The sequence below is a fragment of the Cololabis saira genome, chromosome 4, assembly GCF_033807715.1.
Source record: "Cololabis saira isolate AMF1-May2022 chromosome 4, fColSai1.1, whole genome shotgun sequence".
Classification (NCBI taxonomy): Eukaryota; Metazoa; Chordata; class Actinopteri; order Beloniformes; family Belonidae; genus Cololabis; species Cololabis saira.
This window is the reverse complement of record NC_084590.1, coordinates 33,735,870-33,805,916: the sequence shown is the minus strand read 5'-3', so window position 1 is coordinate 33,805,916 and position 70,047 is coordinate 33,735,870. Positions and strand designations below refer to the sequence as shown.

General features: G+C 40.2%; 4 protein-coding genes across 10 annotated transcripts; 2 read left to right on the top strand and 2 right to left on the bottom strand.

Annotated features, from left to right (window-relative positions):
- Positions 1-5,466: 5,466 nt before the first annotated feature.
- lim2.3 (lens intrinsic membrane protein 2.3) lies at positions 5,467-8,143 on the top strand. The gene is made up of 5 exons (XM_061720384.1): positions 5,467-5,624; positions 6,227-6,419; positions 7,464-7,613; positions 7,702-7,836; positions 7,937-8,143. The coding sequence occupies exons 2-5, from the start codon at positions 6,245-6,247 to the stop codon at positions 7,996-7,998; spliced, it is 522 nt and encodes a 173-aa protein (XP_061576368.1). The 5' UTR covers positions 5,467-5,624; positions 6,227-6,244; the 3' UTR covers positions 7,999-8,143.
- Positions 8,144-8,556: 413 nt separating this feature from the next.
- hspa8b (heat shock protein family A (Hsp70) member 8b) lies at positions 8,557-16,859 on the bottom strand. The gene is made up of 9 exons (XM_061719543.1): positions 16,784-16,859; positions 13,723-13,932; positions 13,433-13,638; positions 12,987-13,139; positions 12,073-12,628; positions 11,171-11,373; positions 10,872-11,070; positions 9,121-9,353; positions 8,557-9,036 (listed from the first exon to the last, which is right to left on the bottom strand). Exons 2-9 carry the CDS (start codon positions 13,925-13,927, stop codon positions 8,851-8,853), a joined length of 1,941 nt encoding a protein of 646 aa, XP_061575527.1. The 5' UTR covers positions 13,928-13,932; positions 16,784-16,859; the 3' UTR covers positions 8,557-8,850.
- A 17,162-nt stretch (positions 16,860-34,021) lies between these two features.
- On the top strand, positions 34,022-39,211 carry si:dkey-4p15.5 (zona pellucida-like domain-containing protein 1). Its single transcript, XM_061719542.1, has 10 exons — positions 34,022-34,136; positions 34,226-34,452; positions 34,654-34,838; positions 34,937-35,009; positions 35,102-35,199; positions 35,285-35,365; positions 35,489-35,660; positions 35,747-35,849; positions 38,323-38,352; positions 38,496-39,211. Exons 1-10 carry the CDS (start codon positions 34,028-34,030, stop codon positions 38,630-38,632), a joined length of 1,215 nt encoding a protein of 404 aa, XP_061575526.1. The 5' UTR covers positions 34,022-34,027; the 3' UTR covers positions 38,633-39,211.
- A 1,891-nt stretch (positions 39,212-41,102) lies between these two features.
- On the bottom strand, positions 41,103-66,297 carry sytl2b (synaptotagmin-like 2b). Of its 7 annotated transcripts, none has more exons than XM_061719537.1 (21): positions 66,168-66,297; positions 65,731-65,875; positions 65,012-65,183; positions 61,546-61,709; positions 61,178-61,328; positions 59,609-59,657; positions 59,420-59,522; positions 58,904-59,336; positions 58,617-58,822; positions 55,156-57,759; positions 52,816-52,929; positions 52,668-52,718; positions 52,474-52,568; positions 52,274-52,390; positions 50,845-51,008; positions 49,187-49,289; positions 48,934-49,095; positions 48,690-48,774; positions 45,458-45,560; positions 45,161-45,366; positions 41,103-41,755 (listed from the first exon to the last, which is right to left on the bottom strand). In XM_061719537.1, exons 3-21 carry the CDS (start codon positions 65,110-65,112, stop codon positions 41,607-41,609), a joined length of 5,160 nt encoding a protein of 1,719 aa, XP_061575521.1. In that variant the 5' UTR covers positions 65,113-65,183; positions 65,731-65,875; positions 66,168-66,297; the 3' UTR covers positions 41,103-41,606. The 7 variants fall into 7 exon arrangements, 5 of the variants coding, with proteins under 5 accessions (XP_061575521.1, XP_061575523.1, XP_061575524.1 ...); XM_061719539.1 differs by having other exon boundaries at positions 65,731-65,791; positions 66,168-66,283; XM_061719540.1 differs by lacking the exon at positions 52,274-52,390.
- Between the last annotated feature and the right edge of the window lie 3,750 nt (positions 66,298-70,047).

Below are 70,047 nucleotides of genomic sequence, written 5' to 3'. Positions count from 1 at the left end.
TCCTCAGATTGCAGCATTTTGAGAATGTAAGGTTTTGAATGCAGCATAATGAGAGGGGGGAGCCTTTATCTCATTGTATGACTGCTAAAATGTGACAGTAGTGGGACATGAAAGACTTTACCTCACATCTGCGCCATCGTCCTCTGCATGAGTCTCCAGTGTGCTGATCCTATTCGTCGAAGTTGCACGGTCTTTAGCTGTATGCTACATTTTCATTTGAGCTGGTCTTCACTGTCTTCAGCAAATAACGACTGGGTTCCACCACTGCAAGGATAATTGTGGTCCAGTGCAATTTCATTATGCTATGTAGTTTGGAGAGGGGGAATGGGGTCTACAATTTTATGCTTTTAGGGCTGCAAGATGGATTATGTTATCTGTGGTTCACTCATCCTTCCCACACACTGACAGCCAGCCTTGACCAGCTGCAGTGTGTTACTGAGTCCTCTTCAAACATCTAGGCATGTCCACCACAGGGTCAAGAGTTCCCTTCTGACAAACTGAAACACATTTTATCATCTTTTATTACATAAATCTGTTCTGTTTGGCACTCAAATCTCCTTTCTCTCCCATTCTTGACATGTGTGCACCAGAGGCTTAATATTTCCACATCACACCATGACATGGACTGTATAGGTTGGCTGCAAAGATGTATTAGTCGAATCATACCCCAATACATGTCTTAAAATAAAATTGAGGGTGGTCCACAAAGGAAATACTATTCAGTAAATCAATCTAAAAGTCTGCTTTCTAAGAAAGCCCACACATTTTGGAGTTGAGAAGGGCTTCAAAATCCAAATCATTTGATAAATACATTTTGTTATTCTTTATCTAGCACTGTCTATGATATCAATTAACTCATCAAGGAGGTGTAAATAAGGCATCAAGTGCTTGCATGCACTTCAGAAAAAGACCATCGAGAAGAATCAATAAGCAATATAAAATACACTGTCAAGTGAAAACAAAATGCAATTTAAGCAAACAAGAGAATGAATCATTCTTGATCATTACATTGTGATTGATAAATGGAATTTAATTGTGGAATGAAATTAAAACACAGGCAAACCTACCATCATTTGATTTGGTTAATATAGGCATTCGTTACATCTAAAGCAATATAACTAACAAACCAGGGAGAATATCAGGGAGGTTCAGGGCTCTTTCAAGAATGTATGAAAGGCTCCACCTAGTGGTAACGAACGAGACATGCAGGGACACTGTGATGCCCTGTGTCTGCTTGAACAGACACCTTGTGTGAAACAAGTTTTCTGAAAAACAATAATGTAAAAATATGTACATGTACCGGAAAATTAATTTGTCATTTGGTAAAGTCAGATTTCTCAAGTAAAAGCACACTGGTGTTCAAACATGATTTTCTTTACCATCACCATGGTTACTGAGCCTACCACTGTTGTCACCGGTGTGGATTTGACGAGTGATAAAGTTTATCAATACAGTGGGTGATTCCATGACCACGATGTGATAGTCAATGTGACTTAACCTGGATATGCAAGTCTCCCAAACCCTGTTTTTCCCCTTTCTGATTTTACATTTGATGTATTAGAGTCAACGCAGTGCGTCCTATCTCGTCCCTCAAAACCCCTCAGCTGTGATCTCTGGCCTACTTTGAAACATCATGTGATTTTTCAATAATATGTTCTAAAATAAAAGCAGAAACCATAGGCTAAGGCCTGTGAAAACTCCTGTGGCAATGTGTTTTAATGTAAAAAAAAAAAAAAAAAAGAGAAGTAAATGAAACATTGATTACATATTTGGGCCATACACAGATGACACTCACAAAAGATAAACGTGAGATTTATGGAAAATGTTATGTCAAGCGCTTTCACACAACTGCATTAGATAATTGATAAGATATTTGTTTTACTTAATGAATCAAAAGAAGCCAAGCACTCAAAATAGTATCTTAACATTATCCGTTGATATAACTTTTTAAAGTAATTCTTATTTGTTATTTATTCATTTATTTCACGCAGAGTTGAATGTTAGGATCAGCAAAGACCATGCAAATAAAGTTCAGAATAAAGTTGAAAATCAGATTTTATGTGTTCGTAACTGTGTCATTACTGTCTTTTTAAATAGCAAATCAAACGAATGTGGGCTCATGAATTTATTGGTCCGTGTATCTTTTGGTCATTGGATTTTTCCGTCATGAGTGGGAATCAAAAAACAAAAAACGATTGGTTTATTTAATTTTCCTTTTAAAACAAAAAACAAATATTGAATACACTGCATTTTTTCTTTTTCTGTGTTAATATGATTTAACAAAGATTCAAAATACGCTTTTATTTTCGTTTTCTATTTCATATAAGAAAAATGAAATCCCTAGTCAACAGGAAGGAAAAAACGAACCAAAAACAACCGTTTATTCATATTCGTGCACCGGAAGCTGGCATTTACAACCGAATGAACTTAGTTCTGGATATTTAACAGGCATTCCTGTGACAATTCTCTCCAGGGGAAGTTTGATTTTAATATTTTATTGGTCGGGTTTACGTGACTCGGAAATGGCTCCGTATGCTGCAGTTCGGGTAACCATGGCAACCATAGCGGCGCTGAAACAACAGATTAAGGATTATTTTTTAAAGATTGATTAAGGATTTGTTCCACAGCGGTTTGACGCACAATGACATTTCCTGCACGTTGCAGCAGATGTGTCTCCTGCAATGCTCAGAAATGAGCGTCAGAAGATTCTGTGCTCGGCATCATCTGAGGAGAAAAAGGCTACGCAGAGCTGGAGAGCGCTTTGATTCATCATGGCCGAATGACCGGCTATCTGTCTTCACTGGGGGTGCATGCTGGAGAAGGTCGGGTTGGAAGAATTAATTTAGTCCCACGCGTGAGGAATCCACGTGATTATCATTATATGTATAAATTGCACTGCAGCACAAACTTTACCTGACGCCTGAATTCATGGCTGATGGAGCTCTCTCAGGTTCTTCCAACCCGACCTTCTCCAGCAAGCACCCCCATGTGAAGACAGATAGCCGGTATTGCAGCTTTCCTGTACTTTTAAGAGCCGCTTGAGAGTTTATTGTTAGGTCCTGTATATTTGCATGACGCGCTGCTGACAGAGAAGGCTACGCTGAGTCCGACAGAAGTTTTATGGCGTTTAATGACAAAACTCTGCCACAAACGGCCTTCCGACATGCTTAATGGGTTTTAAACGTGTACACTGCAAACGTGATCGGGGTGATCAGTGTTCAGTACAAAGCTGTCAACAAAAATTAGGCTACGGCTCCCAACTGTCCTAACTGCATGCGAGCGTCCGACTGTCGCGCCGCAATGCGTGGCATCGGACCCGCTCTGAACGCGTTATCGGCCCCACGTTCTACCACGTTCTTTTGATTGACAGCTGAGACTCGCCTTTTAGAAGGCTGATTTATGGTTCCGCGTTACACCAACGCAGACCTTACAGCGTAGGGTACGCGGCGCGGTCACCGAACGGTGCGCGTCGCCGCGTACCCTACGCTGTAGGCTACGCCGTCGATTTTACGCGGAACCATAAATCAGCCTTTATTCACCCGCCCGTGCGCTCCTGAAAGAAACTCCTAACATTAGCAGACTCCTAAAAGAGTAAAGGGACAAGTAAAAGATGGGTGATTACTTGTAATCCGTTTGTACTTTCTAAACAGAAAACAAGCTTATTATTCGGTGGAATAAGTGGGGAAAAAACCGAACAATTAATAACGGCGTGTGATTACGCAATCAAACAGCGAACAGCTGGAGTGACCGGCGTGCGGTGCAAACATGTCAGCATGTCAGATCATTACTGGGATGTGGGGAAAAAGCAGAGGACACGATCAATCCGGCAGGATCCGGGACAAATTAAGCCCTAATAAGATTAAGATAAGATTCTTATTATATCTTATTATCTTATCAGAACCTTCCAGCCTGGCGATCTCCCTCCAGCAGCTGCCACTTTATTGAAGTTCTTGTATTGAAATGACTGTTTCCTACAGCGCTTTACACTTTTTTTTCAACTTTCAACCGGCTTTCAACGCGAGCGACGGGAAGAAAATAGAAGCAGGGCGTGCGACAAAAGTCCAGCTCAAAACGACGCCGCGTCGCTCGCAACCAGTATAGACAGTGCAATAAAAAATAAAGCAATGGAACTGTTTTTGACGCTGACTCTCGCTCGCGTCGCATGCAGTGTGTATATTTGCAATATACTGTGGACATCTGAATAAAAACCTCATAAATAGATTGAATCAAAGCGCTCTCCAGCTCTGCGTAGCCTTTTTCTCCTCAGATGATGCCGAGCACAGAATCTTCTGACGCTCATTTCTGAGCATTGCAGGAGACACATCTGCTGCAACGTGCAGGAAATGTGTTTGTGCGTCAAACCGCTGTGGAACAAGTCCTTAATCAATCTTTAAAAAATAATCCTTAATCTGTTGTTTCAGCGCCGCTATGGTTGCCATGGTTACCCGAACTGCAGCATACAGAGCCATTTCCGAGTCACGTAAACCCGACCAATACAATATTAAAATCAAACTTCCCCTGGAGAGAATTGTCACAGGAATGCCTGTTAAATATCCAGAACTAAGTTCACTCGGTTGTAAATGCCAGCTTCCGGTGCACGAATATGAATAAACGGTTGTTTTTGGTTCGTTTTTTCCTTCCTGTTGACTAGGGATTTCATTTTTCTTATATGAAATAGAAAACGAAAATAAAAGCGTATTTTGAATCTTTGTTAAATCATATTAACACAGAAAAAGAAAAAATGCAGTGTAATTCAATATTTGTTTTTTGTTTTAAAAGGAAAATCAAATAAACCAATCGTTTTTTGTTTTTTGATTCCCACTCATGACGGAAAAATCCAATGACCAAAAGATACACGGACCTTTATTCTGCTTTGTTACTTTTGATTTCATAATTATATATATATTTCCTTGTAGAAATGTCAAAGAAATTTTCCATGAGTTATTTTTAATGAATTCTTCTGTGATGACTAAAAGACTTGACTTGAAAATGTGAAACCAAATGCATAATGAATTCAGGAACCCACAATTTGTCTTTCATTTTAAAAGGACACTGCAGTGAATTTAATTTCTGTAACACCTTCATTATTTACACCACATGCCTGAAAGAAGACATGTTTGATTGATTTTATGTAAATGTATTGATTTCAGTAATAGTCAGCTCGGTACTCTCTGGTGCAGAAAAATTGTATTTAAGGCAGAAATAACCCTGATGCTTAATGGAAATAACATTACTCTTTTCTTCAGCAACACTTTAACATCAAGTGAAATATAATTTAACATGACTGACCCCTTCTTTCTACAGCAAACCCAGGCCATGAGTTTACTGTGTGAGGTTGTGGAGCATTTTGAATGAAAAGCCCCGTGTCATCAGTATTACGGAGATGTGCGCACCGCTATAACAGTTTTGTATTTTCAGCAAATTCCCTAAAACACAAAACTCATCCTCTGTGATTGGTTGTGGCCTAGCACGCTCCATTGTTCCATCAGCCCGTTTGTTCGCTTGGTTTCCTAAGCACAAACAAAATTTTCCTGCCATCCTGGGCAATATTGGCCTCCTCTGTGCTTTGACAACCCGAAAAATTGGATTCTCTGACTTTTTCTAAGGGAAATAATAAGATAAAGGTATGTAAATCATTATGAAAGGTTAATGTGTAGTGTTATGTTAATGTCTGTGTAATATTCAGCATTTAATGAAGATAGAAATTGATTCTCTAATTGATTTGGTAGTTAGCCTTTTGAATTTCTTATTTTATTCCTAAAACAAAGGTCCACTTTGCATAAAATATTCCAACCAAATGTCATATTTTATGGATACCCAACTAAATTTAGCTTGAGGAATATTCTAAAGCTCATTTTACACTGTTTAGCATGTTGTGTTTGGTATTCCTCAAAAGTCATCAGACTCTGTCAAAATTTCACACACTTATGAGTGGAGTTTAAAAATATTTATCAGCACCAAAGGTGTCTGCAGAGACGGCGAGCCTCCAGTCTGACACTCGTAAATGTTAACAACTTATCTGACTGAACTGTCTTGCCGTACCATGCCATATTTGCCATTTCCTGAATACATCTACACAATGTTTTATTTATATCCAGCGCTGCCACTCGCTCTGCAACAGAAAGTTTTCACTGTAATTGGGAAGGCAGCGGCAGCCAGATGTGCCGAGGCCCTGACCCGCTCTGTTTTCTCTCTATTGCCCTATATGTGTGTGTGTACGTGTCAGTCAGTGTATTTTAGCAGGATGTACAGCTTCATGGGAGGTGGGTTGTTCTGTGCCGGAGTTGGGAACATACTCCTCATTGTCTCCACGGCAACAGACTATTGGATGCAGTATCGTCACTCCAGCAATTACATGCACCAGGGTCTGTGGCGCTACTGTGTGCCTGGGAAATGCATGACACACACAGACAGCATCGGTAAGACCGTGTAGCTACTCGTCTTCTACTGACATGTGTTCAGACCATCCACATGAGTACTTTCCTGGCAGCGTCTCTGTGACCCTGATCAACACTTCCCTCACTGTTTTTTTGTCCTTAATAAATATTAATATTATTAATAAAATACAGCTGAATGTAGTTGATATTTAGTTTAGTTTTAGTTTATAGTTTATTGTTTTGCACAGTTTTTAAAAAATATACAGGAACTATCAATGATAAACACTATAGGTGCAGGAAGAGGCCAAAAACCCAATGGGCTTATTTGAAGCCTCCACCGAAGATATTAAAATTTCATGTCAAGATTAACATACAAAAAACAGAAAGTAAAACTACACAAAAGTGATGGCAAACTAATAATGCAATAAATAATAAAGAATAAAGACAAAAAATAAGTGTGTGTGAGTGTGCATGGGATATTGTTTTTACAACTTATATTATATTGACTCCTGAGCAAATAAGACTGTCCATGTCACTATGAGTGAAACACAAAAAAACAAAAAGAACATAGATACATAAACAACAATACATTGGGAAAACAGTTACAAAACAGCAGTCAAGTGGTCCTTCAAACGTCTTTTGTAATATTTCAGAGAGGACGAGCTCTTTGCCAAGTGGGAAAAATCATTCCACAATTTAGTGCCCCTAAATCTCACCGAAAATTGACCTCTGCAAGTGAGAAATTTAGGAGGATGACGATCTGAGGATTGTCGAGTTGAATAAGAATGAATCTCTGAATTTAATTTAAAGTAAGTCTTGAATATTGCTAGCATATGAATTATTTCAGGAAAGTGTGTATTCTATTTTATACATCAGAGTAAAGGATTTTCATTTGTACTTATCAGGTCTGAAAGAGACTTTCCCAAGTTATCAAATCCACTAGATGGCAATCTAATGCTGTCTCTCCTGAAGCATGGCAGGCACAAAGGACTGAAAAGGAAACATACTCAGAACTATCAATGACATAAATTGGATGTGTACAAAGACTTGTGAGTGAATATGTCAGGTCTCTCCTTGCTTCCACAGCTTACTGGGATGCCACTCGGGCCTTCATGATACTCTCCCTGCTGGCTTGTTTCATTGGCATCGTGATTGGCATCATGGCTTTCATCCACTATTCCTCCTTTGATGGGTTTGACAAGACATTTGCAGCCGGCATCCTCTTCTTCATCTCCTGTAAGCTCATCTCCACTGACAGTAAGGTGGTGTCTCCTTCTATTGTTGTGAAATGAATCTCACCAGTTGTGATTCATCTCTTGTGCAGGCTTCTTTGTGTTGCTGGCGATGGCCGTGTACACCGGGGTGACGGTGAACTACTACGGTAAACGCTACAGCAGCTGGAGATTCTCCTGGTCCTATATAATGGGCTGGGTGGCAGTGGTGCTCACGTTCTTCTCAGGTACGCGTCCTAGAAGACAGACTTTGCAGCTGAAGCCGGCATGTTGCACTTCTCTGGTCAACACTAATATTATTCTCCTCTCTTTTTCTTTTTTCTTAAGGTATCTTCTACATGTGTGCCTACCGGATGCATGAATGCCCAAGAAACTCAAACTCACGCTGACCTGCTAAATACTTCAACCTACATGTACCAGCACCGGTCCAGAACATATGGCTAATAGGAAGAAACACCAGCGTGAACTTGTCAACCAGTTCTCTTGGATATTCATGAACGAGCAAAACGAGCAAAAATAAATAATAAACACGCATCTGTCTGAATTCTGTTTCCACTGATACAATCACAGTCGGGTATTCGAGCACTGAACATGATGGATCTCAGGAACCACGGCTAGATGCAGGATGAACATTTTCTATGTGAGGAAAAGATATGTGAGAAATCTGTAAGCCACTTGGTCAAATGATAGTATGTGCAATTATCATTGCGAGATCTGAGTTTTACGATACATCAGTGTCAAAACAACCAATCAAGTCTTCAAGATTTTTAAAAAGGGTTTCCTGTGTCCCCTGCTTAGTTAGAGATTTAAATGTATATGTCAAAGTCACAATATCAGCCAAACCTTGTAACTTGTTCAGTGGATTCAAATAGTATCACTCCATCATACATTCTACAATAGGAATAAACAAATACAGTAAGTCCAAAGTTATAATATTTTATTGTCTCATCTTGAAAGACTTTGTGCAACAGAAACAGCTTCAGCTTCATTGAATAACCAGAGTAAACACACTTTAATAATAACATTAACTAGCTTAAAGTGTGTGCATGTCATGAAAAGTGCTTAGAAGAAATCACAGTGCAAGTGTTGCCTTGAGTGTCATACGAAAGAAAAAAGGACAAGAAAAGTCTCGCCAAAAAACTGAAGTAAAAGCAGCTCCTCACAAGCTTGGGTAATATTGAAAACATGAAAAATCTCACAAGGCAAAGAGGCATCTTCATGCATGTTCAATCTCCTGTAGTTTAGTCCACTTCCTCGATTGTGGGGCCAGAGGATCCTCCTGCTCCAGGAGCCCCACCCGCTCCAGGGAATCCCCCGGGCGTTCCCCCGGGCATTCCTCCTGCATTTTGGTACAACTTGGTCATGATGGGGTTACACACCTTCTCCAGCTCCTTCTGCTGATGTTCAAACTCATCTTTCTCTGCAGACTAAGAGAAAATAAAATAACAATTTGTTTCCAGTTTTACCATAGTTTTGACATGTTAAGCTGCAGAAACCACACAAGCCCCCACCTGATTCCTATCCAGCCAGCTGATGACCTCGTTACACTTATCCAGAATCGTCTGCTTGTCCTCATTGCTGATCTTGTCCCTCAGCTTTTCATCCTCCACGGTTGACTTCATGTTGAAGGCGTAAGACTCCAGGCCGTTCTTGGCTGACACTTTCTCTCTCTGGACATCATCCTCAGTCCTGTACTTCTCTGCCTCCTGGACCATGCGCTCGATGTCCTCCTTGCTCAGGCGACCTGGGTAACAAAAAAAAAATATATATTTTTTTAATGATGGGTTTAATTTTAAAGAAAAGCAGGGTTAGCTACTGTTAATGGCCGGGTTTCCCAGATCCAACCTCTCTTAAGGATTTAAGAGAGGTTCAAAGAAGGTTTGAACTAATAGAGAACCCTAAGATACGGGTGTTTCCCAGATGACTTCTTAACACCGTTCTTTAGTTTCGCTCTTTCAGAAGCTCTTTGGAGCAGCTGTCCGGTTCTGAAACCAAATCAATCGATGCCAGGCAAATCGATCACCGATCACTATCAGCGCATTTTCACACGCAGCACTGCTACCTAACGCACTAATTCCCTGCTGCCTGTGCGTTATAATGAAAAATTAAGATGATAAATATAATTCAATGACCCTTTTTCATCCAAACGGTGCGTTACTCCGTTATTTCTGGCTACAGTGAGGCTTTTTTTCCCCACACGCAGAAACCGGGATGAAACGTGGTGGGCGTGTGTGTGCGTTCAAAAACATGAGCCAAGAGAAGGCGAGTTTCGCAAATCGCAACGTGGAATTACAGCAATCCCTGGTTTTTCGCAGGGGTTATGTTCCAAAAAGAACCCGTGATAAGTGAAATTCTTTTTACAATTATAGAGGGCTTCAGATTGCAGAGATCATCCCCGCCACGCACGTATTCCTGCTCTTCTGATGCTGCTGCATCCCGCAGGTGGGTTTTTTCAAGAGAAGAAAATAGTTATGGGTCGTTGTCTTCGCTCTTTTTTCTTCTGGGCAAAAAGATTCTTTAATATAAACCGACACCATTGATTATATTTGAGACTGTAATGAACGATTCATCAAAGGATCCCGTTGATCAGCTGCTGCTTCCCTGTCATCACATAGGGGCTCGGGCTCGGGCACGGCGCAGGTGTCCCGGCTGCCTGACAGCCCGGTCCGACACACGTCCAGGGGACTGAAGTGCTGACGCACGAATGCGTTCATAAAAACAGTTCTGCTTCGCGCACGGTGACGCGGTTGATTTGCAGCGAGAACACGCTGTATAGCAGCCAAATCATCAAATAAATGATATTCATGATGATCGTTTTATTTGTGCGTAATGCATAAAGCATATACAGGAACACACTTGTTATTCCTTATTTTTCTTTTTTTTTCCCCCTTTGCTGTCACCAATAAATGCTAAACAATATAAATCTAAAGTATAAAATAGATCAAAACTTGTGCGGGGTGCATTGTTTTAATATCTCATTGCTTGGTGTAATATTGTTTTGCCTGACGCGGCTGGATCTGTGAGTCTTTGTTCACTAAGATGGTTGTAAAGACTGGGTCAGCAGCATCTTTCATTTCCTTCTTAATGAAAGAGATACTTAAGCTAAGAGCGACTCTGGGAAACGCGATTTTCTTTCACAGGCTCCTTAAGAAGGTTTGAAAGAAGTCTTTCGCTGTTAAGAACTACTTAACTGATCTGGGAAACCCGGCCAATATGATTTCAACCTCAAATTAGAGTCCACAAGGTTTTTGTTCCAGGTTACCTTTGTCATTCGTGATTGTGATCTTGTTCTCTTTCCCAGTGCTCTTATCAACTGCAGACACATTCATGATGCCGTTAGCATCAATGTCAAAAGTCACCTCAATCTGGGGAACCCCTCGAGGAGCCGGAGGAATTCCAGTCAGATCAAATTTTCCCAACAAGTTGTTGTCTTTGGTCATGGCCCTTTCACCCTCATACACCTGCAAACGCACAGGTCAAAGGATACAAAAAGGAAGGTTAACTCATCAAATTTTTTCCGTATTTGTGTTTGAAGTAACTGAAGGAAAACAGCGGTCTTACCTGAATGAGCACACCGGGCTGGTTGTCTGCGTAGGTGGTAAAGGTCTGGGTCTGCTTCGTGGGGATGGTAGTGTTTCTTTTGATGAGCACAGTCATGACTCCACCGGCTGTTTCGATGCCCAGGGACAAGGGGGTTACATCCAACAGCAGCAGGTCTTGCACATTCTCAGACTTGTCACCACACAGGATGGCTGCCTGCACAGCTGCAGAGCAAACAGGTGGAAATGAGCTACAGACGTCTAGAAGAGTGTGTGCAGAGGTGTCAAAAGTATTCACATTCATTACTCAGGTAGAAGTATTGATACTAGAGTTTAAAAATACTCCTGTAGAAGTTTAAGTATCAACTCAAGTTTTTTATGTATAAGTATAAAAGTACTGGTTTCAAAACTACTTAAAGTATAAAAGTAAAAGTAATGTAAGGGGGAAAAAAGCCATTAAGGACAAAAGAAAATGAATGCATCTTAGTATAATGCAAATATATTAAATAACCATATATGTGTACTATTGAGCATTAACATGTGTTTCAGAGAGCAGAAGATATGATGACTAGTTGCCTATAAGTATTGTAATGGTGCAAAAAGTCAAACTTCAGAGGCATGTTATCATTTATCCTAACCTTTATTGGAATGTACATCCAAGTTTAGTTGCAGGAATCTGAGGGAACGGATGTAAGAACAAAACTGGACAAGAACATCTGAAACAACCACAACCAAATTCACTCTATCCGGATGGAGCAATTTAACTCGATAGTTTTTTTTTAAGGCCGAAATGAAATAGAGTAACGAGGCTTTTTTTTTAAATGTAAGGAGTAAAAAGTACAGATAATTGCGTGAAAATGTAAGGAGTAAAAGTAAAAAGTTGTCTGTCTAACTGTTATATTTACAGGCACATGTGGCTCATACCTGCCCCATAGGCAACTGCCTCATCAGGGTTAATGCTCTTATTGAGATCCTTCCCGTTGAAGAAGTCCTGCAGCAGCTTCTGGATCTTTGGAATGCGAGTGGAGCCTCCCACCAAGACTATGTCGTGAATCTGAGCTTTGTCCATCTTTGCGTCGCGGAGAGCCTTCTCCACAGGCTCGAGTGTCCCTCGGAACAGGTCTGCATTCAGCTCCTCAAAACGAGCCCTGGTGATCGAAGTGTAGAAATCGATGCCGTCGTAGAGGGAATCAATTTCGATGCTGGCCTGAGTGCTGGAGGACAGCGTGCGCTTGGCTCTCTCGCCCGCCGTGTGCAGACGACGAACCGCCCGCTTGTTGTCGCTGATGTCTTTCTTGTACTTGCGTTTGAACTCAGAGATGAAGTGATTGACCATGCGGTTGTCAAAGTCTTCACCGCCTAAGTGCGTGTCCCCTGCTGTGGACTTCACCTCAAAGATGCCATCCTCGATTGTCAAGATGGAGACGTCAAATGTGCCGCCGCCCAGGTCAAAGATGAGGACATTTCTCTCAGATCCAACCTAGAATTTAAAGATGTTTGACTGAGATTTGACCTTTTATTTTACAAAACAACTAAACACTGCTACAAATGGTCTTTTTAGGATATTTTTACAACCTCCAAAATAGCCTACTATTTTGCAAATGTGACATTTTAAATTATACACAGAAGTACAGGTGCCTTCACAAATAAAAACTGAACCTTAAATAAATGGCGGTCCTGAAAACCCCAGTCAGTTAATCTACAACTTTAATAATTCTATGAATTTCTGGCCTTTTACTGAACAACAGGGCGCATAATGAGCAAAAAAAGTAATTCAAGGAGAAAATGTACTTGGCAAACGATACATTGCAGAAAGCTATGGCTATGGATTAATGTACCTTTTTGTCCAGGCCATAAGCAATAGCCGCAGCAGTCGGCTCGTTGATGATACGAAGGACATTAAGGCCAGAAATGGTTCCTGCATCTTTGGTAGCCTGGCGCTGAGAGTCATTAAAGTAAGCAGGCACAGTGACCACAGCATTTGTAACAGTCTGCAAGAAATGGAGTTACAACAACATGTTACAATAATTCAATTAGATACTGATTTTTAACTGTGATTGTGAAGTTTTTCTTCACAAATTAAAAATAGATGTCTAGTCTATTGACGTTACAGGGCTTTCGGAAACACAACACAAGTTATACATTCTGTTTTTATTCTTATTTACATGACTCTATATAGTGACAGCACTGGGTCTGTATTACTGCCAATGCAGCAGGAAGGATTAAAAATTAAAAAATTAAAATTTTAATTGTACACAGTAAAAAAGCAAGTACGCTTGGGTACCTTGCCAAGGTATGCCTCTGCAATCTCCTTCATTTTAAGCAACACCATGGAGGAGATCTCTTCTGGGTAGAAGGTCTTGGTCTCACCGTTGTACTCCACCTTTACTTTTGGGCGTGAATTGTCATTAATAACTGTAAAGGGCCAGTGCTTCATGTCTGACTGGACAACACTGTCATCAAATCGACGTCCTATAAGACGCTTCGCATCTGAGAGGAAATAAAAGATGCAATGAATAAGCAGAAACTAAAGTCACTAATCATACTCCACTTAAAAAGGAAAAGACATCGTACCAAATACTGTGTTATTGGGGTTCAGAGCCACTTGATTCTTGGCTGCATCTCCAATCAGCCTCTCGGTATCAGTAAAAGCGACATAACTGGGTGTGGTCCTGTTTCCTTGGTCATTGGCAATGATCTCAACTTTGCCATGCTGAAAAACTCCAACGCAGGAGTAGGTGGTGCCCAGGTCGATGCCAACTGCTGGTCCTTTAGACATGGTTTCTGAAAAGAAAATAGATGAGTCATGAACCATGCGGTGGCACTCACCCTGCCCATGTGATGACAGATGACTGTGGGCAGCTGCCGTCATCTACATCATTACTATGGCGTAACAATTCTATAATCAGAGTATGACCTGCTAAAAAAGAAGCTTAAATAAAAGAGTGAAGGAAAGGACTACAGCACTTGCTCTTACGCCTCCTAACGTCTGACAACAACGGCCTTTATTATGGCAACAAACAGGGTGGGAGGCATCGACCTATCCCAGCAACAAAGCCTCCTGTAGCATAACAACAACCCTTTTATTTGATAATTAACTGTTCTGCAGACTTACTTCCTGCCTTTGGTTTACAGTATGAGAGAGTACAGTATATAACAAGAATTAGTGTAGCTACTTGTATCTTTACTAATTTGCTGTTTTCATTTGAGAAAATAAAACTAAAATGTAAAAACGACATGTTTAGACACTATCATCCTTGAAACAATCTGAAAAATAAAAATGTTATGGGAAAAGGAATCAGACACAGTTGTCCAGATAAAGATAGGTGTAACTTCTTAGAATAGCCCCAATGTTAACTGTTACTACAGCAGCAGATCATAATACACAGTAATGTTAGCCGAATGTTAGGCCACAGGGGGCATCATCAGTGATATTTATAATGGGAGCTGGTGGGGCTGTAGGCTAAAGATGAATCAACTCACTCACTTGTAAACTACTGTTTTAAAGCAGCATTGACTGTCACAATCTTGATTATTTTGTAATTAGCCATTACAGGAGATTAGTAGCTGTAGCACCATTTGGTGCCCCCCATGAATCCACTTAGGAAACTGCTGTTAAATATTTTAAATTCAGTGTGAAGAAAATCTTTACTCAGTGATGCAAGGAGCAGGGTCTTTTCACAGACTAGTGTAAAATCTCCTGGAGAGAGAACTGGACACCACCTGCTGGCCATGAAGAAGAATGTAGGCTCAAGGTATATCTGGCATCAGTTTCTACCTCAAATGCCAGGAAGCTCTGTTTATATACAACTTTATGGTGGAACACAGGCAAGGCCACTGCAGTAAAGATGAGCAAGTACTCCTATACAACACATGATCACAATAATCCATGAATATTCTGCCAAACATCTCTCTTTAACATGAATTTAAACAATGGTAAAATGCATCTCTCAAATTAATATATTGGTCAAAGTTTCTTAAAACAGTGCTTAAGATCTATCTCAAACTTATTTGGTGTATACTGACCATTTACTGCCTGTAACAGATTTAACCAATTATGACTAAATTTGATCTCAAATGTTGTGTCCCCTGCAGCTTTTATGTTTGGCATGAAATGTTATTTGGAAATAAAACATGAAACAAGCGTGCATGCTCTTGATTGTGTTATCTCGTGCTGTTAACTGAGGTTATGTCATGCCATGAGTTCTCTGCTGTTATTAGTCGTTGTAAGTCTCCTTCGGGGGGAAGGGGTGTGGCAGACGCTTCACACACACTTGGAGTACTGGAGGAGACTGCATCTCACATTTTAGCAAGACAGAGAACTTTCTGGCCTTTTTTTTTCCTGCAGACAGGTCCAGAAAAGCGGATGTTTTGAACTAGTTATTTAGTTCTAGTACAAAGTTATTTCTAGGGTCTACGTAGTTTAAATGCAATTCATCAATCTGTTGCTCACTGATTTTCATAAAGAAACAGCCGGTTAAGCTAACTATAACTTAAATTGCCCTACATTGTATATATATATATATATATATATATATATATATATATATATATATATATATATATACATATACATATACATACCGGTATATATACAGTATATACATATATATGTATACATATACATATACAACTCGAGTACTGTATATATATATATATGTATATATATATATATATGTATATATATATATATATATATATATATATATATATATATATATATATATATATATATATATATATATATACCTAAATGGTAAGCAGGACTTTATTCCAGACAACGGAATCACAACTGACAACAGAAACTGACAGCTGACAACTGCCACAAAACTTGCGTTGCTAAGCAACCATAAAACGCCCCGTGACCACCATATGTATATACATATACGTATATACGTATATATATACGTATATATATATATATATACGTATATATACATATACATATGTATATACATACATATACATCCCTTATGTCATTTGTCATTTCATCAATGAATGTTGTTGCTATCTCAACATTTAGAGTCATCACCAGAAAAATAACACCAGAAAAATTACTTATTTGACAATTTTCACCTGTTTCAAGTAAATTTTCACTTGAAATAAGTAGAAAAATCTGCCAGTTGGACAAGATTTATCTTCTCATTACAAGCAAAAAAATCTTGTCCCACATGCAGATTTTTCTACTTATTTTAAGTGAAAATCTACTTGAAACAGGTGTAAATTGTTGTTTTTTCCAGTGATGAGTCTTGTTTTAAGTGTAATGAGATTTTTTTGCTAAAATGAGACATTTTAACTAGAAATAAGACAAATATTCTTGTTAAGATTTTGAGTGTTTGCAGTGATCCATTTTACTTATCCTGTGAAGGACAGAGTCATATTGATAAGTTCAGAAAACTGTTTTTTATTTTTGTGTTTTGATGTATTTGATGTAAGCCCAGTGGATATCTATAGCTTACAGAAGGCTGCATTTAACTGCTGCTATGTCATTCCTGCAGTTTTGCTGCAGGTGTTTTGGTCAGTGCTATTATTTGTAATATATTATATTATTTGTAATCAGCACAAATTATCTGTCCCCATATGATTTTTTTTACAACTCGAGTACTGTACATAAACAAAACTTTCACCTACTCACCATTCAGATCTGCCGCGGTGTCTCGTCCCGACGCTCGTAACTGATACTGTTGTCCAGCGCTGCTCAGCCGCTCCGGCCGCGAGTCTCTGCTTCTGTGCTCTGTCCAGCGGCCGCGCCCCCTCAAACAAGCTCCCGCCTAGAACTCTCTGGAACAGGGGAGAATCCTCCGCTTTAAACGGGCCAATAAAGAAATTACCTGCTGCTCTACCTCAACAGTTGCTACCAGGAAAACGCAAAAAAAAAGCTCCTTTAAAAGGGACATTTCCAGCAATTTCTAGCAAACGGGAGAAAAGAAAGATCTAGAAGGATCTAGTACTTCAATGGTATGGAACGCCGTTTTATTAAAAATTAAATAAATACTTAAATTATTAAATATTCATTTAAATAAATAAACAAATAAATATGACAATGACATTTACAAAAAGCATCTTAAATTAATAAATATTAAATGAAATGAATTAATGAAATACATACAAAATGTATTAAAACAATCTTAATTTTTTTAAATCGGAACTGTTTTATTTCAAGACAAATTATTTCATAATAGTATATTTATATATTTCACGACACTTTTATTTCAAAATGGTACATTTATTTATTTCATGGCACTTTTATTTCATAATGGTTTATTTATTTATTTGATCGACCAATCAATCAATCAAACTTTATTTATAAAGCACTTTTCATACATTATATGTAGCACAAAGTCCTTTACATGTTTAAAAATTGTATTTAAAAAGTTAAAACAGGGTCCAAACCCATTAAAGAAACTGACTTCACCACGCCTGCAGCTGATGGGCGTGCTACACATGGACAGAAATCAGCTTCATATTTGAACAGATTTGATGGCAGTCCTGCACTGGGTGTGCAGCACAGCACAAAGGTGGAAGCCATTCTTGGTGAATCGAGTGACCGAAAATACAAATACTCAGCTTTGGTCACACTGCAGTGGGAAATCTAACCCTGCTGATGAAGCCAGAGTGTTGAAAATCTCATCCAGAGCAAGGTTTGGCGGATTGGTCCTGTTCACTGTCACCCACAGAATGTCACAGATGAGGTGAATGCTGAGCTCAGATCCAAGTCTCAGGCTAAATTAGCGCTACACTTACTGCTGAACAAGCTGAGCCTCTGTTGACTTAGACAAATACAGCGGATTAAAAAAAGTATTAAGAGTAACTGCATAGGTGAAAAGATTCATAGCTAACACCCGCTCCAGTCCAAAGACTCAGGGATAGTTAACTGCAGAGGAGCTCACTGCAGCAGAAATGTAGTGGGTGAAGTTGAAATCATGACTAGACACTTTGGGCCTGATTTACTAAAGGTTTGCGTGCGTAAAAAACGTGTGCAAACTTGACATCACCCGCAAACCAATGTGCAAGCTGATTTACTAACAGCGTGCAAAGAGGACTGCGCCTCTCAAATGAGCAAAATAGCACACGCTGTTCATTTAGTACTTTTGCCCTGATGAATAATCAATATGGAGCGTACCCGCCAGAAAGCGCTAAATACTGGGAGGGGAAAATGCAAATAGGTTCATTTACCACACGCAATGAGATTTACCAAGCCTGAAAGTTATTGCGGGGATTGTGATTGCGTCTGTATTTAATACGTTCGAAAGGAAGGTGCTAATGCCCAGCATTACGCACCGATGGCTGCTGTTATTGTGGCAAGGAGGCGACATCGCCAAAATCAAAGAATACGCAGAGAGAGAGTCTTTATTCTGCTGCATGTTATTTTAAAAATGGTTGCACAAGTTTTATTAAAGGCCACTTTTTCTTTAGTTCTTCGCCTTATATCTTGCCACCTTCTTTTAACCTCATCTGCCGTTCTTTTTGTGTTACCAACTGCATTTATTCTATCATAGATTTTCTCCCATATTGCGTTTCTTTTGGTAATGTTTAAATTTCTTTGCTGTAGTTCATGAATGTGTTTATTTGCCTCTTCCACTAATATCTCTAACTCCAACTCGTCAAATTTCATTTTGCGCTTGCGACTATCCTGCTTTCCATCCAGACTCTCCATGGTGCAAACCGTGCAATACCTCATTTAAATACTGCGGTTTGCACCTGTTATCAATTGCGCAAGCAATCTTAGTTGATCACCCGCAAAACACACAACAATAGCACGTGCAAACTTTTTCAGTGCACACGCAATTTAGTACTCTTTATTTAGGATCTTAGTAAATCCCACTGAGTGAAGTAAGTGCAACGTTGCTCTTCTGATATTCTTCTGTAAAATTCAGACCCCGTCCACACGTAGCCGGATATCTGCGGATATCTGCTAAACCGGAGATATTTTCCTACGTTTGGACCTGTCATCCACACGAAAACGCAAATAAACGAAGGTTTAAAAAAACTCCAGGCAAAGTGAAGATTTTTGAAAACTCCGTTTATGTAGATGCGTGTAGACACACACAACCGGAGTTTTGCGTTTTCGAACGTCACATTATGCGCCAAAACAACAACAAATCTGCTCTGACGTGCGACTTTTGTTTACTACAGAACTACAGATGATCCAGCATCTGTTCTCTATTTATTAAATAAATGGTCTCTGCTCTTGACCACCGCTTACTGCGTTACACCGACACAGAGGCTACACCGTAGGGTACGCGGCGACGCGCACCGTAGCCTACGGCGTAGGGACCGCGGAGCCGCGGAGCCCCCGCGGAGGAGCCGCGGAGGTGCAGCTTCCCCGGGAGCCGCAGATGATCTACAGGTTAGAATGCTTATGAATGTGGTCGAAAACGCAGATCTTCGGTTATGTGTGGAAGGGGTTTTTTTTTTAAACGATGTAATGTGGATGCAAATGTTTTTATAAATGGAGGGGGGAAATATTCGTTTTTAAAAATACCCGGCTACGTGTGGACGGGGTCTTAGGCAACAGTAGAACTTAAAGGGGACCTATTATGAAAAACACGTTTTTTCTTGTTTTAACATATATAAAGTTGTCTCCCCTCACCCTGCCAGCAAAGGGACGATGAAATCCAATGAATTTCTGCAAGGTCTGTACCCCCGCCTTGCTGAATCTTCCAGTGGCATGTGGTTTCTACGAGCCGTTTAGATTTGTGCATTTTCTTTACGTCACCAAAATGCAAACCACGCCCATGGTCTCCTCCGCTGCTGAAACGACGCCGACAACCAACTCAGCCGGCTGAAGCTTCAGCCATTGTTCAGCAGCGGTGACTGTTTCCACAGCGAGGGACAGTTAAAATGAGGTTTTGCATCGACACTTACCCTCATAAATGGATCAGTTCCCACAGTAAGGACCTGGCAACTGCACACGAGTCAGCAGTAAGTGACGTTATTTTTTTATGTTATTTATATTTGTCTACAAGTATTTAGCTTAGCTCCGGAGCTCCGGAGGCCACACACCGGACCGGACCGGTGAGGAGCCCCGGGCCCGCGGCTCTATTAGTACCGTAATACATTTTCCTTCTGTTTCTATGATTTCAGATCTTCCAAGCAATGCACCTGAAGCTGTTCAACGACACCTTCAGAAGAAATGCACGGTCCTTCCTTGAGCAAACAATAGTGCATAAATGTTATTTATATACAACTTGTGTTTTTAACAATAAAGATGCCATTTGTGAAAATTCAGTGTTGTGATTTCTTGTAACATATGAAATGATGAGGAATCTGAGTAACTGTGGTGTACCTGTTTAGAATTAAAAATTAAATCTTCCTGTGTGAATTAGTGTGAAGACGAGGTGACCCGTTCCCCCTTCAGGTAACTAAAGGCTGATTTATGGTTCCACGTTACACCAACGCAGAGCCTACGGCGTAGGGTACGCGTCGATTTAACGCAGAACCGTAATTCAGGCTTTAAGATCCGTGTAACTGCATGAGAGCGTCCGACTATCGCGTCGAGCTGCGTGACATCGGACGCTCTCTGTCCACACTGAAACCGTTAAACTCGCGGCCAGTTAGGACAGTCCAATACAAAAAAATAAAGCAATGGAATTTATTTTGTCACAGAAGCTTCTCGCATTGGACACAGTTTGTGTACGACGCAGCCGGCTGCTCTGGCCGGAGTGAGGCTTATTCTCCTCCCCTCCTACACGTCAGCAGGCAAGTGACCGTGGACGGAGTTACACCCGGGGCTTTTCCCGTCTGTGCTATGCCAAACACAGTTAGCTAGCTGGATGTGAAGTTAGTGATGCTCTTTATTGCTTTCCCTGCTTGCTTTTTCAAAGTGTTGGCACTGAACGTCTGTGGACAACAACAGGGGTCAGAGACCTGAAACATCTCTCTGAAAAATGCAAATGGCATGAAAGTAGCCGTAGTCATCTTGACAACAACATGAAGCTACAGTTTTTTGGCCGAATTAGCATTGCTGAACAATTAGATGAGGGCTATAGAGTTTGCATTAGAAGGCACAACGAAGAGGTGACAAAAAATCGCCACATACTGTCCAGGATATTAGACTGTGTGAAATTTTGTGGGGCCTTTGAGTTGGCTTTACGTGGCCATGATGAGAGTGAGAGCTCTGTAAACCCCGGGATATTTCGTGGGTTGGTGAATTTTTGCCTCTCTGGATGGAGCTTTGAAAGAGCACCTTGAAACCGTCACTGTTTTTAAGGGTACTTCAAAAACTGTTCAAAATGAACTCCTGGACTGTATGTTGCCAAGAAGTCCAAAAGAGTGATTTTGTATCTATCCAGGCAGATGAGACAACAGATACCTCAACACAGTCCCAACATGTGCTTGTACTACGTTACATTGATGACAAACACAGCGTGCAGGAAAGATTTTTTGAGTTCATCCCCTTGCAGTCAGCTACATCTGAGTCCATTGCTACGTCATTAAGAGTCTTGCTGCCATCATTCCTGAGGATCAGAAAAGTAAGCTAATCTGCCAGGCGTATGATGGAACCAGTGTGATGAGGGGTGCCACTGCAGGTGTTCAGAGGAAAATCAAAGATGTGTACCCAAATGCCCTCTATATTTACTGCTATGCACATCAACTAAACTTCATCATGCAACAAGCCACCTCACACATTTCCAAGGTGAGAATTTTTTTTTCTGACCTGGGTAGATTTGCCAGCTTTTTTTCCAGATCACCCAAGCGTACAGCTGTTCTTGATAAAATGGTGGCCCATAGACTGCCAACATCCAGCAATGTCAGATGGAACTTTCACAGCCAAGCCATCAATACTGTGTTTGAGCACAGAGAGGATCTCATTCAGTGTTTCGAGAACATACGAGACTCAGGTGACTTTGACCCCAGTACCATCAGAGGGGCAGGAGCTATGGCCATGCTGCTGGAACATCAGGACTTTAAGTTCCTTCTGTGGACCTCCTCTATGCCAAGCTCCAGAAGAAGAACATAGAAGCAGTCCACATCAAAGGGAGCATCCAGCAGTTTGAACAGGACATAAAAAACATCAGGTAATAGCAGGGGCGTCAATTGGGTATGTCAAGGTTTGTTTTTTTAAATACATTTATGGAATTACTCTGTGTCTCTTTGTATTGATTATTCTATTACTTAATACAAATAGAATAACTACAAATGCAAATCAGAACAACATGATCGATTTCACTAGTTATTATACACTGCAAAAACTCAAAATCTTAACAAGAATATTTGTCTTATTTCTAGTTAAAATGTCTAATTTTTAGTAAAAAAAGACTCAAAAACAACCATTTTCACCTGTTTCAAGTAGATTTTCACTTAAAATAAGTAGAAAAATCTGCTCATTTGCTTGTAATGAGAAGATGAATCTTGTCCCACTGGCAGATTTTTCTACTTATTTCAAGTGAAAATTTACTTGAAACAGGTGAAAATGGTCAAATAACAAGTTATTTTTCTGGTAATGACTCTTGTTTTAAGTGTAATGAGATTTTTTGACTAAAAATGAGACATTTTAACTACAAATAAGACAAATATTCCTGGTAAGATTTTGAGTTTTTGCAGTGAGCGAGACTGCATTTGAAAAAGTTCCAATGTTCTTGACCACACAGATAAACTACTGTACATAGCAGACTTCTGTGATGAGTATTTGCTGGACGTGTTGATTGATACTCCAGTTAAGTTCTGTGACTCGTAACCTTGCCATACCTAGCTTCGACTGAATTGACGCCACTGGGTAATAGGTATTCCTGTTAGTAATATTATCATCACTTTTTTCATTATTATCTGTTTTGCCCCTTTTGATTATTATTATTATGACTTATCCTCACAGAAATTCTCTCCATTCCATGGGTGAGCAAAGCAGTGGCTCTGTGCCAGAAAAGAGGCATCGGGTACTCAGTTCAGAGGATCGTCGAAGGGTCACAGAAGAGGGGAGTTTATGTTGTAGAAATCTGTCATGTTTAATTAGAGGTTGTAACGTTTATTTGATGACCAATGTGTTTTGAAATACCATTTTAACAGTTTTGACAGAAAGTATACATAACCCGTTACTTTTTCCAATCTTTGTTGCATCACAGACTCAATTTAAAATAGATAAAATTGATCTTTTCCCTCATCAATATGCACACAATACATCATAATGATGAATCAAAGAACACGTTTTTAGAAATTTTTGCAAATTCATGAAAAATAAAAAACTGAAATATCACATTTGCATAAGTATACATACCCTTTACTCAGTACAGTGTTGAAGCACATTTGGAAGCAATTCCATACTGATCAATTTTATCTATTTTAAATTGAGTCTATTAATAATAATAATAATAATAAATTTTATTTGTATAGCACTTTTCATGTGTAATCTCAAAGTGCATTACATAAACAAGGGAAAGTCAGGGCACATAAAAGACGAGAAGTAAAAAAAGCATAAAAATAGTAAAAAACATCTAAGAAAGATCAGGGAAAGCCTTCCTGAACAGGAAAGTTTTAAGCCCCTTTTTGAAGGTGTCCACAGACTGGGGTTGACGGAGGTGTTCAGGGAGGGAGTTCCAGATGTGGGGGGCAGCGGAGCAGAAAGCTCGGTCTCCCATGGAGCGGAGTCGTGTGCGGGGCTGGTAGAGGAGGTTGGTCTTTTGTGAGCGGAGGTTCCGGGTGGATGAGTGAGGGGTCAGGAGGTCTTTGAGGTATTGAGGGGCAGTGCTGTAGATGCAGAGGTGGGTGATGAGGGCGATCTTGAATTGGATTCTTGCGGTTATGGGAAGCCAGTGGAGTTTCTGGAGAATAGGGGTGATATGGTCGTATTTGCAGGTTCTCATCAGAGTTCGGGCGGCACAGTTCTGAATGAGTTGGAGTTTCCGAAGGTGTTTGTTGGGGATACCGATGAGCAGGCTGTTGCAGTAGTCAAGCCTGGAGGAGATCAGAGCGTGGACGAGTTTTTCTGCATCAGGGAAAGTGAGGAAGGGGCGGAGTTTGGATAGGTTCTTTATGTGGAAGAAGCAGGTTTTGTACAGATGTTTGATGTGGTTTATGAAGGTGAGTTGTGGGTCCAGCTTCACACCGAGGTTGGTAACAGAGGTAGAGAGGGGGATGTCTTGACCGGAGAAGGAGATGGTGGTTATGGGTGATGACTGGACCTGGTGAGGGGTGCCAATTTGTATGGCTTCGGTTTTGGAACTGTTGAGTTGGAGGAAGTTGTGACTCATCCACGCCCTAATCTCCTCCAGGCAGTTAGAGAGGGCTTGAGTAGGTGAAGATGAGGGGACTAGGGTGGAACGAAGGTTGGGGTCAGTCCGGAGGTACAGCTGAGTGTCATCGGCATAGCAGTGAAACGAGACTCCGTGCTGGCTGATGACACGACCCAGGGGCAGCATGTACAAGATAAAAAGGAGAGGTCCTAGGACAGATCCTTGGGGGACACCACACGTAACAGGGGCTGTTTGGGACTTGGAAGATCCCAAGCTGACATACTCTGTCCTGTTACCAAGGTAGGAGGTGAACCAGTCCAGTGTGGAGTGATGGAGACCAACGTCGGTGTGCAGACGGTTTAGGAGGATGTGGTGGTCAACAGTATCGAAGGCTGCTGAAAGGTCGAGGAGGATGAGCAGGGAGGGGGATCCAGAGTCGGCGGAGATGAGAAGGTCATTGGTTACCCTCAATAATGCTGTTTCTGTACTGTGGGCAGTACGGAAACCAGATTGGAAAGTTTCAAATAGTGAATGGTGTTGAAGGTGTTCCTGTAATTGTGTGGCAACAGCTTTTTCAAGAACCTTGGACAGAAATGGAAGATGGGAAATGGGCCGGTAGTTGGAAAGACATTCTGGGTCGAGGGTGGGTTTTTTCAGAAGGGGCTTGATAATGGCAGTCTTGAGTGACGGCGGGACATGACCGGAGTTTAACGAGTGGTTTATTATTTGTGTGATGAGAGGGCTTATAACAGACAGGTTGGATTTGATGAGTGCTGTAGGAATGGGATCCAAAGTGGAAGTGGAGGGTTTCATTGTTTTGATGAGACTCTCAACTTCGGGCTGTGTGACAGGAACAAAGGTGATGAAGGGTGCAGGTAGAGGGCAGGCAGGTGGCAGAAATGGTGCTGAGGAGCCTGCGAGCTGGGACCGGATGGAGTTGATCTTGTCCTTGAAAAATGAAAGAAATCTGTTGCAGTGTTCGGCTGTGGACTCTGTCTGGGTTTGGTTTTTGGAGTTTAGGAGAAGATTTATGGTGGAAAAAAGTTGTTTTGAATTTCCTGGACTGCTGTTGATGATGTTTGAATAATAGGTGGACCGGGCTTCTTTAAGGGCTGCTGCGTAGGCCTTCTGATGGTCTTTGTAGGCCAGCTTGTGTACCACCAGGCCGGATGATTTGACTCGCCTTTCAATGGCCCGGCCAGCAGCTTTCATCCTGCGCAGTTCATTGGTGAACCAGGGGGCAGTGCGGGAGAAAGACACAGTCCTTGTTTTGAGAGGGGCATGTACATCCAGGAGGTTGCGAAGAGAATGGTTGTAGTGTTCAACCGATTCCATAACTGAGGGAAAGTTAAGTGAGGCCAGCATTTGGAGGTCAGAATGCAAAATGGCAGGGTTGATGTTTTTTAAATTGCGAAAATGAATATCGCGTTTAGGCTGAGGGGGGTGGGATGAGCAGGAAATGTCCATTGAAATAATGCTGTGATCCGAGACACCCAGGTCATATACTGCCAGATTATTGATGGAGGGGGAGTCTGAGATGACCAGGTCTAAGGTGCGCCCCCTGGTGTGAGTGGGTGCATCAACATGCTGTGTGAGGTTGAGACAGTCCAACACATGAAGGAAATCAGCTGCCAGGGGGGAGGAGGGGTTATCAACATGAATGTTCATATCACCCAGTATAATGTTATTGGAGGATAGAGAGCAGAAGGAGGTGAGAAGGTCATGAATCTCCGTGATGAAGGATGGGTGTGGTTTGGGCGGCCGGTAAATTAATACAGCATTGATCTTGGATGGAGGTTTTGATTTGAAGGCCAGATATTCAAATGAGGACACTTCAGGTAGAGACAGAGGGGACAGCTTGAGAGTATTGCGGTAGATAACCGCCAGGCCACCACCTCGGCCAGTGCAGCGAGCTCTCTGCAGGTAACTATATCCAGGGGGGCAGGCTTCATTTAATGAGGAAAAGACCTCAGGTTGGTGCCAGGTCTCCGTGAGGCACATCAGGTCAATATCTTTGTCAAGGATGTGATCGTGGACCAGGCTTGATTTATTTGATAGAGACTGGGCATTAAAAAGTTCAGTCTTGATGTGGATTTGACCAGTGGATCTCTGGATGGGACAGAGCAGGCTGGGATCCACACCTCTCCGCCCACCACACACAGTATGGCTCAGTCTCGCGATGTTCCCGGCAATATTCCTTACCGCGGTGTCGGCGCTCTGATGACGTGTCAGTGACGCGACCGGAAGAGCGGAGGACCAGGTGAGCGAGATGGATCCAGCATCGGGAGGCTGGAAGCAGGCATACTTTCTCCGAGATGCTCCTGCCTTAAGCTGCGCCAGGGTAGCAGGTCCATTTACCGGGGTAATCAGCGGCGCTGGCTCCGGAAAGACAGGGCGGATCCAGCGGCTGCAGACGAACCGGGCAGGAGGAGAAGATCCGCAGCGGAAATCAGCCGAGGAGGAGGACGCTCTCAGGTGAGCTTTGAGTCGGACTGTCACACCGGCACGTCTCCCCCGCCTTCTCGAGCGCTTTCTCCGGGGGAGAGGGCATGACAGCCAGCGTCGGTGGTCGGAGCAGGGCCCGCTGGAACGGGGGCCCCGACCGCGATCCCTCCGGGGAGAGACAGCAGGCAGTCGGCGCAGGTGATCGGGGATGTCCGCCAGCAACGGTGTTTGCTGATAGAAGAGTGGATGATCAGGTAACAGCAGGGAATCTGACCAAGCCCTGAGGTCGAGGAGGGTTTGGCGATCATATGCCAGCAGAGCAGAAACAAATCGGAAGGCAAAAAGCAGCAGGAGCAGGAAAAAAGACATGACAGCGCAGGAGCGAGGCGGGCGGCATGCCATCACGGGCGCCACCTCCTTCTATTATGCAACAAAGTTTGGAAAAAGTGAAGGGTATACTTTCTTTCACAACTGTATCATTGTCATGTTGCAGAGATGTCCCAGCCAGCCACATAATCACAATTAATCTAATTGTTTAATGACAATGAAAATTATTCAGAAATATTTAAAATCACATCACAATTGCAGTAGCCAGTAATATCAAGATATTTTTTCCAAAATCATGAAGCTGCAAAGAGTAACAGTGTCAACAAAATTAAATTAATTACATATTTATTTTTTCTATATATATTTTTGTATTCTCTGTAGGTCTGCAACACCATCCTGGGACACACCAAGGAGAGCTTCTCCTTCACGGACCATCTTCTGTGTGCAACTTTTTTGCAGGGGGACAGGTTTGAGGAACACAACGGGTCATTACCGGAAGATGCATTGCAAAGCACCTTGAAGGCCTACCCAATGCTGAGCGGAAGCAAGCTGAAGACAGAGCTTGGTCTAATCTACAGCAAAGAAGAGTTCAGAGGATGTTGTGGTGCTGTGGACCTATTCCAGCTGTTCATGGAGAACAATCTTGCGGAGGTCTTTTCAGAAACTGTCACTCTTTTAAAGATCCTCATCACCACACCCATGACCACAGCTGAAGCTGAGAGGTGCTTCTAACCTTGAAAAGAGTGAAAACCTTTCTCAGAAACACCATGACCCAGGAGAGGCTGAATGCACTGGCCATGCTCTCCATGGAAAAGAGACTTGTTTGTGAAATGACAGATTTCAATCAGAAAGTCATTGAAAAATTTGCTGGCCTGAAGGAGAGGAGAGGAGAGTAGAGCAAAATGTATGTTCAAGTAGAGTTTATAGTTACATTTTGCTGAGGGTATCACTTGTTACTTTATTGTACATACCGTGTTTTATATTGCAGTTCATGCATGTTTTGCCTCCACCTAGTGGTTACCCACAATCTTGTTTTTTGTCTTTGTTTTTTTTTACCTGTCTTTATAACAAACTGAAAATCTTAATAAACATAGTTTAAAAAAAGAAAAAGTAGAGTTTATAGTTGTGTTGTAATCCCCACTCGCCAGTGCACCCCCCCCAAAAATTTTTATCACCAGCCGCCACTGGTTAATTTACTACTTAGATCTCAGTTTTGAATAGAAATGAATGGATGTATACATTTTTATCGTTCAATGAACACCTACCAAGAAATAATAAAAATTTGTATATGAATTAAAGCTGCAAGCAGCGATGAACGGGACCTTGCACGTGAGATTTTCACCAATAAAGGTCAAGGACTCAAAGCTAAGTCAGATGACACCACCCATGACTCATAATGTCAAACCATTCAAAAGGTATAGCAGAAAATAGGAACTATCAAATATGGACCAATCAGAAGAAGGGACGTGGCTAATTTGCACCAATTATGTTCAAGGACTCAAAACCGAGTCCGATGACACCACCCACGACTCTTTATGTCAAACCATTGAAAAGTTAAGGCAGAAAATAGGAACTATCAAATATCGACCAATCAGAAGAAGGGGCGGGGCTAATTCAGGCCAATGAAGGTCAAGTACTCAAAACCGAGTCCAATGACACCACCCACATGTCTTTATCACAACCCGTTCAAAAGTTATGGCAGAAAATAGGGACTATCAAATATCGACCAATCAGAAGAAGGGGCGGGGCTAATTCAGGCCAATGAAGGTCAAGTACTCAAAACCGAGTCCAATGACACCACCCACATGTCTTTATCACAACCCGTTCAAAAGTTATGGCAGAAAATAGGGACTATCAAATATCGACCAATCAGAAGAAGGGGCGGGGCTAATTTGCACCAATTATGGTCAAGGCTTCAAAACCGAGTCCGATGACACCACCCACGACTCTCTATGTCAAACCATTCAAAACTTATGGCAGAAAATAGGATCTATCAAATATCGACCAATCAGCTACTAGTATCACTTCCTGTTTAACGTTGAAGTTTGACGCAGCATCACGGCCACGCCATTTCACGAAAACTCAGGATTTTGATAACTTTTCATCGTTATAGTCTTTTGTGTCTCCTGAGCGAGTTTTATAATGGCAAAAATAAATGGCATAAATTGCGCCAAAATTACAGGATTAATTAAATGGCCGACTTCCTGTTCGGTTTCGGCCATGGCACCAAGAGACTTTTCTTTAAGTTGCGACATGATACGTCAAACCGTATTGTGGGACTTGAGGTACAAAGTTTTCTAGGGGGCGCTGTTGAGCCATTAGGCCACGTCCATTAATGCAAACCATTAAATATCAAATTTTTCGCCAGGCCTGGCTTGCCTGCAAACTTTGGTGACTTTGGGGGCACGTTTAGGGGGGCAAAAAGGCCCTCATTTCGCCGGAAGAAAAACATTCCTACAGATTAGAGCCTTCGTACTGTCAGTGCTCGGGCCCTAATAACGTGAAATACATTGTTGTTTTTATAACTAAATAGTTCTGTTACTTTCTGACTCCATATAAGCCATTACATTTCTTTCTTTTCCGGAAGAAAAAAAAATCCTGAGAACAAATAGATTGTATTGAAAAAGAAAAAAAGAAAGAAAGAAAAAGGAGATGGGTCAAAAAGGAACATATTTTATGACAAATCCTGGGATTTGTTTACCTGTGGGACATGTGTCTTGGTCACCTTTATAAGGATAGTTGTGATACTGGTGGGTGTTCCTCTAATTTGTTTTTCTCAAAGGACAACATGTTCTACTTACTCTTAGTAGTTCTTCGAAGCTCTGTTGTGAGAATAAATAAACAATTGATTTCCTTTCATTTAATTTGACCCTTTAAAAGTGCAGCAGAAATAAAGAAAAGAGAAAAATGTGATATGAGTGTTAGAATCTCATGCATTAATGAAATATATAACTCAGCAAAACATCACTGATGGCAAAAGTAAATCATGTATAAGGAAATATAGGGTATAAAATCCTCACTCTGACCCCCTGAAAATAAAAATAAAAAACAACTGCCACAGCAATGCTAACAATTTCATTATGAAAATAAAAGCATGATGTTATTTCATGAGAAGATGCAGCGATCGCTATTGTTTTGTGTAACATAAATCTGTGTTAAACTGCATTTTCATTGTCATATTCCCGCGGGGCCATTTCATGATTACCCACTGAATTGCCTTTTTTGTCACCTGCCTCCACCTCAACAGTTCCCTGATGCTTTACTCTGGCTTTATTCTAAACATCAATACTTACTTTTGTCTCCACTGAAAGTCTATTACTTCTCATATTTCTGTGAGAAACAAGAGATGCTTGTTATGATCACTTTGTCATAAACTGTGAAAATTGCATTTTGCTATATTGGTGACAAGGGTTCCAAAAAAAGGAAAAAATAAAGCATTTATGTAGTGTTTTACTGTGATTATCACAATAAATCTTAAACCCAGCACTGAATTATGACACACAAGAAGAAATCATTGTGTTTTGAGCAGGCTGAAGTAAATCAGTAAACTCTTGTAGGGACTGCAGTTTGCTGCTTGCTTACCATCCTAGAGTCAGAGATGAAGACATCATCTACTGTCATCCGGCTGAACTTTCCACCATCTCTTTTCTCCCATGTGCACCAGTACAAGTGTAGCCATAGTAGAAATGTTTGCAGAGATGCAGAGATTACTCTGCAGTTAAGGGGTCCATCGAGGATGGACGGAAGTACAGAGAACTACTGGGACATGTCTGCACAAAGAGTAAAGTTTTATCTGCAGTTATCTGGCAGCAGCATCACAGGCACAATTTCTTTAGGTGACTCAAAGAAATCAAATTGGCTCTGGAGTGCCCTTGAGCAGATTGCTGATCATAAAAAGAACAATATTGCAAAAGTTGCTCAACACAACTGATAACACTGCCTGCCCATTGCGCAAAGTAGTGATGAAACAACAGTTTTTCTTTTAGTCAGACTTCCTCTGTTTAATTGCAATAAGAACTGGAAGAGAAAGTAATTCCTGCAGATGGCAGTAAACTTTTACAGTGATTCTGCGCAAGGAGAGGGAATGTCTTTAGGATAAAATGATGTTTATGTCTCTGTAGTCTTTCCCACCTTACTTTTGATAAAGGATATATACTTTCCCCATATTGAAAGTGCAATAATTTATTTCCAAAATTATTAAAGTAGTCCAGTTCAATCCACCCGATCATTTTCTGTATGAGCTTCAATCCTCTTTAAGATTATAGGGATTCCCCCTAAACAAAATGTGTCTCAACCCTAGACAGATAAATTACATACATAACGTCACATTAAAAGCCCACGATGAACTCATTAAAACAGTACAAAGGACTTTTTTTTAAATCTTTGTTAAAATATCAGTTTCAATTTCATTCAAGCAATGTATTTTTATTTTATTTATTTATTTATTTTTATTTGCATTTTTTAGAAAATAAAAGGACAACAACTGAATAAATTAAACAACAAAACACACACACATAAAAAAAAGAGCAAGCAATCTATTTTTAATTACATTTAGCATACCGACATTTTTGAATTTGTATTATCCACTAAACTATTCAACCCATTTTTTTCTATTCAAATTTGGTAGTCATACAGAGAGGTTTGAATGAATACAACTTGGACACATTGTTTATCATCTCCGGATGATAACCTGTTTTACACTATTTCTAAATGGCCTGGAAGCAAGCTGTGGCAGGTTCATGAAAAAATATTTGATACTTATTGACCTACTTGTTTGTGTATTCTGACAGTGATATGAGATCAATAAAAGGGCTCATGCACCCTATGCTTCATGGCAAAGCTTCCTGGTTTACTTTGAAAAGAGCAATGTAGGGGAGCAATGTAGGGGAACTGCTTAATTCAGTTTTAATTGCTCAATGCTTCTTAATATTGATTAACTACATTCTCAGGTCTAAAAACATTATCAAACCATACTTAGGTCCTTGTCATATTTGGATCATGGTTTTCAGTAGAAGTCATGCCCTATATCTGCCACAAATGTACTCCTTTTGGCAAAAGTGTTTCCCAAGGGTGGCCTCTGTTCATGTTTGAAGAATCACGCCCTCAGTAACACTGACGGCATTGCTGGCAGGAAAATGCTAATTATTTGACAACAATGGAGAGACTGAAACTGGCATTTGACATCAGATATACCCAAAAGTAATCTATCATGGACCTTATTGCGGCTGTCTTCGTACCGCATTATGATGGCGTTCTTCGGGGACTCCCTTTCGTGTCCTGATGCTTCTTCTTTGAATTCCTCTCAGATGGGTGTGACTTTTGTTCCCAGGGTGTACAAAAAGCAGAGACATTTTCCATTTCATGTTTTCTGCCTGAGGCCATAACAAACAATGATCCATTACAAAACTTGTCCTTTCAGGAACAACAGTGAGATTTTATCACATCAGCATCTCAATGATGAACACTTGAGATCAGATCATTGATCCTGGTCTTTCATTGACCTATGAGAACTGCAGCATTGTTTGTGAGTGAACATTATAGTTTCCTTGGCAACGCTTTCCATGGTTGTCCATAATACAGCAATGAAAGGTTCTGCTGTCCAATAAGATGTAAATGTCTTATATATATAGACATATAGTTAGTATCTGGAAGTATTGAGCTCAAGATGAAGACTTTTAACTTTAATTTAAGAAGTTTCAAACTAATTTGGAATTTTTCAAGGAAAAGTAGCACAATTTTCAAGGGCTAAGAGTTGATTACAGGTGTTGAGTTGACACCTGGAAGTTGTTTGAATGGAACATATTATATTTACAGTTATGTCACATTTAATCCTTTTAAACTGAGATTAAAAGTTACTCAGATCAAAATGTTGGCATTACTCTTAAAATTAATGTCATTCTTGAATGTCAAAGGCCATATTTTTGTCAAAGTTCTTACATAAGGCTGAAAGTGTACACTTTGATCATATTTTGATTGTTTTATTTTAAATTCATCAACTGTCTATCAAATTCATTAACTTTAACTGTACATAGTTACAAATTGGGTTACCATGTTTTTTTAAAACTAATATGCATGTGATGTTCATTTCCTTTAAAACTCCTTTTATATTTGGTTCAGTGATTTTATAAGATTAAGTCTGTACTTTTACCTAAGATGCAGATTAGATTAATTTTCTCATCACAAATTCCACATCATGTTATAAGTATGGAAAGATACATGAGATACATTGCATGACATTTATTTGTTTTAGTTTCATATTTCTTCCAAATAAAAATGTATTTTACCAAAATGAAATTCAAAGCTTAGTTCAGGTTACACTATTGTTCCTTCTCACGCCCATGTGTGGACAAGAGTATAAATGAAGACATCTGTCAGCTGAGAGCATGAAGCAAGTGAAGACATACAGGTGAGTCCTTCATGTTATATTCATTAATAATACACAACAGGAGAAAATCTCTGGTAAATATAATTTACAATTCTTGAGAATTAGAAATCTTTTAATTAAGATAGAAGTGTGGAAAGAAGACTTTTTTTAGGGATTATTTCATGTTTTCCTAATGCGTAAATGTCTTTATGAGGAACTATGACAAACAACCGAGCTACATTTTTGGGGAAATCAGTAATTTCCCATTTCAGTGTTCCTTGTAATTTACCATGCATGAATCCTGATGGCCCTCAGGATGAAGCATGCGTGTCCACCATCCTCTTCATTCCTGCTTAATGTTTATCGCATAAAGAAATCAAGCAGTTTTACTGTGGTCACAAGCTTTTTCTGAATTCAATTCAATTTAAAATATTTTAAGTTATATACAGTAACATGTGCTTCTGACACCAAAAAAATGCAAGTGTTTTAAAAAGTTTTTATGAGTATCAACCTTTGAAGGAAACTGGTGCGTGTCTTAATTCCCACTGTTTTGTTGTTTTTTTACAGGTGCACAATGAAAACAATGAGGTTGATAATCCTTGTGTGTCAGCTTGGCCTATTTCTGTGGGCTGATGCACAGATACCAACCGATTGCGCCAACAGCAATACAACCAGAGATCCAGGTTTGTGCTATTTTCTTTTCCTTTTCTTTTCGTTTTTGTGACACATTCCTCAGCCACTCGTTTTAATTTTCCATTTTTACCTCCTCCAGAAAACTCGGACATAACTGTTATCTGCGGCACTCAGCATATGGACTTGAGCATGTACATTTGCCCAGTGTACCATGCCCTCTACAATGAGTCCCTGATGGTCCTCAACGGCCAGGTCGATAAACCTGGGTGTTATGGGACTGCTGACTGGAGCGTTACGCCACCAGTTTTAAAGTTCAGATTCCCTATAAATGAAAGCTCCCTCATAGACTGCGGAAATACTTATACGGTAATCAATTCAAAAGCCTTCGACCATTTTTCCCCCCCCAGTCGATTTGTTCAGTGCTCACATGCTGAAACAATTTTCAAATACATTGTTTGAACTCAAGAAACAAAATACATGTAAGACTGTTTGGATATTAGTGCAATAACTATAATTTGTCCTAAATCTACGCTTTTTTTAATTATTTCTTTTCTTTTTTATATATAGATTGCCAATCAGCTGGGAAGTGGACAATTTCAAGACTACTCAAATGTCCAGTATGTGAACATCTCTGGCACAGTTACTTCTATAGACCCCTCTGCTGGTACGATCACCTATCGGCGGCAAATCCTGTACAAATTCTCCTGCAACTATCCAATGCAGTACCTGCTCAACAACACTAAACTCGGCGTGTGAGTATGCCACGTGGCATTCAGTGGACACAAGTGGAAATTCAGATTTTTCATAATAAAAATCGATACAATATGGATGGCTTTTTCATTTATTGCAGATCAGGGGTGAATATTGCCATAAGAGACAACAATGGCAGCTTTATCAGCACGCTGAGTATGCAGCTCTACGAAGTAAGACCTGCTCCGGCTCGTGGAGATATGACGTTTTTGTTTTTTCTTATTTGTCATTGTTCATCTATTTCTATTCTTTTCCAATTCAACAGGATTCAAAATATGAAAATATACTAACTATTCCAGAGACAGGACTCAACCTTAAAACCAAGATTTATGTTGAAGTTGAAGCCACCAATCTAACCAACAGGTGCTTACACGTTCACAGTTCACTTTAGAGTAGAAGCAACGACACAAAAAAACTCGTAAAAAGTTCTTTCTCTTTGCTCTTGAAGGTTCAACTTGCTGCTGGACAGATGCTACGCCACAACAAACCCATTTCCCACGCAAGCTACCTTTTATGACCTTTTTGTGGGGTGAGTTGAATACACTTGAGAACAAGAATAATACATTTCCCTTACACTGATACGCAACCCAGAGGTAACCCTTTGCACTTCTTTGCCGCCTGGATAAATCGCAAATTTCTTGTTGTACCCAAGGTGTACAGTTGACGCTCAGACTAAGGTGGAGCTCAATGGTGCTTCCCAGAAAGCCCACTTCTCCTTTGAGGCCTTCAGATTTGTGGAGCACAAAAATAAGACTATTTCCACTTTCTACCTGCACTGTGCCACAAGACTCTGTGAGGCGTCCAAGTGTAGTTCATTACTGCCCGTGAGTGAATTTGACTTGTTTTTCACCCAACGTTTGGTACACAGTGTGAGTCGATTGTCAAGTTTGTTTTCCTTCCCTTACAATAGGACTGTGAAAACTCCCAAAACAGGAGAAAGAGGGAAGCTAAGGATGTGCCAACCAATGCTACAATTACTTCTCTTCCCATACTTGTTGGCAGACAGAGCAATGGTGAGTTTTCAAGGGGGAAAAACAACAGTTAATGAAAACACAGATAATCCTTTGTGTAATATACGGTAATATAATATAAAAATGTGCTTTACATTAACATCTTCAAGCAGTCACATACCAACAAGACAAATAGATAAAATATCAAGACAATCATTAATCATAGACAATTGCACCAAATAATATTCAATAAAAATCACTTAAAGGAGCTTGAGGCCGGATTGTGGCAAGATTTATGAAAAAAATCCGTATACATTTTAAGTTTTCTAGTAATAATGTCAGATGAAGCGTTCCAAACCCAAAAGAATGAGCCCTCTAGTGTATCTCTCCTTTGCCTTGAACAGGCTGTGCGCTGCAAAATGTGCTGCAATTCGGTCCCGAATTTCCCGCGCTGGGCTGCGGATGTGACGTCACATGACGCTGCATGCACGTTCTCCCCGTTCTCCCGTGCCGGCTTCACTGTTGGCTGCAGTACCCCCAACGGCCGTCGTGGTGAAGGGTGGCGCTAGAGAGTCTCATTTCTTAAAAGGAGCCTCAAGCTCCTTTAAGGCAATGAAAGTATATTTCTAGAGGGGTTTGAAATAAATACTTGACTTAGCTAATGTAATGTCCTCGGGTAAACTGTTCCACGGCAGTGGTGCTTAGGTTGCAAATACTTTTTCCTCTTTTGATTTTGATTTGATCAAACCCCATATTTGAAACAGCCTAAGGCTTTATGTTGTTTCCACACAAACCAGCAGAAAGAAGAGGATTTATCGTTTGATTGGAAGCAACTACAAGGACTTTAGTCCAGTTTTGTTCAAATTCAAATGCAAGAAGTTGTTACTAATCTACTCAATTTTCCATCCTTTTGAAATGAGAAGCAAGTAAATATCATTACTAAAATATGTATTAAAAAAAGAAAGAAAGAAAAAAGAAGTATCCTTAGAGAGAAAACAAGAAAAAAACTAGTCCAAAAGCGGACTCTTGAGGCACACAATACATGGCACTCACCAGAGAGGATTAAAAAACTTTAGCAGAAACATAAAACTTTTTAGGGAGAACTGGTTATGAGCTGTGCCTGACATCCCTGCCAAGTATCCGAGTCGGGTCTGCATGGTGTTTTGTGTCAAAAGCTGGACACAGATCCAGTCAAACCAGAACTGAGACACATGCTATTATGACTTTAAGGAGGACAGTCTTTGAGCCATTTATCTTCCAACACGAGACATCATTTTATACACAATAGCTGGAAGAGACAGTGTGAGAGTTAATGAATAATTCATAGTTAATCAGAATTTCAGCAGCTCAGGGGTTTTTTGGAGCATTTTGCAGTAGATTTGGAGGCATTACCCTCTCACATGTCTTTAACAATGTTTCTTTCCTCTATCAACAATTAGCTCGAAACCTTATGTTGCTGCTTTTTTCAAGCTGCGGAAATATTTGTTCTCTTATTATATCATTTTATAACGGCTTATAAGGGAATATATTATTTTACAGTTTATGTAAAATAATACATTTCATATACATTACATTGTATAAAGTCTACTAGCTTTAAACATAAAGCAGATAACCAGGGAACACTAGTGATAAGTTGGCTGTTTGTACAGTAAAAAACATTTTCTGCACAAACAATCCTCTTACCTGGTGATGTCGGACAAATATCAGTGGTAGAAGAAGGCTGTCAGAACAAAGCAATGTGTGAATTGTTCACTGAATAATTTGATAAAAGATTTTAAACCCACACAAACATGCATTCAGGACTGCCCACTGAATAGCTTGCTTCCAAATTGATGTATGTATGAATAAGAAACTACAATTCTAAGATGATTTAGTGTATTAACATTTACTTGGAATCAAATTTTTGCCTTTTTGCCTTTTTTTTAGATTGGTTTTATTTACCTCATAAATTTCAAAATAAAATCTTTTGTATTCTAAATACTATTTTAGAGTCTACTATTTTCTCTACTTTACAGAACAATTAAAAAAATGTCTGTAAAAATGTTAATCATCCTGCACTTTGGGGTATTTACTTATAGTGTTTCCACTAGAGTAGGCCTGGCACCACTAACACCACCCTTCAGGCTTAGAGTGGTGGGAGCTGCCTAAAAGGTGTTCCTTGTTTGAGTTCCTGCAAGAGCAAACATGTTCATGACCTTTTTTCTACCGAACCTCGCACTGCTTTTGGTAAAATAAGTTAATAAATAATACAATTTAAAAAAATCAGCTGCTCTAGTACAACACAAATCGATTTTCTAATGTCACACATTTCGTTTTCAAGAACAGCCAAAAACATCATAAATAAATATAATCAACAATTTATTTAATTTCAGAGGCACTTTAAAAAAATATTTGAACATGTTGTTTTATTCCCATCTAACTCCCGTAAAAGAAAGTCAACAACACAAACGTGTCCTTGTCCTGACACATTTCTATATTAAAGAACATAGAATGTATGATATCAAATTCTGACCATTATCTTGATTTATTTTCTCAGGAGAGGCCAAACCTTTCTCGGCTTCTCAAGGTAAGACTCAGCATAACATGAAATTTACTATATTTTATGTGAGAGAGTGTCTTTATATGTAACTGCACAATGACAAGGTGGGTAAAAATTCTTCTTAGATGGGCTGAACTAATGTATGGTTGTCTTCCTCTTTGCTCCAACAGCTGCAACACGTGAGAAGGGCTACAGCACCCCTGTTGTAGCTATAATCGTCTGCATTGTCATTATTGCCATTTTCATTGTTGGTTTGACTGTTTTCCTTGGACTCCACCTGAGACGAAGAAAATCCCTAATGGCATGATGTTCTTTGACATTGGACTAGAACCCTTTTTCTCATCTTCCAAACAGAGCTGATAATAAAGCCATGAAAGACAATAGCGAGTCAGGATAATGGTGTTGGTGTTTTAAGTGGTGGTAGGGTTTCCATTTCACAAACAAAGCATTGTATCAGAATAATCTCCGTCTAAGTTCTCAATCAACATACATCACATTTTTTTAATGTGGAGGTGAGGGATGAATATATATACATAAACAATAACTGTGCACTGTAATTTAATGTTAGCTTTAATCATGTGGACAGACTCAAGTTGAAGTATTTAAGCAGAGGTGGTGTCTTCTGTAATCAGGAAGAAATTATCTTTCACCTTCATTTCACTGAAAATGGTGAGGAAGGAGATTTATTCATAAAATGTTATGTTAATTTTATTTTCTCATGACTGAATTTCCCAAATTAGAGAACACTCAACATGTTGGAGTAAAATAGTGAATAATTGTCTGATGTTAGTTGTGTGAGATATGTTTATTTAGATCCTCTGCTGTATTGTTTTTGTCAGTTTGAATGAACTATCCTGTCTTTAAACTACTCTGAAACACAGAATAAATCTAAAATGCTACAACTTTGTGTGGGAAAGCACTCTGTTATGAGTCTTTTATTTAAGCAAGATGCTGCATTTACAACATGTCCACCATTTACAGTGAGCCTTCAAAGATTCACTTAAGGTCACAGTCCACATTCTTTTCCACGGCCAGTTTGGGGTTAGAAAAATGATTTGATGAATGCACAGTAGGCACACGCATGACTATGAACCAGCTGGAGCCATGTGACAACAATAGCAACCTTTTCTCCCTTTTATCTCCCTTTTGGAGTCTACTAACTTTCGTGGGAAATATTTGGCCTCTTAGCGAAGAGGCGATCTGTACGTTCATGTGTTTTCTTCGCGTAAAACAGTTGACTTTTGTGGATTAGGATGAAGTTATGGGAGAAGTGAGAGGAAGCCAAGAAAGTACAGATGTGAGTTATATAACCATATCATCATTATAAGGTCTACAGGTCCATGTCTTGATACTCGTAGCTGCTGCAGGTGTCCAAAAAAAGAGTTCCCAAATGTTTCTATTTTAACATTTGGTGTATCAAGTCAGTATACTCTGTTTTGTCATCCCATTAGTGTTACTGATCATTCATAAAGTCAACAAGAATCGCATCTTCTGTGTTAGCTGCAGCTCTCTGGTCATCATGTTTAGTCACAACACTGCGCCACGAGTGTTAGTAAGTCACAAAGAACAACCACCAGGAGGTCAACAGTTGTCCTCAAGTGGACATCTCTTTATTCTATATGCAGGTTTTGAGATAGATTCCATATTTGAGATAGATACTGCATATCACCTGTTGCTAAAACAATAAAATAAGATATTACATGTGCTGAAATTTTGGCAAAAATATATTAAATATAGCATTTGTGGATTCAAGTTAAAAAAAAAAAACAAAAAAAAACAAAGAGCGCCCATTACTAGTTTCATCATTTCAATCTGCACAGAAGTAAACAAATTCAGGAAAAATGATTTTTGATTATGAATAAATGTACTTTTTAATCATGGCATTGTTGGTCAGAAACTGTGCTTGAAGATGGAAAGAGTTTACCAATGAAACTTGGTCATTTTGCCGCTGCCACATTTTGTGATTGTATGTATTTGAGTCTAAACATTATCCAAAAATTATAACTAAATAAAAATTTTAGGATCCCTATGTTATAACAGTTTATCCTGAGGTCAATATAAAGTACCGTATGAACTAAATGTTACGGTGAACCATAAGTCAGTCAATGAGAGATTTACTCAAAACCACAAGTGTTAACTTTACTAACGTGAGATAAGCAGAAAGGTTATTAACCAAGCCTGTGTAATTTCTGAGAAACAGGAGTGAATGTCCAAAATCTGAATGCAGCTGAAAGTCAAAAATTAAGGAGGATAATCAGGCAAAGAATAATTAAAACATAAATCAATGAATAACGTCCTTCTTTTCTGTTAGATTTCTTTAATCACACCTGTGATTGAATATCATTCACTTCATTTAAAATGTCCTTTCAATTGCAGTTTGATTTACAACAATAATACCATTTGTTAGTCTGAGACGCCAGGTTTTCACAAGATACATTTGCTATAACAGTTTGAAGTGACATAACAAGTATAGTTGAAACTGTGATGCCCCTTTCAAGCATGATGTGAATACACTATCACCACACTCTGACACCACACATGTCCAAGTGTCTGCGCTGAAGTCAATGCATCGTTGAAAACTCAAAGCAGTTGAACTGTCTGCTGTGATGAATACCAGCATGACCCACAGACATGCCATCTACTGTACGTGGAAATGCAGAGTAAACAGTTATATGGCTTCATTCCCTGAATTTGATGACAAAAGTTTATTTATCAAGACTTGGTAAGAAGTCCTGCCTTGGAAAATGGATTAAATCCACGCAGGCATGTTTGATCTGTTTTCATTATCAGGTAGCTTGTGGTTGATGTGAAATAAATAGTGTAATTACAAATATAATGTGGCACAGCCCTACTAGACGTTTTGAAACTGCCTGGGCCGAACCCTGCAAATAATGCAACTTTGTGTCCGAGAGGCCTGAAGTTAAGTTATTTGAAGAAGAAAAAAACATCATCCAGACTCAGTACTGCCTGGCAATTTCAGAGTAAGTTTCTTGTTACGAGTTTGGGGTTTTCACTTGCCAAATGTGTTTTATTTTTTGGGACTCTGAGGGAAGTCAACTAAGCTCCTTTTTCACAGTGCCAGTTTTATTGGGCATCACAATAATGTACTGTTGATTCCAGCATCTTACTCCAGAGCTTGTGCTCAATTTTAATCTCACTTTCAAAGTAACTGAAACTTTTACTGACTGAGTTTAAAGCAAAGCATTGAAGCTTTCTAGTGAATTATTTAGTGTATTTCATCAGGGGAAATAAATATATTGTCTTGCAACAGTTTTGTATACTTATTTGAAAGCGGTTTTTGCAGAATTGAGCATTCTTAGAGGCAACACATCCTCCACCCATTCATTCTGGGACGCCATCATGCGCTTCCACAGGGCCACCTCATAGGGACCCGAGTCCATCCAGTCCACCAATGCTCCATAACTTCTGCCTGCAGAAAGACAGGTCCACATGAACAAAGATGTCCATTGACTGAAAACTCTAGTGTCAGATAGCTGAAACATTGCAAATCATTTTCACTTCTAGACTTCAAGCATAATTTGTTATATTTAGCTTTTTTCTTTTTATTCTTTTTTTTTTTTAATGGAAGTCAGCCCCTCTATCTTCTAAACTCTTTGATCTGAGAACATTATTCAAACCTTAAATAGGTCACTGCCTCATTGTGCCTCATCAGCCCGGCTCGGGTTTCTGATGTCTTTGAAACACTTTGTTTGGTGAAATTAGATTCATCAGTTTTCTCTTTTGGACAACTTAGGCTGGGCAGCCAGTCAGTACAGCTAATCTGAAACTCTAGCTCCTGTTAGTAACGATATTATACAACTCTTGACAAGATTCCATGTTTAGAAATGTGGCGGTGCCATAGAAAAAGCTCCAAAATTGAAAGATGGCAACATTTTATGTTGCAGATTGTTTTGTAATGGGAGGGTTCATGATGTGAAGGCAAATTACAAGCACATACTGGAGTAAGTGGAGAGGAGACCAGAGGCTGTTTGAGTTGAATTTGAGACAATCGTTCACAAATATCTAAACCAAACTAGATACAAGTAACAATGAAAGCAAAAGTGAAATTACTTGGGTCAAATGTGGACTAAAAATGTGTCTCTTATATAACACCATCCCTCCATACATCCATACAAATCTGTTTGGATGTTATAAGTGGAAAAAAATACATTTAGTTTTTAATTTAGTAGCAATTATGAAATATACGAAATAAGAAAGAAATATAATGTGCTTTTATTGTGAAAGGGCTTTGTTCCCAGCTGTTCAGGACTATCTTAATTGTCTTATTCATACCAACAAGGGTCAGGTGTACATACTGTAAAATATCAACAGCCAATAAATAGCAGTTTGCCTTTGTCAAGAATATTTGCCAACCTTGGGGGCGTGGGGGGGGAGGGGATCTCCAATCAGACAAACCCAAGGTTAATGACCCAAGCACACAAACTGACCACTGTCAGGTTTTGACATTTCCTGTTTTATTTTGAAGCCCATGTCGTTGTGTTTAAGTTCTGGTTTGACCTTCCTGTTCCCCATCGGCCCTGATCGTCTGCACCTGTGTCTCGTTAACCCTTGTGTATATCTAGTCTTGTCTTTCCCTTTCTCCCTGCTGGTCCGTACTGTTTCAGCCCTGTGTTTCCCCGTCAGGTTTTTGCACTTTTGATCATGTTCAAGCTCTAGTTTTTGTATCCTGCTTAGCAGCGTTTTGGTTTAGTTTTAGTACATAAATCACAGTTTTTGAGAACTCCTGCTCTCCTGCATCTGGGTCCTACTACAACCTTCCTGACAACCACAAGTATGATATGCAACTGCGGCTAAAGATCCATCAGGCCAAAATTAAGTCTTTGGGGCGGGACAGCGAGGTGCAAAGCACAGGGCCAGGAGCCAGCCCACAGAGCCCAGTCCCTCCATTAACCGGAGTCCCCCAATCCTATCAGAGTAGTTCCACAGATCAAGTGGCCCCCAGCATGCAGACAGCCAATGGCTGAAGTTTGACCAAGATGTGTCCAACATTATCCAAGCCACAGCTAAAGGAGATGCTGACAGCAGAGTCCAAGCATTAATGACTATCATTGTTAGCAAACCAGTGTGTATGTATAAATAGATAAATCATTATGGTCCAATAGCATTGAGCCAGTACAGGATCAGCCAATGGTGGGAAGAAGAAACCTCTTAGAACTCGTAAGGAGCTGCGCTGATGGTCGCTATCGCTGGCGTCACGACCAGGTAGGGCTGGGCGATATATCGAGATTTTTATATATATCGATATATTTTCAAACACGATATGGTACGAGACAATATCGTTTATATCGATTAAAAAAGAAAAAAAAAAAATATTTTTTTTATTTTTTTTTTTACATTTTTTTTTTTTTTTACATTTTTTTTTTAATGATTTTGATATAGCTTATTTTGTGACAAATTGACTTGAATGTTTTATTTGAGATTTGCACAAATGTTTTGTTATTTGCACAACTGTCAACCTCAGTGGAAAAGTCTGCCTGTTACTGTCTACATTGTATTAATTACAGTGTATTTTAATTTAATTGTTATGCTTATGTATTGTTATGTAATTTGTTTTATTTTATTCAAGAAGCATTTTTATTCTATATATGCAGGCAGTTTATTTTTATTTCATTTGTTTTATACATTTTGATATTGTGCAGACCTCTGTTAATAAAGGAACCTGTGTGACATTTGGCACGAGGCTTTGTATTAAAACTGACTGTTTTTTTAAGGGTTTGCCTCAGAAAAAAATGAAGCTAACAGAGATGCTATGCTATAATGCTTTGGGGGAAACCCCAATTATGGCACAGAAAAAATATCGAGATATATATCGAGTATCACCATTTAGCTAGAAAATATCGAGATATGACTTTTGGTCCATATCGCACAGCCCTACGACCAGGTGCCTAAAGCAGTCGCTGAGAGCATTGTTTTCAGCCATCAAAGAAGGTAACCCCCTTCATTACGGCTGGAGGGAAACCACAGCTGCATCCCCAGACAACGGCAGGCCTCCTCCACACAGTCCCAGGTTGGCAGCTGGAGGTTGACCTGGTAAAACAGCTGAGGTTCCCACAGCACATCACGACAGCATCATAAGATTCTAAACATCTGATCATGCTGGAACTTACAGCACCCTGGGAGAGCAGATAGAGGAAGCCAACAAGATTTGAATGTGACAAAATACCAGTGGAGGAGTGCAGGGGCAAAGGCTGGAGGACATTCTACAATAGTAGGATGCAGAGGCTTTTCAGGACACTCACTGTAAAGTCCTCAGCCGGCTGGGTGTTACTGGGGAAGCCAGGAAGAGGCCCATCAACGCTGCTAGTGAAGCAGCAGAGAAAGCCATGAGGTGGCTGTGGATTAAGAGGGCTGATCCATGGGCTGTTTCTGGTATGCAAGCTGGGGGCATGGTCACCCTGGACTGGGTCACAGAGGATGTCTGATGTTTTGAGACCCGAAAGACCCGATGACCCCAGGATATATCACTGATGGTGCGTACTAGTGCACCCAAGGGATGTGTCAAACATAGCATTGGGCTCATTACAGTGGTTTTACACCAGTTTGAAGCACCAACATTTAGCTATTCATACACATTAAGAACCATTTTATGGCTTTAAAGAAATTTTGAGTCAAGTTTGAGTAAATTAAAAACAAAACACCTAGTTCCACTTTATAAACTATGATAGTTTTTTCTTATTATCAATTACATGGCACTGAAATAATTATCTCTGGACTGAAGTCGGCATACTTGAACCTTTGGAGACAGTTGCAAACTATTATCAGTGGATACTTTTTAATTGTTCAAGACAGAGACAGAATTTCTTTCCATCCATACCTGTTCCAGCTCCAAGTCTCAGGCCGCCCAGCAGGTTGCTTGCAAGCCTGTCTCGGTCCCAGACAGTCAACTCTATGCAGGCATCTGTTAGATCAACTTCACTGATACCATCATACACCATTGTGTGGTTAAACACCGGGTCCGTGGTCCTCCGCAGTACACGGGTCTTCTGGCGACTTTTTCTGCTTGTGTCTGGCAGCACAAAGCTTAAAATATAGGGGAGAAGACAAAGATTACTGGCACATCAGCTGCAAATGTAAACTGGTACCTTGTGAAAAATGCAATTTCTATACATACCACTTGACATAAGGATCAATGGTGGCTCTGATAAGTGGCAGGTTCTTGCATTCTTTAACCCAAATGTGAATCTCTCCTGTGTTGGGAGCATCTTTTGTTATGCCTGTAAAGAAATGGTACAAAAAAGGAAAAAATATATCATTATAATGAATGTGGAACTACATAGTCAACATTCTAATTGTTACATAGGTGGTTGCTCAAAAACAAACACTGTTGACATCTATCACATTGCAGAAAATAGATAAGATTCTAAAAAAAATGTCTTAAGAAATGTGGTTTCTGTACAATTTTTATAGATCTATTCAGGATTTCTTTGTTTTAACCGAAACTGTATTAAATAAAATGATGAGTTCAGAGTGCAAACTTATAAACAGATTCCCTTAAAAGTGAACTATTCCAACCTTTTTTCAGAGGTAACTTAGTTTCCTGAGAACTTTGAAATGTCCTTGATCACATATTCCCAGCTGTGTTAATAGCAATGGGTCCAAAGGGGTGGAGTCTGACATTTTACCCCTCTACCTCAATCAAAAAGCACATATATTTTTTTTTAAATCTTGCTGGATTCACATAGCAGTATTGCATGCTTCTCCCATACAAAGCATAAATAATCCCATGCCATGACAACAATGTGGGCTGGAACTGGTGGCCACACCCACCGTTGTGCGTTGCCACAACGCTGCTGTGGATGCACAGTTACAGCAAACAAACTTCTGCATGTGCTGGCAGCTGGAAATTGATTATATTATGTAAGAAAATCAGGCAATTCATGGAAAAAGTTATATTTCAAATGCTTGAATCATGTCAGGTTCAGCTGCCTGTGTTATATGTTTCTGATACCTCATTGACACATGCTTATGTGCATTCATGTGATATGCCTGTTAGTCCATTCATCCCTATAGGAACATTCCTCTGGCGTTTTTCAGAGCGTTATTTTCCTTGTGTGCAGTGTAAAAATGTCAACCTATTCAGCGGATTTTGGAGAGAACATGTACACTATGCAAATAATTAGTATGAATAACTAGCAAGCTTTTAAAAAAGGAACTTCCATCAGCACTTGATTATTTAGTGGAAGTGTAGGATATATTGGTAGGCTGTTAGCTGAAAACTATAGACTAAGTTTCTCTCCCAAGACAGCAACAAGTTACCATTAGCAACGACTGCACTATTAGAGCCACTACTTATCCGTACTTAGCCGTACTATAGAGCTGATCATCCATAAAGAAATGTGAGTCCTTGGAGTGAACACCAGGAGGCATGTTCTGTATTTTATATGGATTAATGGAAGGCAAGTGCAAATGTGGCATTGGACTGCAAACAGTATGACTGCAAGCGTTGTCAGATCCAGCTGATGGTTTCAAACTTACGAGCAGTAAAATGCACACAAAACTACAAACATTATAAGTTATATATTTCTCAGTGTTCTAAGCAACTCATTTGGCTCTCGTTAGTGTCCCTGCCTTTTACCAGAAGAGAGCTGGGATATGTTCCAGCAGATCTCTGTGAGCCTGGATTGGAATACGTGGGTATAGATAATGGTTGGATGGATGGATTGATTGTGTATCATAAAAAGCAACGCCGTTGAAATATGTATCAAATCCAACAAAAGAAAATCCCAACTGTTAACCACAAAATCTCACGTCTACTATGAAGTAATTAAATATATGGGGCTTGATTTTATAGCTCCAACAATTGTACCAACTCATGAACAACCATGTAAAGTAATTCAAAGCAGACAAAAGATAGCCACAAGGACTCATGGGTAAGTAACAACAGGGGTTTAAATGTTTAAATGTGTAATGTGAAGCCAAAAATTTAACTTATTCTCAACATAATGGGGGCAGGACAGATGCGCAAAGTGAGTTGGTCCACCCTCACGTGAGAAACGAGAAAACACACAGTCCCTCCTTGTCAATTCTATGGTGTCAATTTAATGCCAAATGTATTGCAGTGTACTTGCTAATCCTAAAGAAATGCAGCAAGTTCCACATTAAACTTAATTTATTTGCTGACCATGAGCTGTCTCCGACAGTGGAAAGCACTGCTGATATTTAGTTTTAGTCCTGTTTTTATCTACCTTTTTTTTTTTTTGCTTCCAAACAAGGCTTTTGTACCAGGTGGTTGTGGTGGTGGCAGAGTTCTCTTCTCGAGAGCTTCATCCATCCTTGCTGTTTGTGTTTAACTGTCCTAAAATGGTAACTTGGAGACGAAACCTACATGACTGACAACAAGTTCAAGTACACCCACAAATTGCGACTTCTTGGTATCATCAGCAGATATGTAGCTCACTACTGCCACACATGGCATAAACTGGTGTTACAAGACTAGACGGGCTAGTTATTTTGCACACTAACTCAGTAAGATATCTTTTCTGAGATGACTGCATTTATTACTTCTCACTCTCTTGCTGTTTCTAGGTAGTTTTGGGATATTGTAACTCACAATCGTACGGACTGTTCCTTTAAAGTGACTTCAGAATGTTTGTGCATATTTGTAAATAGCTTGTACATAGATTTTAAATAGATCACCGGTTTAAATAATATAAATAGCCAGACTAATCCTAGACCCGCTCAAATTGTATTCATCTTCCCAAATCTAGTTTTACTAACAAAATTGAGCAGCAACTTCCCTCCCCAGCTGGGTGTGACTCTGCCCAATCTGGCAACAAAGTCTTTGTGTCAGGCTCATTTGTTAATTCCCCTTCGGATATTGCTAGTGTTTTGAAGTGAATAAGCACTGGTGTGTTGGACAGGGATATTACAGCAGAGGAGATCATTTACAAAATAGTTCAAGCATGTGTTGTCATTGCAACCTCTGCACAAAGAGCTATTCAAGAACCATAAGCAAGCTTAATACAGTAAATACTCTAAATCTAATGAAGATAGAGGGAAAAAAAAGAATCCAACTACACTTCTGCAGAACATAGCATTATCAGCTTAGCTTAATAGAATTAGATACCATTAGTTACTAGACTCATGCACTATGAGTCAAAGTTTAACGAAAAGATTTCTTTCAGTGCAAATCATTTTTTGTTAATATCTACAGACGCCTTTCAAAATAAAATGGTAATGGAATATTTTTTTAATTAATTTTCTTGGCAAAACTATTTAAAGTTGAAGAAACATGTTTTAATTTAAATCCAGTTTTGACCCCATCTTCAGGAGCCTCTCTCTGGTCTTGTAGGACTACATTTTGAGTTTTGAAGTCACATATGTATAAAATGCAGAGGCTCCACCTTCGCTGTGGGTGATCTGTGGCAGAAATCTTATGGCCAGCTTCATTTCTCCTCGGACATCCGGTGGTGCAACAGTGGGCGTCGTCTGAAACAGAGGAGACTTTAGATATTCATCGTGTAATATAAGTATCCAAAATAGACTAACGGAAATGAATGAGAAGGCTGAGCACATAGATAAATATCTGTTATTTGATAAGAAAAGAAGTACAGCAGATAAAGCAGCCTTTGTTTGTGTTTGCATTACCCTTGCTTTCAGTGCTAAGTAATTCATCTGGGTGTGATCAAAGTCCCACTTGGAGAGGTCCAGGTCTACCTCGCCCAGGAAACTGTTCCTGCCAAAGGTGTCATGATGCCAAACTGAGAGAATGAGTGTCTGGGTTCTAAGGTACTCCATGCGAACGCGATACTGAAAAAACAGGAACACTGCTTTTGTTTGCTGCCAATCAACTTTTAAAAGTGAGGAAAAGTGTGTGTCTGCGTGAGTGTGTTTCTTTTACTCTTAGGATCTCGTTGAAAGTCGGATTTAGCGTCTTCTTTTTTACAGATGTTTTCCTCTTTCCAAGATTCGCTTTGTCGGGAACCAGGTAGCTTTTGACATATCTTTGAAAGCAAAGAGAGGTACACGAAAAAAAAAGATACATATGACGCACCTTCCATAACAGCACAAGTAACAATCAAAGGCTGTAAACGCTGACAGTAATAACCATAGTAATAATTATGACTGTTGAGGGAAGGAAAGTTTACAGGAGGAGTTAGAAGAGGACCGCCAAATAAACCTATTCATACTTTCTTATGAGCCAACCTCTTTAGTAAAGATCCAATTTCAAAGTTCATTAACACAAAAGACAATTTGACAACATTTTACAATTATTGTAATACAATTTTTAATCGTAATAAACAGCCTTTGGACAAGACTGTGACTTTTAGCATTGGCCCAAATATCATTGTAAGGGCTGAGGAGCCTATATATATACTTTGATTTTAAAAAAAAATTAAATATATATATATATATATATATATATATATATACATACATATATATGTATATATATATATATACATATATATTTATATAAATATATAGATGTATACATATATGTGCGTGTTTGTGCGTGTGCGCAAATGTATGTGTAACACCCCAGTTTTTCCTGTTTATTAAAATATATGCATTGTCTCATTGTTATCTGAAATTAAAGCATAGAGGATAAACAACTGACTTTAAAAAAGAAAAAACAATCATGAATTAAATTCCTAGACTGTATTCAAAATGAATCCTTCACTTTTGACTCATGGAAGTAGCTGCCTTTGGCAGAACAGCAGAACATACTCATTCTTTGACATCTTTCCACAATGGAAATCAAGTATTCTTCAGGCTCTTCCCAGCTCTGGTGCAGAAGTTCCCGTAAACATGTGACACCTGCATGCTCCTTTTCTTTCGGTCTTCCCTCCTGTTCATCCCAAATCAGCTCGATGGGGTTGAAGTCTGGAGACTGAGCTGGCCTCTTCTTGCTTTCAAGCTTTCTATCTTGCCCTGCTTTCCGACGGTAGTTCTGGCATTTCCTTTTTTGGGTCATTATCTTGTTGTGGGATTGAACCCCTGACCAACTAGGTGCTATTCAGCGGGTACTGCATGGTGCAGGGTATTGACGGTATAGCAGAATGCTGTGGTAGCCATTTTGGTTGACGGTGTCGCACACTCTGTACAAGTCCCGGACCCTGGATCCAGTGAAACAGCCCCAGACCACAAATATCAGGATATCAAAATACCCGGATATTCTGACATTCAAGTTATAAACAGGCTGACAAATGTATTTTATGGTTTGGGCATCAAGAGTGAAACTCAAATGTCGGACTGAAAAAACAAACATCCAGATGTCCGGTTATTCTGATATTCAACTTCAGCCCTACCACTTTCAGAGGAACCTCTTGAGAAGCGATGATTTAATTATATAATCGTATGACATTGATTGAGAGTATTTTTACTCTGCTGAGTAAGATAATTGAGTGATAATAGTTTTATTTCAGTATGCCCAATGCAGGATATTTATTTGAATCAAAGTACTTTTATACTATGCAAGTACTATGTCTACATATATGAAAAGTATGAATACTCCTCCATCACATTTAATTTTTCAACGACAGACGTATAACTCACGGATCGGAGCGGCCTCTCTTCGGGTCGACCGCAGCCAAGCCGTGGCACTCGGCCACAAAGATGTGAAACTCTCTGAGCCTCTGAACGTAGTTGATGGAGAACTGGATGTTTCCCTGAACCTCCACGAAGTCACCGCTGTACATGGTCATCACACTTCCACTCAGCTGTGACAACACAGAAAAACTGTTCAACTTTTTCATCAATAAAATGAATCATAGCTCGTGGCCCAACCATCCATTCATCAGTGTATCCCTATTAACCCAGCTGAGAATCATGAGGGACATGAGCACTTATTTAGCTTCAAACTTCAAAACAAGCTCACCGCAAAAGCGTGGCTGTCTGGGACGGGAGGAGAAGGAGCACCGGAGAAAGCAGTTACATACTTTAAAGCACATTATCATGTGCGCGAGAGAAAAGACTTGACGCCTGAACGCTAACTCTCCAAATGCTCCTCTTCAGGGCCAGTACAATTCTCGGCAGCTTTTCATTCACTTCCCTTTTGTATCTTGAACCAGATTACACACACCGATGGGTTTAAAGTTGGGAAATTGTAAATAAAAACAGGAATGTAATTATTTTGATGAATGTGACATAAATTGGGGCCCTGCAGCTCAGTGGGGGGAGCAGGTGTCATGTACATGTACTTCTGCAGGCAGTGCAGGTTTCATTCCCACCCTGTTGCTCTTTGTTGCAAAGCCACTAGTGCCACAAAAATCTTGTATCATCTATGTATTATATACATAGATGATCTACTATACATCTTATCTTAAGTAATTAAACACTGTGGAACATTATAATAACATTGTTTCACTATTTGTAGACTCGGAAGAGAATCTCTGCCCATCTTTACCTCTGATCTACTGTCTCACTAAGATGATCTTTTTATAGCCAACCATGTCACCGACCTTTTGGAAATGAATCAAATTAGTTACAGGAAGCTGATGTTGCTCCTGGTGTCTCTTTTCAGTACCAGTTATTTTCCCAGCTCTTCGTTGCCCAGGACCAAAACTTATTTGAGACCTACCCCATCAATCAAATTCACAATCTTTTGGTATGTGTTTCAATTTATGTTGTTGTCTGCCACATTGTGTTAATTCCTTTTTGACAAGATTTGCAGGAATTTATCCTGGTGTTTCCCAAGTGAATGAATGAATGAATGACGCCGCCCTGTTCCTGCTCTTCGTTTGTATAGTTCATCCCTGGATTCTTTTCTGACACTCGTTCACCTCGTGGTGTAATGACCTGTGACTTCCGCTCTGTATAGTGAGTCTCACCTGGCTTTGCAACCATCACACGACGAGCCAGCATGCACAACGACATGACACTTCTGACATGTTAGAGCGCCCTTGAAAAAGTGGCCATCACACGCTAAACTAAAAGCCAATAATCAGTGCAGAGTAAGAGAAGGGTTAAGCGTGTGTGAACATACAGACGACATAGAGGCCATGCCGGTAGAGCCGCTCAGATTAGTCACCGAGCTGCCTGTCCTAGGTCTTCCCGGTGGGTAAGTGAGCTCGCAGGTGGAGTCAGTGTCTCTGTCAGAAGCCTAAAACACAGACAGCATGTACAGGAAGCTCTGGAGGCTCAGGCTTTATCCTACCGGATGAAAAGACGCTGGAAAATGTTTACCTCTTTCTGTAAAAATGAAGGTACAGATTTGCTCATGTTCTTCAGGTGGTCTGCATCCGAAAGTAACGATGCAGTGGGTGACGTCATGGCTAAAACTGTAGAGGACGGAATTAGGAGGCAGAATATGAACTCTTGACTGTTTTCCACTGTGTTGGAATAATATCCATCATGAAAAAGGATCAGGCGGTTTTTACCATCACTGCCTCGCCGGGAATCAGCAATTGGGTCTTGTCTTCTTTCTTGTCCTGAGAGATGTTTATAGAAAAAAAAGACTACAGTCATCCAAAGTTACCTGTACGCAAGACAAAAATAAATCTGTCTTGAGAGAGAGCGCAGGCTCACGTGGTGATACGGATGCTGTGATGTCCTCCATGCTTTTAGCCAGGTTTTTGGGACGGGCCTCCGCCCTCCGCAGTGCTTTCCTTACAGGGTTTTTCTCCTCATCATCATTTTCTCCTGTATTTTGGAGGAAAAAGTTCTGATTAACTCAGTCTGTTGGTTTTGACAGTAACTAGCACTAGTATTTAGATTTTATATTTATTAAGTCCTTACTGAACATTTGAGATTTTGATTGGTTTATTAGACCTGGAAAACTCAACTAAACATGCACTTTGAAATCCTGCATCCTGATGATTGAAGTGGGGCCAAATGAATTCAAAGATAATGTGACAGAAACTTGTTGAGGTGTAGGTGAAGTTTCTGGTTTCTGTGGGAATCCTTCCGTAATGACTGTGTACTGCCCGGCCCACAATCTAAACACAGCAGCTGACCACAGGAGCTCACTCTGTTTACAGAGACCTGCTTCTGCAAACACAGATAACCCGACACGGATGTGAAGTCAAGGATGCTGCTGGATCCAACCCTCGGTGACAATAAACTGTGCAAACAGCAGCATTGTGGCTATTTCATAATGCAGGGTCAAACGCACATCCATTTAAATACTTGTGAAATGTTGGTTTTGGTTGATAGGAACAGTGTGCACATGCTCAGAGGTTTCTATCTTCTCAAGAAAATGTTTCTTTTATATATATATATATACATATACATATACATATACATATATATATATATATATATATATATATATATATATATATATATATATATATATATATATATATATATATATATATATATATATATATATATATATATATATATATATATAAGGCTGCACATAATTATTTTGGTCTGGTGCTCAGAGGAGCCCCTGGATATGTGACTTGGGGCTCCAAAAACACGGTGACCCGTCTTGCCGGATCGATAAAAGAGGGATGCAGGAATAAGTTATAGGCAAAACGATATTTATTCACTTATAAAGATGAATTAACAAATTATGGTGCGTGTTAGTCTGTAGAGTCAGTATAAAAGTTACAGTTTTTATCGGCCAGATTGGGATGCTCAAGGCATATTTTGCACCTAGGGTTGCCAACTTTCAGAAATAGAAATAAAGGACGCCCCGATTTCAGCAGCGCAGGAGCCAAAAAAAAGCTCAAAACTTCTAAACTGCATAAAAATGTGTTTATTTTATATGAAAAAACGTGTTCTTTAATAGCATTGAACTTGCATGACTGTACAGACAGCCAACCCGATAGCAGCTGAAGTAGCCTCCTATGCTCTGTATGTCCACATCAGCCAAGGTGTGGAATATTGCTTCAGGTGAAGAATATGGTGTAAAAGTTAACTTATTTCAATAATTCAACTAGAATATGGTGTAAAAGTTAACTTATTTCAATAATTCAACTAGAATTTGGTGTAAAAGTTAACTTATTTCAATAATTCAACTAGAATTTGGTGTAAAAGTTAACTTATTTCAATATTCAACTAGAATATGGTGTAAAAGTTAATTTATTTCAATAATTCAACTAGAATATGGTGTAAAAGTTAATCTATTTCAATAATTCAATTTAAAAGGTGAAACTAATATATTACCTAGTCTTATTACATGCAAAGCATGTAATAAGATATGTTGAACCTTTATTTGTTATAATTTTGATGATGGAATTGTTTATTGATTTCATAAAATATTCTCTAATTTATTTTTTATTTGGGGTTTTCATAAACTGTGAGCCATAATCAGAGAGAAGCGTCTTGCTGGTGCAGGAAACTGCTGCACGCAGTGATGGACACTGGCTGATTTATATTTTTTGATTTGTAGGATACGCGGGAACGCGAACGTACGGTACGCGTCGCCGCGTAACATCTTGCAGCCACTTCTCGGCGAACACACGTTTTCTGTTTGATTCGGGTAGTGGTTCAGTTTGGCGTCTCTTTGTAGTTGGTGGTGGTGGAACGCCAAAATAATTACTTAATGGCGCTTGCTTCTTGGACATTTTGACGAGACGTGTCGGGGTTTATTCAGTAAAGCTGATCCTTCCATCTCTTCCTGTCCAACCCACCACCGCAACGAGCATGGAGGGGGAGTAAGGACGCGCTGTGATTGGCCAGTACCAACTTTGAGTGGCAGTTCTGGGGAAAAGCTCTCGCAATAGATTTTTTAATATTAGTATTCTGGTCTGGCCACAACCAATAATATGAGCCCCAGCTGTTGGTACGCAAAAGCGCTTCGCAGCACAAGATTGACAGCGCACTGTGGATTTTGACGGCGCATGCGCTCTGGCGGCCCACTTATGTGCAGCCCTGCCTATATATATATTAAATGCATTTAAGTTTGGTGCTTACTATATGAACTTGTTCTTGAGCTGGACCAGGTGTCTGACACGCTGCTGACAGACGACTCCTGGCCAGTATCTGACCCGCTGAAGTTGGTCCACACAGGGCGCTGGCTCGTCTTGCTGCCCCTCCTGCTGTAGCGCTCCTCCGAGCTCACCGGCGTGCTGGCCTTCCCCAGTCCTCCCAGCTCAAGCTCATACCCCGACCTGAAGTCGGAGCCCTGGTCACTCACAGCCGGGGCCAGAGAGATGTCGATGCTGGTGTTGTCAGTCATCCCCAGGTAATGCCGGTAGTCTCTGGGAACAAACGCTCTGGCACGTGGAGCTACAGTCTCAGATTCCTCTGACATCCTCCTGGACGCAGCGCCCTTATCAGCGTTCTGCCTGAGCTTTCTGCTCTGAGAGTGGACGGGGCTCGCATCCCTTCGGAGCTGGCTGGGATCTTGTTCATCATCGTCAACGCTCAGAGCAAACATGCTCGTTGCTCGACGCAAGGAGTTTCCGCGACTGCTAGAAATGCTAAAATTGTCTTTTCTGCTCTTAGGAGCGCGAACCTCTTTGCCTGAGCTGGTTTGGGGCTTGGAGGACTTGTCTTCTCTGTTTGAGTCTTTTGAGCTCCTCCTGGACTGTCTATGCAGCCCTGATTCAACTGGTATATAATTTGGCAGGTTATTTTTGCAGTCACTCAGCATTCTTGACCCACCGCCCGTCTGTCTATCATGTGGAGACTTTGATCGATTCTGAGGCGATGAAGATGATTTTGCGACGGCAGTTTTTGTTTTCTCGACAAACGGATTCAGACGATAACTCTCTGCATCGCTGCCCTTCAACTCCTGAGATGAGAACTGGGCACTTAATTGGTCTTTCCTTTTGGAGCTTTTGGGTTTGTCAAGGGTTAACAATCCTCTGGACTCGGCTGTGGCTTCACCCCAGAATTCCCGCAGAGTGTGAAACTGCTTGCGACTTGCACCCAGACTCGGAGAGAGCTTATCTAGTCTCCGATTCAATGGCAGATCGTCTTCCTCATCGCTGCCTAATTCATCTCCGATTGACCTCAGGTCGAACTCAGACTTTGTAAATCTTTTGTTTAGTTTGGCCGGATTAGTTCCACGAGTGACTTTACCTTCTCCAAGAGCTTTAGGTTTGCCAGTATAAAACACAGGCTTGTTCCTCTCCTGCTCCCAGAAGGACTTGAGCTGCCTGATCCTCTCTGCTGTGCATTCCTGCTGTGCTGCTGCCTGCCTGTTCAAGCGTGGACTATTACTCTTGTCTTTATTGGGTGCATCATCTTTCCGTTTAGGAGACATGCTAGAATGCATGCTCATATCCTCACTGTCCCTCCTCTTCACATCTTCCCTTGAGCCTCTTTGAAGTGGTATGTTGGAGCCGATTTGCACATCATTTTCACCTTGATTGGGGTCCATGAATGGGCTGGATGAACGGAGCTCCTCAGAGTCTGAACTGAGTCTTTGTTGGAAATCTGTCTCGCGCTTGGACAAAGAAACAGCCTTTGAAATTGGTTCTTCTGGTAACGGTTCACTCAATTTTGAAACTATGTCTAGCTGCAGGTTTGGTTTCACTGCATAAACACTCTCCATCTCTGGATGGATGCTTGTTCTTTCTGGAGGGGCAACTTTGGTCACACAGAGAGTCTCCGCCTCTGGAGCAGCTCTCCTGGATTTCTGGGGACTGGATAGCAATTTTAAATGAGCTGAATTCTCATTATTCCTCTGATTTGAATTAATTATCACATTTTCTTCTTTCTCAGCCTCTGGAGCAGCTCTCCTGGATTTCTGGGGACTGGATAGCAATTTTAAATGAGCTGAATTCTCATTGCTCCTCTGATTTGCATTAATTGTCACATTTTCTTCTTTCTGATGATTATTTAAGCAAACTTTGACTGCCGTATTCGCAGCTGAACTGATTACAAGCGGCTGCTTTCTTTCATCGCATTGATTCGAGGTGTATTTATCATTTGTCCCCTTCTCATTGTATTTCCCAGAGACAGAGGGAGTATCAACCTCTCTCTCCGGTGAAAGGACGGCAGAGTTTGGTTCTTTGTTATCAGGCTCCACTGATTTGCTGATAAGTATCTTAGGCCCTGTGTTGCTTTTCTCCCAGAATGACTTCAGATGAGAGATCATCAGAGGTTGGCTTTCCCCTGCGTTATCTTTAACATCTTCAGGATACATTCTTTCTCTGGTGTTGGGCTCAACATCCTCTTGTGTTTCAACCAGCTCCCTGCTGCCCTTTCTGCGTGTCGCTTTCAACTCCTTAACCTCATTGGTCGATTTTTGTTTCTTTGCCTCGAGTGTGTCTTTCTTTCGTTCGCTCGCACCTTTGAAACCTGCAGCGTCTCTTGCCAAAGACTCTTCGTCTCTTAACTTGCAGACGGCTGCGTGTCTGTCAGAGCTTTTTTCTTCGTCCAGCCAGTCTCCGCTGTCCGAGCTGCGGTTGAACCAGTCCAGCACTTTTGCGATAGACTCCTCCTCTTCACCAGTAGGGCTGGTGGCCTGAGTGGATAATTTAAACACATCTTTCGGATTCGACTTCTGGGTTTGCTGATCAGACTTTTCTATGAAATTAAGTTCATAAGATACAGGAGGATCTGGATCTGAAAAGGAAGATGTGAAAGGAGAATTAAGTGCCCAGCTCCGCCCAGCTCAGCTAAAGACATGCTCCGAGTCTATTTTGGTGCGTACCCACCACGGCTAAATCTAATCAACATACCGCTGGGTCCCACCAGGGGTGGAGGCACCACAGTGAAAAACATGCAGTTATCTGCTCATTTTCAAGACACATTCCTTGCCACATTATGTCCTCTCTGCTATTTTACAAATAAAAATAATTAGCTGTGTTGAATACAAAATGGGCTTTCTAACTTCTGAAATGGACGTTGTCCTCGTACGTGGTTGAAATCTATATCGACACCTTCTGACTGGTCTCCCTAGGTTGACATAATATCAGTGTACAAGTTAAACTCTGCACATTTTTTTAATTTCTTTTTTGAATTCTCGATGTGTCTGACATCAGCTCAATCTGCAGTGCACTGGACGCAGCTAAACGCCAAAGTACTGTAGGTGCACGTCTTTAGCGGAGCAGAGCAGACGCTCACTTCTCTGAAACCATGCCACGGTGCTTCTGGTGGTATATGCCAATCAGATATGGCTTACCCTACCTTTAATGCTTAATATATAACAGAATTAAAAAAACTACAATGTCATTTCAAATTCAAAAAACATCAAAAATCTGACTACCGGTACTTTGTTTTTCCTGTATTACAAGCTTTTGTACCTTTGTCAAGTCATATTTTCCTAAAGATATTTCTGTAGTTTAGATTTTACTGCATTTGCAGACGGGCAAGTGGATTGAAACATTATTTTAATGGAGCCTCATCTGGGAAAAAAAACCTCAGGAGGCACAAAACAAACAAAAAGTAAAGAAATAAATGAGTCTTGTAAGTAAACTCACCCACAATGCTTTGCGGCAAACTCGGCGCCTCCTGCCTCACCACTGCAGCTACACTGCTGCTGTTTTCTTCGTCCTTGATGTTGGTTCTTTGTAGGCTGATAAAGTTTGACGCTCCCCTCTCTCTTTGGTTCTGATCGTCTCCATCTTCACTCCTCTTTGGCATTTCCCTCTCGGTGGACATGTCGGTCCTGGTGTATGAAGCTGATCTGAAATACCACGGGATTTGTGTTAAAGTTGAAGGGTGAGTGAGTTTGAGCAAAGGTTTTAGGTCAAAGTTGGCCACTTACCTGTCAGTTTCCACAGAACATGTCTTTCTTTCTCTCTCCAGACTTGAAATTGAGGAAATTTGAGGATAATCACACAACAGCTGCGAGGAAATGTCATCTGCAGTCCTGGAAGGCTGAGCAGATTGAACTATCTTCTCTGAGGCGCTTTTCTGAGGAGCTTCATCTTTGTCCTTTAGGCAGGACTGGTTAGAGCTCCCGGTGGATGTCCGCTGGAGACGCCGTCTTGGGGCAGGAACAATCCCTGCAGGTCTTTCTGGACCGTCGGACCCCAGCTGGCCATTGCTTTCTGACTGACTGCTGGTACGTCTTGAGAGGAACGTCCTCTTCTTTGGAACTGGCCTAAAACCAGCGGAGGAGCCTTCTGATGTGATGGGCCCCCTGGAGATGTGACTGGACTCACCTGCTGGGTGATTCTTCAGTGGAGAGATGGGCTCTGCAACAAAGGGGAACGATAAAGTACCTGTGTGACATCCTTATAATCCTTATAAATGTGTCTGGTTAATTCTTAGCTCAGACCTGTCTCCTGTGGCTCCTGGTCCTGACCGACTGACATGTCGTAATTATTTTCAGTAGGCTCAACAACAATGAGGGATGCACGGTTAAAAGGGTTGTGTCTTATCTTGAAGGAAGATAAAGAAATATAATTATTTACACACATTAGCTGCAGGATGACTGTAGGTAGGGTAACTGATCACATATGCCTACCATTCTTGGGGAGTGGATTGCCGAATATCGATTTTCTTTCTCTGCATCACTGTGGAGAAGATTGAAATTTTTAGTCGTACCGTTGTTTGAATCAATGAGATGAGGTCATATCTGTGTTGGAATTATTAGCGTCCCCAGTTGAAGTACACAATATTTAGATAAAATGTAGATGTGGATTGTGGGGGGGGCACACAAATACTACAAGCGGCACCTTAAGAGCTTCAGGCTAACCAGCAGGACTTTGGAGTGACAGTTTCAGGCTGACGCATCAGTGTAGAGCTCCATGGGAAAATGCTAAGGAACAAAAGCCTTCTGATAGAAAGGCAAAAGAAGACTAATCCTGGCAAAACCTTGCCAGAGATAGACATTTCTTCAGGAATAATGTTCTGTAGAGAAAAAGTGAAAACCTTTTGGGAATGCAGAGCATCAGTTTGGAAAAGAACAGCCCACCCATAATAAGACACAGTAGAGGTTGCATTATGGTGAGGGTCTGCTTTGCTGTCAGCTTTTACAAGCATGAATATATCAGAAGAATTCGAGTGAAACGTGTTAACTCTGTGTCAGTAATGCAGGAGCTACGACCCCAGACGCACATCCAACAGTGCAGAAGAACAGTTGGTTATGGTTGTCAAATGTTAGTGAAAGATACAAATACTAGTTCACATTTTGTGTTTTATTATTTCATAAAGTATTTTCTTTTCTTTACGAAAGCTTGGACTGTTAGCAAAATATTCAGAGTTTGCAAATTGAATTAATTTGCATTTGCTCTTGAAGATACTCCTCAACTGTGCACCTGAAATCCAATAACTATGAGCCTGACTGAACATTTTTACAGAAATGTGAGGTTCTTTCCTCCTCAAACATACACCGGTGTGCATAAATGGGGCTTTCAGAAAAGAGTGAAAGAACTACCCTGTACAGGGTAGGCAAATATAAGCTTTGGCTTCAGCCTATTCCTTTTTCGGTTACAGAGTTTATTATTATTTTTTGTGTGAAACTGATGAGTGTAAACTTGTATGAAAGTGTTTTGTCATTTACACACACACACACACACACACACACACACACACACACACACACACAGTTTGAATTGCAAATAATGTAATGTAACCGAAATAAACAATTCATTCATTCATTCATTCATTCATTCATTCAACTTGTATAAGTTATAAGACCAGCAGGGGGAAGTCCAACTACCGGTAAAAGAGAAATGAAGATATTTCCTACGTAGCCGTTGAAGAAAATGAATTGAATGTGGTCGGAGTATTTAGAGCACATGTCCTGCAATGCATCTGTTGCAGGAAAAATTCAGTAACTTCAAAGCTGCACAGTTAACTGTAAGTTCGTCAGAGTGTAAATACCAGACAGGTATTTAAAGTTTTACAGCTACTGCTGCTGAGTTGAAAACACACTACTTCCAGTCAGCACCACCTATGTTTACACACCTTGAGTCACAAGACACCGTACACTCTGAACACACACATGCATGTATATTCATTGTGTCAGGAGAATATTCTGTTTCAAAGCTGACTGAACTTGTTATTAGTGTGTTATTGGTTTGTAGCGTACTTTTTGGGGACTACTAAGGAACAAAACGCTTCTGGCTCTGGCTCTGGCTGTGGCTGTGGCGTCTCAAAAGATCTGGCAGGTTTCTGTGGAGCCTTGATCTCCAAACTTCGGCTGCTGAACGCCTTGGATCTGTTGAATCTCAGAGAGCCATCTGCAGGCAGGAGACAGGAGTTTGCACAGGTTTCAATCAAACAGTTTGATCAAGCTTAATCTGATGTCTGGATGCAATATCAGGCCTTGAAGACTAAAAAAAACACACTTTCTATCATTCTATGTTTGACTATCAGTCAAACTGTGAACATCTGTGGAAACAGAATTACATGACACACGAGTCATAACTGCTCATCAGCAGCGCAGAGGGATCCCACCTGAACCAGCTGGCCGCCCCTGCTTCATGGACGCCAGAATGATCTCTGAGCCGTGGATCTTGTCGCTGTGTCGGAGAGACTTGGCCTCGTAAAACCACTCCCCCGTCAGGTACTTCATGTCGACATCGGCCGGCGAGTCGCTGGGCGGTATTTGCTCCAGCTTCCTGTCGGGGGAACACAAAGGACACGTGTGCATGCGCCGAAGTTAAGAGGTTTCTCTGCTGTCGTGTGTCGTTCTTTTATGCACTACTAGCAGATTTCTTGTTGAATGGCAGCAGGAAAAGACAATGAGACAGTAACAAAAACCAGATAATGCTTGGGTCAGGCTGTGCTGTTTGGAGAATCTCTGCCCGTTTTAAATTAGTTTGAAGCAGCGACATGAGGTGGCGTCTAGAGCTGAGAGCACACAAGGGAGAGACGACTTAAAAACCTAATGCAAAGCCTTTAAATCTGGTGTTAAATATGGGCGAGTCAAATATTAAAAGTGTGTTGTTTTCAATGTATTGTGTTTTAATACATTCGAATAATCATCAACATATTGAAAAAGACAAATCGTGTCTCCTTTTAACAACCCTGTGTTTTAAAACTGTAGGGAAGGAACAAAGGAAAATTATATCAGTTATTGGTTATTAATAGCCACTTAACAGTTTTACTTTGGCTTGAATTTCACAAGTGTTTTTTTTAAGTGGCAGGTCTGGGCTGCAGGTGGGTCACCTCAGCACGACAGAACTGCCTGGTAAATACAGAATTGCGTTTTGGGCATTGTCTTGCTGAAATAACCAATGCCAGACACCAGATGGCAGTTTTTATAATTTTTTTGGGTCCCTAACTTTCATAGTTAATTATTCATTCATAACATTCAAAGTTAATTGTGGCTTCTCAGATGATCAAATTATTCATACATCATGTACACTGATGCACCTCTCTGTCATCACTGATGCCAGATGAAAACCATCCATTATTCACAAAATGCATTTTGATCCATCGGGTCACAGGACGACTTTCTGCACTATGTCTCCTCCTCTTTAAACTTTCAGTTGAGTTTTTTGCTGCTAAAACACAGATTTTTAAAATGCTCTTCTGCATAAGAGCGTAGAAGCGCAGGAAGAGTGGAGGAAGGTCTGCAGAGCTCCCCGACTGATGGTTTCACTATCTTTCAACTTTTCCAAGTGAAGCTCATGTCCCATCTACATTTTTAAGGCAGGCCTCAAAATATCAGGTCAAAGTCAGCGACTTATTGTAAAAGCAAAAGGTTAAACCTCACAAAGTTTTTTTTATTCAACATTTTCTAGGTTCTCCTGAGACATAAGTAAACAGCCTGACTAGCTGTTCCTCTTCAGTTTCTGAAACTTCTCCCTCGTAAAATGGGTACTTACTGTATATACCCCTCCCATTGACGGTCATTTCCACCAGTACACAACGTACCGAACAGGCAGGATGGTAGCGAGCTTTGTACAAAAACTCAATTAAACAATTGAGATGGCTGCAGAATTGCTAATTAAACTTTAGATCATTAAGTTTTTACTTTAAAAAAATCAGCAGCAGTCATTTCGACAGAGCTCCTACTCAACCGAAGGCCGTTTTGGATCGTTTGTTGTTCTTTTGCCTGATTGCTGATCTGCCCTGTGTCACATGCTTCATTTCTCTGGGCTGTTGTACTTCTATCTGATGCCGTCCACAGACAGTTCCTCCTGCATGCGGAGAGGTACATCAGATACAGAGGAACCAGACTCATTTTGTGTATCAAAGAGAAAAAGGAAAGGGGGTGGCTAGCTAAGATAAAAAAATAAAAGTTTTACGGCAGCAGCATTTTGTCCACATTTGTTTTGTTTTTCCACTGTATGCCACAGTTTTGTTTGCCTTTGTGAGTTCAGAGACAGACTGACCACTGATGGAGGTTTTCAGACATGTCTCTGAGCGTGTGCACTGATTTTCTCAACTGACTTTTTTTGCAGTGTTTTCCTTAAAGACTCGTTTGAAAGTCGTACGTGATGTACCACTGATTAGGACATACATTCTGTTTGATGTTCCAAATGTTCAAACTTTGAAATGTTTAACTGTGTTTGTGTCGTAGCATTTTGAACTCAACATTTACTTCTGGAGGACTGAGATTCTCTTGGATTCTATTATTGCATCAAATCCTGTGACTGACCCGTTGCTAATTTAGATGATTAGATGTGAAGACTTCCACTGGGTTTGTTTTTAGTCTTTTGTGAACCTTGTACCTGTTTTGAGAGTCTACTTTAAAAATACACACACACACACACACACACACACACACACACACACATATATATATATATATATATACATATATACACACACAGATATACACACATATATAAAAAACACACTTTCTTTATATATATATATATATATATATATATATATATATATATATATATATATATATATATATATATATATATATATATATGCATGTTTTTTTCTCTTGTTTATGTACTTAACAGTATTCATTATGTGGATCTGAGTCTAACTGGATAAAAAGTTCCTTGTTTATTATGTCTCTAATGAGCTCATGTGACTTCTACTGTACCTCATAATGCACCATCAGCATTGCATAAGAGCTGCACGTGATCAATCTTAGGGCTGGAATTCGGAAAATATCCCAATCAAGTTATAACTAAATAAAAGTGCACTAAAGACAAATTCCTGCACCTCCAAATCCCCATTTTGACTCATCTCGCCACTTAGGGGGAATCACAGCTGTCATGTGAAAAAGGAATAGCACATTATTACAGACTGCCGGTTTAATCCTTTTACACCCGACTGGACAAGACACAGCAAGCATTCAGACTCCCTGCTGGCACCGAGGTCGGCCGGCCAATTCCATTAAACTCACAAAGAAAAGCCCTTTGTTTCAGGGCCGACGTGACTTTTGAAAATGAAATGAATCACATCTTCAGATGCTTTGTTTTGTTAGCTTACTGTACATCCAAGGCTGAGGTTTGATGGAAATTGAGATTTTTCTTCCTTCGTATGAGGACAGAAGTCGGGAACATATGGTGAAACACATGTCTGAACCGCCCTAAAGTCAGAACACAGCGGTTTCTAGGTACTGAACATTTTTAAACTTAAAAGAGCCGCTGCAGTCGCCGTTGACGTGCGCCTTGGTCCAGTATGTACTTCTACCATGTGTGGACTTCAACTTAACTGTAATTGAATTGCTCACCTCACATTAAGGTTTCCCAGCAGCGCCTGTGTCCGGACGAGCGGTTATCGTGTTATTCTATTAAGCAAAGACAGCCCTACAAAGCTCTCTTCTCACACAGATGGTGATGGAAGGACTAACTAAAATGACATTAGCTGAACATCATGACATTGACTTAAATGTTGCCTCAAATTCCTTTTAGTTCTTCTAAAATAACTGGAGCAGAAAATAACCTTAAAGCAGAGCTGGAAATTCCAACTCCTAAAATATTTTTGTACATGATATTGCCTCTACCTGACTCTCTCCTCCTCAGCTTTCTTCAGGTCGGCGTCCCTCCTCAGCACTGCCATTATGACCCCCTGCTCCTCCTCCGTCAGGTGGCTCAGGTCAATCATGCTTCCCCGTCCTGGTTATCGCTGCAGTCGAAAAACTGGACGAATGCCATACAAGTCCACACGGTCACGTCCTGAGAAGCACACGGTACCCATATGTTACCAGTGTATGTTTACAAAGTAGAAAAAAACTTGTTGCACCGTACATGTACATAGCAGCTCCACCCAATGCCCTGGATGGGTTAGGGTTAGGTCTGTCCATCCCACAGCTAAACAATTGCATTCTTATGTGCAGTTTTGAATAGATAATTAGGCTAATGTCCATGTTTTTGAACACTGGGAGGAAACTAGGAACCTTCTAGTTGTTAGTTATTTATGAACAAAGTAATCAGGACATGAACTTCACTGACATCCATACAACAAGCTTGTAATTATCAATCACCAACACTAGTTCCTTTTAATTAACAGATTTCCGCAAGAATTTAAGTGGTTTTAACACTTTCCACCGAAGAAGATAGGATTGTTAAGTAAGAACTGCAGCCAGTTCATCTTCTTTACTTACATGTTAAATGCACCCTCAGCTGCACCATCTCACCACATTGTTTTTGTGGATTTGGAAACTTTAAACTTCTCAGAGTAAAGATTCAAGTAAATATCCAACCATGTCAATGTCAAACTAACCTTTTTTATGCTTATAACTCTTTCTTTCTTCTTTGCAACGTCATTATCAGGAGGGCCAGACCTTCAAAGTTGGAACATGCTCATTAAAACTCTATAAAGTCCAGCATAGACGCTGGAGTTTTAATGTGTGTGTTCAGTTATTTTCCTGCAAGAAAAGCAACAAGGAAGTGAATCATTGGTGTCCCTTTGCTTTTGCTCGGTTCACAGGAGAAACTGTGCGTTGTGCACTCCTTCAGCAAGTTTATTTAAGGAGGAGGTTGTTGACGCAACAGGTAAGCCACAACACGTTAAGGCTGATTTATGGTTCCGCGTTACACCAACGCAGAGGCTTTTCCCCCCTTCCTAAACTAAAATGCACAACTGAAGGAGACAAATTTCACCGTCAATATTTACCTTGAATGTGTATTATGTCCGGCTATTTATGGTAATTGCCTTACCTTAGATGGCACCTTTGGGATTCTCACAAACCGCTTCTTCGATTCCCATCTTGTTGTGGCGGTGAAATAAGCAGAAGACGGGAGAGAGTGGGATGTTCCCGCAGGTCTGCTGCTGCTGCTGGATGTGCCGGATCCTCGCTCTGGGTGGAGGAGAGGGGGCGGAGATGGGAGGATCTGACGAGCAGCAGCCAAAGCATTACAATCTAAACGGGTTGTTTGGATTGAAATCTTTATTTCGAGCATACAGGGAAAAAAAACAAACAATTTCAACAAAAAGGGATACAAATAAACCGTTATGCCCGAAAAGGAGTAGGAAGTAAAAAACTTATTGGGTCCTACCCCTTGTTTCTACTTCAATTTTGCTTGAAAATAAAAATAAGGAAAAAATAAAACAGCAAGCTTTACGTTATCAAAACATTATACCTGTTATTACCAGAGCCATTATAAATAATTTATTTATTTATTTTTTTTTTTTTATTTATTTATTTGCACAGTGATAACACAATAATTATTTTTTTTTTTTATCATACAAGGACAAATAATTTGTGCAGGAGAGGAAAAGAAGCCCGAAGGGCTTATAAAAAATCCTCCCCTCAATACAAAATCACCAAAACAAATCAGTCAATAGTAAAAGAATAGAGGGGAAAAAAGAAAAGGTAAAAGAAACAAAGAAAAATATCCATGAAATGGCAATTTCATTTCAGTAAGAATAGCCTGTTAATTGTGTCTAAATAAAAGATACCCCACCATATATATATATATATATATATCATAAACAATATAATAATTATTATATATATACCATTTTATATACGTACATTATGCTGAATCCCCACACAATCACTACCTCATGTCTCCTCTTCCCTGTATTTGGCAAAAAATCTTTTCCTTGTATTTGCTTTTGAACCTGTAGACCAGTGGTCCTCACTCCTAGTCCTCGAGAGCCGCTGTCCTGCATGTTTTTGATGTTTCCCTGCTCCAGTAAACCCTGATACAGATGACTGTGTCACCAACAGAACTGTGCAGACCTGGAGGAATGATTGGTGATGACCACTAATTAGAATCAGGTGTGTTGATGCAGGGAAACATCAAAAACATGCAGGACAGCGGCTCTCGAGGACCAGGAGTGAGGACCACTGCTGTAGATGGTTGGACATTGTTTCAGCTCCTTACTCAGACTGTTCCATAGCCTCACTCCACTGTTTGAAATGCAAAATTTTATTATTTTCATTTTAATTATTCGTGCTCTGGTTTAAGGTAGGATTGTCTGCTCTTGCGTAGCGCAAGATTTCGTTTTATCTCACGATTTATGGGCGCGTTTATGAGCATTCAGTGCTGCAATGACCACCAGCGTCCAGCAGGTGTCGCCAGATCCCGAAATCTGTCCCTCCGTCTGACAAAAGGGTGTGTGAGCATCTCGACAGGCAGCAGAGGCAGGACACTCCGAGGTCACACAGCAATCACACACTCGCGACAGGACACCGTTTTCCCATCTGTTCTCCACTTTGGAAGAGTACACATGCCAAGAATATCCCCCACCGTGACTCTGATGGGATTGTGCGACTTTCAGGACGCGTCCATTTACCCATCATCTGAGTTTGTCCTGGTTTTATGGTCAAATAGAAACGAATCTAACTCATGTGACAAAAGTATAATTCACAACCATAAACCTGCCTTTTTTTCTTTAACCATCTCATTTGAACCTATTTTGACTTCTCAACAATGTTGCATTGCCAAATAAAACAAAGGAAACAACTGTTTTCTAAAACTCCAGATTCTTAGAGACTCTGGAAACTTGTGGATTGAATTGTTGTAATTAGATTAACTAACGTCCTGTGAGAAGACTCATCACTGAATGAGGATAAGTCCCTTTTGTAGGCCCCGCATTTGAGACCTGTAGTGTTTTCTTTTTTTAAGATATTCCCTTAAGATGAAAAATGTATTTCTTACTAGTATAAGATTTAATGCAAAATATATCACAGTGTAATTTATTAACAACAACTAAGCCAAATTAGCAGTGTTAAATTAAGCACCTCGCAGGATTCATTATCTTAGATTAGATCAACCTTTAACAGCAACAACTTGAAGTACTTTCTTTTCTGCATGAAGACATCCGTCCCTCACAGCATCGTGAAGGAGTTTTAGACTTTTCTTTGCCACATTGCTTCAATCCATTGAGGTTTGCAGCATTTTGTTTATCCACAGTTCTCTTAATGTCCCGCCGCTGCAGCATTTCTATCAGGTTCAGGTCTGGATTTTGACTGAGCCAAAACAAGTTTTCAACCATTCTGTGGTAGATTTGAAGCTCTTTCAGGATCATCCTGTTGAATCACTCCATTTCTGCCTCACATTTGACTCTTGATTACTCACATACATCAGTGTAAAAGAGGATTTAATCTTCACTACGATTATAGATGTTTTAGACCGACCATTCACATTATATATTGCAAATCTACATGGTTGTTATTGTAACCTAAATGTATATAATGGATCAAAATCGAGGGTGGGGAACCGGCTTTGCTGTAATGACTGTGTCGCTGAAATGCAAATATTCTACATGTAACAAGAAAGTGTCACAGACAGGGGGCGCTGTTGTGTCTACCAGTATGTCAGTACACATTTGAAACCATAAATGTGAATTTGGATGGATGGATGGATGGATGGATGGATGGATGGATGGATGGATGGATCGGATATTACATCCGAGTGGTCTGAAACTGTCCAGACTATAAAAAAAAAAAAAAATCCAGATATGTTAAAACATTAGATTTGGATTCACAGTGTGAACATAGCCTAAATGTTCCCAATCCTGGATCCTCTGGACCAACTGCCCTGCATGTTTTAGATGTTTCCCTGCTCCAGAATACCTCGCTCTTGTCACCATTGGTTGGTCTGCAAAAGTCTGCTAAGGACCCATTAATGTGAGCAAGATGTGGTGGAGGACGGAACGTCTGCAAGGCTCCCAGTTCCTGCAGCTGGAGAAAAACCATAAACATCATATGACCACCACCGTGCTTGACAGCTGATACGTTTGTGATGGTATGCTGCCTCGGTTTTCTCAAAATAGGCAGCTTGCACATGACCAAGTATCTCTATTCTGGTCTGAAATGTCCAAAGGACAATGTTCATGAAGTCTTGTGGTTTGTTAAGATGCACCTTTCCAAATTCTTCTGCCACTCTTCACTAATTCTAGTGAATTAGCAATAAGTCTTTTCTTAATGGCACAGTCATACGTTTTAACCATTAAACAAGGTCTGTAGTCGGTTTGGCCTGTAGTTTTTTTTTGTTTTTTTACATGGCTTGTAAAAAGTGTGTTCTGTTTTTGTTTGTAGATTGTAAAATCTTATAAAGGACCAGATAAAATTTGTCAAACCTTAAAATTGTTGGCAGATGTAATTGCTTTTCAGATGACTGCATTAGATTTCTAGAAAAAATAGCAACCTTATATTTTCCTGGAATAGGTCATGGAATAAACAGTAAGCAAAATAAATTGGAAATTAAAAGGAGATCTATAGCAGTCAGGTTTGGGAGAACTTCATTTTCAAATTAGCTGTTGAGTGTTTGCTTTTACTACTAAAATAATAGGAAATATTTATGATATAAAGTCAGTGCAGCTCCAGTCAATGAATCTCTTGCTCCGGTCAATAAATATCTTGCTCTGGTCAATAAATCTCTTGTTGCTGAGAATTTTTTTTTCTTTTTGCTTATCAACTTTAATTTTTAATGTTCAATTCAATGCTCCTCAGCATACCGATCACTGAAGCAGTCTTTGTTCTCCGGAGCCATGTTGGTCAAGTGGGTTCATGGCAGCAATTTGCAAGTCTTCCTTTTTTAGTTGGCTGCAATGTTTTACATCTTTTCTTAATGCCAGGGTGAAAGA

Coding starts and splice junctions, on each gene's coding strand:
- lim2.3 (XM_061720384.1), top strand. CDS start 6,245: ATGTACAGCTTCATGGGAGGTGGGTTGTTCTGTGCCGGAGTTGGGAAC. Junction 6,420..7,463: donor GACACACACAGACAGCATCG/GTAAGACCGTGT, acceptor TTGCTTCCACAG/CTTACTGGGATGCCACTCGG. Junction 7,614..7,701: donor CATCCTCTTCTTCATCTCCT/GTAAGCTCATCT, acceptor TCTCTTGTGCAG/GCTTCTTTGTGTTGCTGGCG.
- hspa8b (XM_061719543.1), bottom strand. CDS start 13,927: ATGTCTAAAGGACCAGCAGTTGGCATCGACCTGGGCACCACCTACTCC. Junction 13,639..13,722: donor CCCCAATAACACAGTATTTG/GTACGATGTCTT, acceptor ATTTCCTCTCAG/ATGCGAAGCGTCTTATAGGA. Junction 9,037..9,120: donor GCTGGCTGGATAGGAATCAG/GTGGGGGCTTGT, acceptor ATTTTCTCTTAG/TCTGCAGAGAAAGATGAGTT.
- si:dkey-4p15.5 (XM_061719542.1), top strand. CDS start 34,028: ATGAAAACAATGAGGTTGATAATCCTTGTGTGTCAGCTTGGCCTATTT. Junction 34,137..34,225: donor CAATACAACCAGAGATCCAG/GTTTGTGCTATT, acceptor TACCTCCTCCAG/AAAACTCGGACATAACTGTT. Junction 38,353..38,495: donor ACCTTTCTCGGCTTCTCAAG/GTAAGACTCAGC, acceptor TTGCTCCAACAG/CTGCAACACGTGAGAAGGGC.
- sytl2b (XM_061719537.1), bottom strand. CDS start 65,112: ATGATTGACCTGAGCCACCTGACGGAGGAGGAGCAGGGGGTCATAATG. Junction 51,009..52,273: donor GCATGGCCTCTATGTCGTCT/GTATGTTCACAC, acceptor GTGTTGTCACAG/CTGAGTGGAAGTGTGATGAC. Junction 49,290..50,844: donor AAGAGAGGCCGCTCCGATCC/GTGAGTTATACG, acceptor TTGCTTTCAAAG/ATATGTCAAAAGCTACCTGG.